General features: G+C 45.1%; 1 protein-coding gene across 1 annotated transcript; it reads right to left on the bottom strand.

Moving 5' to 3' along the window:
- Positions 1-27,722: 27,722 nt before the first annotated feature.
- FOXD3 (forkhead box D3) lies at positions 27,723-29,579 on the bottom strand. Its single transcript, XM_086936230.1, has one exon. The coding sequence runs from the start codon at positions 29,416-29,418 to the stop codon at positions 28,354-28,356; it is 1,065 nt and encodes a 354-aa protein (XP_086792356.1). The 5' UTR covers positions 29,419-29,579; the 3' UTR covers positions 27,723-28,353.
- Positions 29,580-72,089: the final 42,510 nt, after the last annotated feature.

Genomic DNA, 72,089 nt, shown 5'->3' with positions numbered 1-72,089 from the left:
CTCTGCAGGAGATATTGATGCTTGCAAAAGTCGATCACTTTCCTGTTCTGAGTTAGTTCCAATCAAGCGAGCATCACTGAACGGTACAAACTTCGGGATTGTCTCGGTCTCAGAATCTGCGAGACCATCCTGGACCCATTGGTCATAAGGCAAAGGCAAGGGTGCTTTCTTCGTGTGGGAGCCGTGAATCCAATGGCGCTTCCCACGCACCCGTACAGCAGATCTCGTGGATAGTAGGACTTGGAAGGGTCCCGTGCAGCGGGGCTGCTCGTTCTTCGTACGCTGGAAATTTCTGATAAACACCCAGGCACCAGGTTCAATTGCGTGGCCTGGATCTTCTGTAGCTTGTGGAAGAGTGTCATATACCTGTTGGCGTAAAACACTCATTTTAGTTGTCAATTCACGCAAATAGTCAAGCAAAACAGGGTATTCGAGGTCACTAAACCTCGTCGGTCTTGGTACGCCCCAAACATTTGCCGGGTGACCAAACACTACTTCATATGGACTAAAACCCATTCTCGAGTGTACAGTCATTCGGGTGGACAAAAGTGCTAATGGTAAAGCATCTGGCCATTGTAAACCAGTGCTCTCTTGAATTTTGGCCAACTTAAGCTTAAGTGTGCCATTATAGCACTCAACTAAACCAGCTGATTGGGGATGATTTGCAGAGTGGAATTTCTGCCTAATCCCGAGACCATCACACACTCTCTTCATCACTTGACCCACAAACTCACTTCCGTTATCACTCCAAATGATTCTCGGCAAACCAAACCTCGGGAAAAACTCTTTTATCAAAACTTTTGCTGTGGACAAAGCAGTGTTGTCCTTAAGGGGGTAAGCTTCTACCCATCTAGAAAAAAGGCAAACAACCACTAACACATACTTTAAGTTGTTGCATCTTTCCATATGGATAAAATCTAGCTGCAAAGCCTCGAACGGATACGTAGGAGGAGCAAAATGACCAGCTGGTGTTGGAGTTCCCTTACCAGGATTATGCATCAAACACACCATACAGTTCTTGACTAAATTCTCTGCACATCTGGGAATCCCTACATTCTGCCAAACCGGAGCCAACAACTTGCAAATCCCTTTCACACTAATGTGTGCTAATCCATGTGCCATTGTAACAACTGGAAGCACATACGCGTTAGGCAACAACCATCTCTGATGTTCGGACAAATCAGTCCAACAACCATTCGAATCCAACCTACCCTTACTCTCTCTCCATTCATCCAACTCTTTCTCTGTAGCCTCACTCTGAATAGCTTTCACGCTCTCAATAGTGTCTTCGCACATACTCTTCTCTGGAACCCATCTCGCTGGACCCACAACATACATTCGACTCGTCACATTCCTAGCAGTTTCTTTCGCAACTTCATCCGCAAACGCATTACCACGACCAACATCATCCGTAACCTTTCTATGGGCACTGCATTTCACGATCGCTATTTGCAAAGGTAGCGTAAGAGATTCAAGAAGTTCATTCACCAATTGTCCAAGCTTGATTTTTCGTCCCATGCGATGTCAGAAATCCACGTTCACGCCACAATCGTCCAAAACTATGAGCCACACCAAACGCATACTGACTATCTGTATACACATTCACTCGTTTCCCTTTCGCCAACACACATGCTCTCGTAAGTGCAATCAGTTCAGCCGCTTGTGCGGAATTGTGTGGGATACGTGCAGCTTCGACAACTGTATATAAAGTCGTCACAGCATATGCTGCAGTGGTATCGCCATTTGGTAATTTAAAACACGAACCATCAACCCACAAGGCATCATCACAGACAGGAAGAGGAGTATCCCTTAAATCTATTCTCCCTTTCGTCTCTTCTTCAGTTCTCAGAAAACAATCGTGTTGCTCTTCGCTAGCATCGTCTGTCTCAAGCGAAATCGGCAACAATGTAGCCGGGTTTAGAGTATTGCACCTCTTGATGTGCACATAGCTCGCTAACAACGTAAGCTCATACCCTGACAACCGAGCACTAGTCAAGTGTTGTGTCTTCGTACGATTCAACAAGGTATCCACTGCATGTGGAACCATGACCACTAACGTATTATCCATAACTAAACCAGCAGACTGTCGAATCGAAACAGCCCCTGCTGCTGTTGCTCTCAAACAACTCGGCAGCGCTCTAGCTACAGGGTCTAAAGTCGACTAAAAGTACGCACATGGGCGTTGCTTTCCGCCAAATTGTTGAGTCTGGACCGATAATGCACATCCCTCTCTCTCATGGACATACAATGTGAAAGGCTTGCTGTAGTCGGGAGTACCCAACACAGGAGCTGAACACAACGCATTTCGTAATTCAGAGAAACTCTTTTGGCATTCCTCAGTCCAAGGAATAGGATTTGGAGTATCCTTAACTGTAAGAGCTATCAAAGGCTTCGCTAGAAGAGAAAAATTTGGGATCCACTGTCTACAGTACGACGTAATACCCCAAAACGCACGTACTTCTCTCTGTGTCGTAGGGGCACTCATTCTCGCAATAGTCTGGATTCTTTCTGGTGTCAGTTTCCGTCCCTCCTTCGATAAGAGGTGACTTAAATAGGTTACTTCTTGGCGACAGAATTGTAATTTAGAGAGAGAACTTTGTGATGGCAATCAGACAAATGAGACAACAAGGACACAGTGGCATCCTTACATATGTCTTCAGTATCGGCAGCGACCAACAAATCGTCAACATACTGGATAAGGGCTGCACCTTCAGGTAAAGCTAACAAGTCAAGTTGCGTCTTCAGAGCTTGACTGTAAATCGATGGACTCTCGCAATAGCCTTGAGGAGCGCCCTTAAAGCGGAAACTTCGTCCTCCTAAAGAGAATCCAAAAATATCTCTACTCTCTATGGCAATCGGGATGCTGAAGAAAGCAGTCTTCAAATCGATCACCGAAAACCAAGTAGCAGAAGCTGGAATCAATGTCAATAATGCAGTAATGTCGGGTACAACAGGGAATTGTGGAACAACAATTTTGTTCACTTCACAAAGGTCGATAACAAACCTATATACAGGAGGCTGTGAAGAATCAGTTCTCTTCAGAACAGGCAAAACCGGACTATTACACACATTACCTCGAGTCTCTTCAATGACACCTTTGTCAATCAGATCATAAATGATCGCCAAAAGTGCTCGTTCACCATCACTCGAAATACGATATTGTGGAATGCGCGGTAACTGTGCATTCGCCTTCAACGTCACAACATATGAGGGAATGTCTAACAGGCCCACATCATTTGGACCCGTAGCCCATAACGAATCTGGTAACGAAGACAATTCAGGTGGGAGGCAATCTTTTGAAACATATATTGGAGAAATCACATTCTCACCCAAAGTAAGATGTACTCCTGACGGAGAACAGTACAAAGTCGCATATAATCTCTTCAACAAGTCAAGGCCTAGTAAGTTCTCATTACAACCTGTTGTCAAAAGAAGGGGTGCTTCAAACCTACGAGGACCAACAGAAAGAGGCAATGGAACAGAAATCGGATTCGTAACGGGGGCGCCAGAAAAACCTATAGAAACATTATTAAAGCCAGACAAAGGTGCGCCAGGGAGCTTAGAATGCATAATAGAACTCTTCGTAGCACCAGTGTCTAGCAGAAAACGTTCTGACACACCTGATGCAATCACTTCAACGTAAGGTCCACTCTGATCTACCGGAACTGAAACAACTCCCTCTCTTTGTCTATGGCTGTCCTAACAATCATTACCTTGCTCTCCATTGCCTTCAACATAGTAATCATCTACGTAGTACTGTGTAGATCTACCGGACGAATTCTGCTGTTGGTCAAAACTGTTCATTGAATTCTGCGGAGGCAAAGGGCGTGCGTTTTGTCCGCGAACTCTACCTCTAGGCGCTTGTTGAGCACCTCTACCTCTAACACCAGGAGCACTATTTGCACGTTGCAATAGAACCGGACAACTGTTCTTATAATGGCCTTCTTCTCTACAATATGCACACTGATTAGGCCCATACTGAATACGCTGTTGAGGAGTCTCGTCTCTCTGCGAGTTCCTCGAATACTGTTGAGGCTGCTGATAATCACGCTGATTATTAACACGGGGTGGATAAGCTTGTTGTAGAAGAACTTTAGTCTTCAATTCCTTAGTCTTCTTATCCGCTCTCTCTAACTCATCCTTACGCCTATTCTCGTAATACTGAGCCATAGCAAGAATTTGCGCCGAAGTGGAAACAGGCCAAGCACTCTCGGTAGCCATATCCTGACCACTATGGTCAACGAACGTTTCCTCGAAACGCGAGAAAAAGTCCGAAACAGACTCATCTTTCTTCTGCTTACAAGCAGACAATTTGTCCCAATTAACACGGACCTCAGGCATCAAAGTTTTCATGAAAGTGATAATTCTACCAGGAAGTTCAGCAATAACAGGCTTAGCACCTCCAACTTGTCTATTGTTTGCCGCAACCAGATTCACCCACGATTCACCCAATTCATTATCATGATCTGTATGTCGAATGACATTCCAGATGGGCTGTGGAACAACATTCCCAAATAGCATGTCTATGTCCGCCAAATTCATAACACACGAACTCACAGTTTGCGTAAGTTCTTTATAATATCCTGCCGGATTCTTCCGCGGATCTGGCAAAGTCTGCTTAAGCGCTAGAACTTCTGCACGTTTCCATGGTACATGTACCCATACACGCTGAAAGTGCACTTGAACAGGTGGATGAGCATTTGCATCAGCAGGTCTCCATACCGGAGGAACCTCTCGCATCGGATATTGACGCGCATGTCTCCTAACTGACGAATCTGTCTCAAACAGCCGTTCAGTAGGAACATCGCTATGCAGCGACAATAATGGCGATACCGCTTTCTCGACATCATGTAGACTCACAATCGTTCCTTTAGCAAATTCAGAACGTAAGCGGGACAATTCTACAGGAACTCTACCCAATTCGTCCATCCATTGTTCATGGAGGAACGCACACATAAGCTCAAAAACATAACGCTGCTTTGGTGCTTCCCATTGTCGGAAAACATCCATAATACCTTCTAGATCATACTGGGACTTATACGTCACCCATCTACGTGCCATATGGTCCAAAACCACTCGCTCATCTGTATAGGGCAATTGGCTACGCAACTGTCTACGCTCATTCACAGGAGACATACCCATTTGTCCCAACCAAGGAGTTAGAAAATTAGAAAAGGCAGCGGTCATCCGCTGTCTAGGAGAAGGAGTAGTCGGAAGGACAAGAGGAGACGAAGCAGTAGTAGTAGGATCCATAGTCTGAACAGGCATAGCGACAGTAGTAGCAGGAAGAGGCAAAGTTGGCAACCCTTGAGAAGGTTGCCCATAAGGAACAACAGCCAACGAAGGAGCTGGCTGTGGAGGAAGAACAGGAGGCAAAGCAATAGGTGCTTGCGCGGCCACAACCGGTGGTGGTGGTGCCGTAGCATTCTGCACATAAGGTGGAGGTGAATTTAGCAAATGCGACATTAAAGGGTCTTTCACAAGATCCTTCTCGTCTTTCTGCTCTTTAGACGGCAAGACTGGGTAGCATCTGTCTACCGCTAACTTCCTCACTCTAAGCATCTGCTCACTTTCTTTCTCTACTTCATCATCTCTGTATGCAATGGCAGCTTGCACCATTGACATACCCTTCCTATTTTTCTTCGCTAACTTAATCTCTTTCTGTTTGGCTTCTTTGCGCCATATGCGGAAAGAGTCAAACATCGCCGGTCGGGCTTTCCTCTTAAACAATTTCACTTCGAGGTTATCTAAGACTTCTGTCTCGAAACTACCATAACGGGGCCACTGTAGGACACCGTCATTCTTCGTATATTTTACCCAAATCTCATTATAGCTAATAGGACCCACACCATGTTTCACGTATAGGTCGTATGTAGGAGTTCCGATCGGAGGAACCGGACACGAATCCTCTAACCGGGAATCCCTCAAAGTACCACAACTGAACAAATTCCTAAGACTGCTAAAACCAGGCATCTTGCTCACTAGTCTAGCTTCAAACAACAAGGGCAATCTAAAATCGATAAGCTCGTGAATACACGAATCCCTTGGCTTTGGGGCCTGCAGGTACCAAATCAAAGCTATCCACTAAGGATACAAAACAAACTAAGGACTAGGAGACGCTCCATTTATACTTAACTGAGTTGTCGATGGCGTCACCAGAAGACCCGTCAATCGTCTCGCTCTACAAACGTCTAAGGCTCCAAAACAGGGCGACAGTCAGGGCAGCAGTCCTTCGTAGCCGTCGGGACGCGGGAAACCTCGCAGCAAAGACCTTCGGAACCACGTCGACATACAGGGGTCGCTGAAGTGGCTGGCTGTCCTCTGGAATTTTCACACGAAGCTCCTCACGAACCTCTGGCTTGGACCGGTACCGCTGAAGTCGCCCCACTTTGGGCGCCAATTGAGGTACTGTGTTTTTCGGAACCGATACTATTACAATAACCCAGCGCTGTCAGGGCAACACCCAAAGACCCCGGATTCCCCTGTCTTGGCAAACAGAGACACGGGATACTTCTTGATGATGTCAAAGACCAAAGTTTATTGGTTGCAACCAGGGACAGAGGTCTATGAAGTACACACGGGTAGTTCGACAGAGACTGCACCACTTCAATGAACGAAACTCGGTCTTTTATGACGAAAATTACGCCTCTGGCAACATCACAATTTACATTTGGTGCATACAAACTGACCAATGAACAAGTAGCATTTCAAAAGGTAACGAATGATGACAGTCAAAGTTAATCCCACTTTCCGTTGTCCAGCCCACCAAAACGATCGCACACATGCTTAGTTTCCTGTTCGATCAGGCCGGACAAACCCATCATAAAACCTTCAACCCAGATCGATGAACATGTCATAATGGAAAGGCAGAAACAGATGGAAAGGAGATAGAGGAGTGGGAACGGTGTGCCATAAAGTCGGGCACGTCCTGCTCTTTGATCTTTATCAGACCAGCTGCTGAACAAGGAACTGGCTCAGCGGGATTCGCCCCAGGCGAGGAGTCAGTTCGGCCAGGTCAACCAGAAGTCAGCTAAGGCGTACGTGTCAAGGACTCGTTCGGCCACAGTCATCGGGCCTATGTTAGGGCAACCACACAAGATGGCTGCCACATACAAAATGGAACCCAAGGGTTCAGACTAAATCCTCAAATGCAGAGTGTTCTCCTATATCGATTCATACGAAAACACTCAGACACGCTACACTCGCCATTTGCGGTCTGTAGAGACCAAAATCGTCCATTTCCGACGATCTTTATAAATCGGGTTTCGGAACTATCGAACCCAATTCGGGACCACGGAACCACACTCCACACCTCTCTGTTGATCTTCCTCACACGTTCTCCATGGGCATCTTCAATACACAGTTGAAGGTATAAAACCGAAAACCTAAAAACACAGTGTCCTGTCTTGGTTCTAAGCAAGACTTCTTCCTGTTCACCACAAAGCCTAAGTCTTCTATTACTCGAACAGCCAGAGTTGTTTGGTCGTGAGCTGGATCCCTGCTTTATGACATAATAGTAATGTTGTCTAAATAGATTATCAGCCTCACCCCTCTTGTGCGTAACCAAGCTACTACCGGTCTCGTCACCTTTGTAAAGCACCAGGGAGCTGAGGTTAAACCGAAGGGAAGGCTTTTGAATCTCCACATGCTTCCTTTCCATTGGAACTTCAAGAGATCCCTCTGACTCAGACAAACAGGAACCATCAGGTAAGCGTCATAAATCCAAATGGGTGTGGAGAAGCGTGGCTCAGTGGTTAGAGGCGGCAGACCCGGAAGCTGAGATCGACCGTGGACCAGGGTTCGATTCCCCGCCTCGGCGGGTCTCGGGCTCAAAATTCCACGGAAAAGACAATTCTCGCTCTGGTGCCTACTCAACTCACGGGGTCACACTCTGCGACTCTGGGCAATAGCTTGCTTAATCTCCACTACGGCCCCTCGCGGCGGGATGCCTGGCTTTCACCTTGTGGACACCCTGCCGTGGTTTCTCACAGGGGAATACCAGGACGGGTTCCCTAAGCAAGCGCCGGGACGCTTACGGGCAGCTGTGCGCTTTACAAGTCCAGCACATTTACATTTACATTTACATTTAACCAATCTCCTTTTCTTAGTCGGTCCCTCAGCATGTGTATTCTTTCCATCTTGAAATGATTGTATTCTACCCATTCGATTAATTCTTTGAGATTTATCACAGGTCTCATGCCATTGTCTTTCTTTTCTTCTAGAAACAGATTGCTTACAAACCCTGTAGATCAGAGGTCTTCAAACATTTGTAGGTTGAGCCCCCCAGCTGAATTTTTTTAGATGTTGGGCCCCTCCACCAACAGACAGAAATTTCTGGAATCTGGTACACTACATAATCTTTGATGGGGCACGACATGCCCATACTTGCGTACAGTGGCGCAACTAGACCCGAACTTCGGGGGGCTAACACTCCCATCCAGGGCTGGCCCTAGCACTGGACGCACATAGTGCAACGGTCTGTTTTGGCCCCCATTTTCTCCTTCTCCCTGAATTTCCTCACTACCACTCACCAACAATGCACCCCATCTCTCTATAGCACCTTTCTGGCAAACATTTCATTTTTTTTATAGCGCTACTCAGTTTACCCACACTCAGTTCTTTGATCTGCATGGTACACATTCTTTATAGCAGGCGCATTAACCCTCTGCACTTTTTGGGTGGTAGGAGTGCCCATGTGGTTGCACGGTGAGTTATGCGACAGTGTGAGAGAAGGGTAAGAGGAGTGAATGCAGGGTGAGTGAGGTGACCATATGTATTTAGGTGCGGATGTCAGTGCAGAGTGGGACAAATGAATGTATGGTTAGTGATGGTCTTATTTGAGTGAGTATGCATATTGAGCAGAAAGGGAGACATGTGAGTGAAGTGTTTCATGAGTGCAGGGTGAGTAGTGTGCTTGTGTGACTGCAGGGTGTGGTACAGGGTGAACAGCACAAGTGCATTGTGGGTGAGCGGGTGATCAGTGTGAGTGCCTGGTGATCAGTATGAGTGCATTGTGATCGCTGTGAGTGCAGGGTGAGTGGGTGATCAGTGTGAGTGACTGGTGATCAGTGTGAGTGCATTGTGATCGCTGTGAGTGCGGGGTGAGAGGGTGAATGGTGTTAGCGCATGGTGATCAGTGTGAGTGCATTGTGATCGCAATGAGTGCAGGGTGAATGGTGTGAGTGCAGGGTGAATGGTGTGAGTGCAGGGTGAATGGTGGGAGTGCAAGGTGAATAGTGTGAGTGCAGGGTGAATGGTGTGAGTGCATGGTGATCAGTGCAAGTGCATTGTGATCGATGTGAGTGCAGGGTGATCAGTGTGAGTGCATTGTGATCGCTGAGAGTGCAGGGTGATCAGTGTGAGTGCATTGTGATCGCTGTGAGTGCAGGGTGAGAGGGTGAATGGTGTGAGTGCAGGGTGATCAGTGTGAGTGCAGGGTGATCAGTGTGAGTGCAGAGTTATCAGTGTGAGTGCAGGGTGATCGCTGTGAGTGCAGGGTGATCGCTGTGAGTGCAGGGTGATCAGTGTGAGTGCATTGTGATCGCTGAGAGTGCAGGGTGATCAGTGTGAGTGCAGTGTGATCAGTGTGAGTGCAGTGTGATCAGTGTGAGTGCAGGGTGATCAGTGTGAGTGCAGGGTGATCAGTGTGAGTGCAGGGTGATCAGTGTGAGTACAGGATGATCAGTGTGAGTGAAGGGTGATCAGTGTGAGTGCAGGGTGATCAGTGTGAGTGCAGGGTGATCGCTGTGAGTGCAGGGTGATCAGTGTGAGTGCAGGGTGATCAGTGTGAGTGCAGGGTGATCAGTGTGAGTGCAGGGTGATCAGTGTGAGTGCAGGGTGATCAGTGTGAGTGCAGGGTGATCGGTGTGATTGCAGGGTGATCGGTGTGAGTGCAGGGTGAATGGTGTGAGTGCAGGGTGAATGGTGTGAGTGCAGGGTGAATGGTGTTATTGCAGGGTGATTGGTGTGAGTGAATGGTGATCAGTGTGAGTGCATTGTGATCGCTGTGAGTGCAGGGTGATCAGTGTGAGTGCATTGTGATCGCTGAGAGTGCAGGGTGATCAGTGTGATCAGTGTGAGTGCATTGTGATTGCTGTGAGTGCAGGGTGAGAGGGTGAATGGTGTGAGTGCAGGGTGAATGGTGTGAGTGCAGGGTGAATGGTGTGAGTGCATGGTGATCAGTGTGAGTGCATGGAGATCACTGTGCGTGCAGGGTGAGCATGAGAGTGAAGGGCTAGAATGAGAGCGAGTTGTCTGAATGCAGGGTGCATTCCCAGACACTTGAACTAACTCAGCAGGTTATTGACGGCAGCATAGGGTTTCAGATAAGTTTAACTATTGCTATTATGGCATTAACCAGGGATCAGGGTGGATGAAATAAATGTGCTGATCTTCCAACAAACTTCCAGTTTTATGGTTAGGGTTGCCAGCTCATTATTTTGATGGCCCAGTTGGTACAAAATAACAGTCACCTGAAGCTGTATTGTCAGCACTTGTCTGTGCATACTTTGAGCAGCAAATGTAAATAGTAGCACTTTTAATTGTGTTCTATAGCTGCCTGAATGGTGCATGACTGATAATAAAATGGAACAAAGTCAGAAACATCACATTACAAATGTTTATTTATAAGCATACTTGGTATCCAGACAAGCAGGCTGTTTAAAAAACACATGGCTCATTTTTCTGTTGGTAACTTGAAGCCTTTGGGTGTTGCAGCGCCTGCCTGTGTAAATGTAAAAGAAACTTTGTCCCCTTTCTACTAAGAGCTTCCTCCCTGGACGGGGTTAAACTGGTAAAGCTGAAATGCTTCAGCAGTTTTGGGAGGCAGGATGTCTGCTTTGCTAAAACTGAAAGCAAGTAAAGACCGTCCTGCGTCCTTTCAGCTGCAGTGGGAGGCAAGGAGTCTCCTCTGCTTTGAAATCAAACGCAAAGGAACAGGACTGTCTGTTCGTTTTTTTAGCAGAGGAGACCCTGCCACCCACTGCAGCTGAAGCATCCAAGCTCTACCAATTAGCCCCCTCCTGGGAAGGTTAACTGTTAGCTCTTAACGTGACAAAAGCACATGGCCTACCTTATCTATTTCCCCTCCCTCCCCCCTCCAGCCCTCAGTTACGGGAGAATTCCCATTTGAACTTGTGACACCTTCTTCGTGTGGAGTACGCGCCCCCCCTGAGATGGTGTTGCGGCCCCCTTGGGGGGCGCGCCTCATAGTTTGAAGAACTCTGCTGTAGATGAATTGTCTGATTTCTCTATTGCTCCCTTCTCTTCTAAGTCTTGAACCTCCTTTTCTTTTATTTCCTCTTCCTTTTTTGAGAATATCAAAGGGGTTGGCCTTCTCATCTGTACTAGAGTATCCACAAAATCTATCTTGTACCCAATTACTGTTTGTACTACCCAAGGATCGGAGGTTATCTCTCTCCACCTGTCAAAAATATGCCACCCAAGTTTCCCTGAATAGACGGAAGGTTGCTTCCCAAGTATACCTTGTCTTGGTCTTCTATCTCCTCTGAAATTTCCTCTTCCTCTTTGTCTCTGAGGGTAGAAGCTAGGTGAGAAGCTCCCTGAAGATTAGAAACCTCTGGGTCTATAACAATGCGGGAAGGAATTTCGCGTAACTGCAAAGCATCGGCCGGGCAATCAACGCTGCATTCTCCTGGCCATTCCAAAAATCTTCTTTATATCTTTCTGAACCTTTTATAGTAAATTAAGGGCCCCTGCATATCGGGCCATTTCTTACACAAATTCTTCCGCATAAAGGAAGCCCAGGTTTATAAAGAAAATCTTTTGCTAAACTTCTGTAAAATGTCAGGTACCATTTCTGTGCAGCATCATTTAGTAACATGTGTTGATGCATGCTAGTATTTCCCAAAAATATTAATAATAGAAAATCAGTCTAACCGGTTTCGTTAAGAATTTGGGAAACGAAAATAAACAAGTATTGGCAAAGCCATTAGGTCTGAAATTGGTGGTCATCTTTTAAGTTATGTTTATAGTTGAGGCGTAAATCTCTGATGTGCTCCTTATTGCGAGGTTTAGTTCCTATTGCTATCTTCTGGTTATGTAGAGCCCGGGTGCAGCTCTTGTTGAACCATCCTGTGTGTGTCTGTTTCCTGGCTTTATGCTTCTTTGTAAGGAGTCCTTCTATGAATATATTAATCTTAAGGAAGTTGGAGATCAGGGAAAATTGAATCCGCCTCCTCGCTTAAACAGTGATCTATTTCCTGTTTACAATGCGTGATAACTTCCTTTTGTATTTTATTTGGATCAACAGCTGCCGACTTTAACCTCGTACCGTTTGATTTTATGGGGACAATATCAGTAATACAATTTGATGTATTTAATTGTCTATTCCCCCAGCATAACAGGGCTAAAGAAATGCTGTTATGGTCACTGACCACCTGTTCCGTAATCCATAATTTTTTATAATCGCTATTACATAATAACAGAACATGGTCTATAGTTGTAGATACGCCCCTACCAGTGAAAGTTGGACATATAATATTATTCTTATTCTTATTCCTGGTGCAGGTTAAAAGTTCAAGATCATATTTAGATAACATGGAGTTTAATGCTGTACCATATTCACCATGGGGGGAAGTGCAAAAAATGTACATTTTCATCTGGGGTATAGCCCTTTTTGAAGCCACAGGCTTTTGTGTGGGCAAGTGGACACATTTGAACATTGAAATCTCCCAACCAGGGGATAGTCAATTGTCTATTTGGCACTGACAATGCCCTATCTATTTCCTTTTCTACATCATAAATAGCACCCCCTCTATTATTGCTAAAATTATTATTATAAAAGTTAATAAGGGGCAAATCTTTTCCCCTGTTAAATCTAAGTCTCACTAACTGGCAGTTAGGGTTATAGTTATACAACTAATGATTTTACATTCGACTAATTTATTGGAAACAAGTATCAAAAGACCGCCCTTTGCCCTGCCTGAGGTAGAGTCAACCGCTTGGATCCAGTTTGTGGTATAACCCTCAACAAAGACTGGGTCTTTATGCCAGGTCTCCTGTGAACAAATTACATCATATTTTGATGCAATAAGATCTTTCCAAAATGGTGTGTTTAATTTGCTGGTAAGACCTGCTATGTTCCATGTCAGGAATGTGTAACCTTCATGGGCATTAACTGTATGGCCTTCATGATGGTTAACTGTATTAAACATGTCAATTGGGTGTACATTAGCCGAGCCCTCATTGTATGTAGATACTGATATTGAAATCTAATTTTCTACTGACCCCCCTGTATTTAATGATGGTAAGATATTTCCAGAGGTTGCAACAAAGTTAGGTTTGAATACGTTGCGATCTTTTGGGACCCCTAGAAGAAATCTATTTCAGGCTATCCTTTCCTACTCCTTCATAGCCTATTGTGGGCCTACTACCAGTTGGATCTAATGTTAATAGTGTTCCCTCCTTCGACATGAGTCAGTCATTGTCCTCCATGGAACTTAATAGCTGAAATCTGTTAAAAATAGGAATACTTGGGTGTAAAAATGGCGCTGGTGAGAGGAGTGTCTGGTACTTAGTTTTAGGGTTGCAGATGGTACCACCTTGGTCATACTTCATCATGAGGTGTCTATAAAAATATCCTTGTGGCAAGAGGGTTGTATTATATTCCCATTGGGATGGTGGAGGAGCATTTGCTAAGGTGTCCTTGCCCAGATTGGAGATTTAAAATTGATAATAATGCAGTCTCCCTCAAATTTTTTCTTGAGGGGACCAATCCATCGCACCCGTTGTGTTAGTAATATCTGATTTGCACCCGTCAACGGGAAGCCACATTTCTCAGACAAACAATGTATTGTTTTATTTTTGAGTGCTGCGTGATTTTCCCGATGTTCTTTCCCTAATTTAGGCACATTCACCAAGACCGCCACATAAGGCCCACACTCAGGTGGTAGATTAGTGAATGGAGGTACTATATTAATGTTAGCTGGAGTGGTGTTTGTGTTACCCAATTCGTGTAAAACTGGTACAGGGGGATTTCCATTCTCTACCTCTATTACTTCCCTCTGATCCTTTTCACATTGATATACAACAGCGTGCTTATCCTGTACCTGTTGGGGATTTTCTCTGGGTTCTTTCATGTGAGTTTGGTTCCCATTATGTAACCTCCCATTGTGTTGTTTATTTGTACTAATTGTGGGTATGTTATCACCGCTGTCGATGTTCAATATGGGACCCTCTCCGTTTTCACACTCACCCAAATTGCCTTTCTCTATTTTGGCATAAATTTTCTCAAGACACCCACTAAGTTTGTGCACCTCTTTGGCTATATTCAAATTTAAATTCAAATTCAAAACAAGCTTTATTCGATTTTCAAGTTAAAATCATAAAAGCATGGTATAACATTAAATACATTTTATCTTTTTTTTAAAAAAGGACAAGATACAATCCATAATATTCAGAACAAGCTTGATCAAACATTTCTTATAAAAGAACATCATGATTTAACGCATAAAAACTTATGTAAAAAGGAAGTCATTAATAGTTGGTACTTTAGGGTAGGATAAAAAGACTTTACATGATGTTCCTGAATTTAATGACAAGCTTTCTCTAACTGTTGTAATTTCACATATGCTGATCTACAAGTTCGAATCCCCCATGCTTTGAGGACAGGTATCAAAAAGGCCCTTCGTGGTCCCGGGTAAAATTTGCAGAACAGCACGCAATGTATGTTTGATTGCTTTGAGGTGTCGTTGCAAGGGCAAGTTAGACTTTCCGTAGACCAATCATTACAGGTAGGGAAGGTAACTAAACGGAAAAAAGTGCCTAATCTAAGGTGGGTCAGCAACGTGCGGGCATTGGGGCTTAAGGCTAGGGTGAGATAATGTTGTAGGCCCTCGCGGTGAGTAATTTCCTGGTATCTGAGAACGGTGTATTTCTTTTTCTCAAGATTCCATCTGACTCTTACTAGATGGGCAGAAACCATCTTTTTCAAAGAGCCTCTCGATATCCCCTCCAAACTAGATGGCTTTTCAAAGAACTCTGGGTGACCTATCTCCGTGAGGGTGTTTCTCACATAAGATAACCATCTAATGTTGGCTACCCCGTCCAATGCGAGACAATCAGTTATTAAGTCACTATTGAAAGTAGTCTCCTTAGTAACCCAGACCTTGTGCCACAACAATATGGGGGCGATCCTGATGGTGTCACAAATATATGGGATTCCTGCTTCAATGTGTGTCATGTAAGTTGATGTAAATTTAGAAACGCCCAGTAGGTGGCAAATAAACTGGTTCTCACCACATTGTACGGTCTGAGCGTTTTCTACCCCCTATAACCGTGCACCATATGTGGCTGTAGATACACATTTAGCATTGTAAATGTGTATCAATTCCTTGACTGGTTTCCCGACTATTTTAGCGGAGAAATTTCTCAAGGCACCGATGATCTGTATGAAAGCTAATTTTCTGGCAGCTACTGCTGCGTGCCAGCTGCCCCTCCTATCGAAGGTTACGCCCAGATAGCAAAACCTATCTGTTGTTTCAATTTTGTGGCCTTCTAGGAATATTGGGCAAGACACCCTCTTTAACCCTGGACCACAGGACATTGTGTAAGTTTTAGAAATATTCACTTTTAAACCTCTGTCCCTCATAAAGGTAGTAAATTTGACCACAGCCCTCTGTAGTCCTAGCATAGTCTGTGACATTATCGCTGCGTCGTCGGCATATAGTAATAATGGCACAGATGTCCCATTTATGGAGGGGTAATCATATTGTGAATCTTTTAAATATTGTCCGATGGAATTGACATATATGGTAAACAACAGGGGTGCTAATATGCACCCCTGCCTGACCCCCCTCAAAATGGGAAATTTATCTGAGCACTCCCCCTGGCGTCCAAACCTCACTCTAGCTCCTGCAACCTTATATAATTCTTTAATAAAGGTTACGATTTGACCGTCTATGCCCAAGTCAGAAAGGGTTTTCCATAATAGCTCATAATCCACGCAGTCAAAAGCGGAAGATAAATCAACAAAGGTGATGTAAAGTTTTCCGCTCTTGGCCTGGGTGTATTTGGAGATGAGTAGGGCCAAGTTCAGGCACTGTTCCACAGTCCCTTTCCCTGATCTGAAACCATACTGCAAGTTAGAGATAGCCTGATTTTCTTCCTCCCAGATTTGAATCCTATTTAGGATGATTCTGCCGGCCACCTTCATCAGTGCATCTTGGAGCAATATTGGCCTATAGCAGGTGGGGTCATTTCTATTGCCTTTTTTAAAGATTGGCACAACGATGGCGTCAGGCCAAGATTAAATGAACCCGCACTGGTTGGCCTTGTTTAACACGTTCGTGAGCAAAGGGGCCCAGAGATCTATCGCTGCCTTCTAGGCGTAGATCGGAACGCCATCGGGGCCAGGTGCCTTGCCATATGAACTTTCTTTAATGGCTTTAGTGACCTTGTGGCAGCTAAAAGTTATGTCTAGGGGGAATGTGATTGGATGGTTAAGATCACTGGGACTGGGTGTAATAAGATCACTGGAATTCGGTGTAATGTTGTTAGGAGTGTTCATACTATGTCCGCTGATCGGTCTATTGTAAAGGTGTTTGAAATGGGTCACCCAGGTGTCTCCTGTTATTGCTACATCTACAAGGTCCTCAACTCTGCTTTGCAGATATGGGGCGTTTACCACTTTCCAGAAGGCCGTGTTATCTCTCAGTTGAGAGGCCTCACGTAAGGACGCCCAGGCCTCCTTCTTTAAAGTGGCTTTCCTGGTCTTAATAGTCATTTTATATGTCCTTCTGGCTTTGCGGATTAGATCAGGATTTTTAGGTGTACTCTGCAAGACCTTCTTTAAAAGTTTTAGTGCCTTAGTGCACTTACTATCGAACCACCCATGTGCTTTATTTGCGACACGTTTATGTTCTCTAAACAATAGATTTTTTACCGCTAATTGGATTTTTGAGAAAGAAGCCATTACTTTAACTGGTTACTCATCGTGTGCCAGACATACCCAAATATCATCCAGGGATGACGATATTCATTTTTTCAGGAACCCAGCAGGCTTAACCTTCTCCCATTTAATGACATAACCGTTTTTAGCGGCCAGTTTGATCTTTGGGGTATAAAGGAAATTACCCTTTGTTATTCGTGTCTCCCCCCAAATTTTTACTGTGAAAGAAATGGGGTAGTGGTCACTAAGTAGGACCGAACCTGTTTCCCATGTACTCACAAATCCTGCGTGATCTGAGGACATTAAAGTAAAATCAATTACGGAATTTCTCCCTCATCCGTTATAGGTCGGTTGGAAAGGGACGTTCAGGATGCATAGCTCGTTTACGAAGGACAAATTAAGGTGGAAGGAGATATCATTAATGATGTTAACTAATTTTGTGTGAACAAAGTGAGTAGGGCTATCTTCCCTATGGTCGGCGAGGCCACAGTGGCCAGTTGCATGTTGGGGGCAGACAGTGCAATTAAAATCACTGACCCAGATTATCACCTTCTCTCTTGTTGTCTGGTCTCTTAAGGATGTTAAGCTAGTCATGAACTTATGAATAGTGGACTCTGTCATGTTAGGAGGCACATTGTTATAGAAATGTACTAAAATAATGTTATGTGAATGGCCCCATCTAAACATCAATACCTGATAAAACGCAGTGCTCAAAAACGTATGGACTTTTATGTCTCCTGTCGTTGCGACATAAATGCAGAGGCCTCCTTTGTTTCTGCCCTGTACACTAACCAAGGCTGGTGTGTGAAAGGTTTGGAAACCTATAATGTGGAGTTCCTCTATCGTCCATGTTTCCTGCAAACATACGATGCTGTGCTCCGTGACAACATCTAGCCATGACTGCTGGGAAACCTTAGTTGACAGACCCGCTACGTTCCAAGAAAGGAGGCTATAAAAAGGATTACTCCACTTAGCGCATGTATTCTTAAAAGGGGGACTTTCTCTAGTTCTAATTTCCTTTGATGGAACACGGTCAGTAGGAGCCAGGGGGACAGTTAAGAGAGGGCTATCAACCCCAAGGGGTTGATATGTATCTGCTACTTCTTCGGCTTTTCCACCACTATGTCACTGCTTAAAACAGTTGCATTTGGAACATGTTGATCCTCTATGATACCGAGGGTGTCCTCCCTCATATTCTGATATGACACTATAGTTAACGGTGTTGTTGATGTTGCTACATGTTCCCCCGGGGAGTTCCTGGCTATATTATATATTCTATTGTGCAGTGGCCTAAGCAAGAGTACCAACTTATCAAAAATGGCTTCTATGTTCATGGTTTTGAAAACAACATTAGAATCCAGGTCTTTGTTTGTAGCTGCTATGCTGCCACGAGTAGGGTATATTTTATCTCTCTTTGCCTTGGTAGTTCCCTGGCCAATTAGTTTTTTCTTAGTACCTATGGCCTTTGGCGGCGGGGTGGGAGATATAATGGGTAAGGTAGCCGATATAGATAATGTGGGTGTTTTTGAGATACGCAAATGATCTTCTTTAATATCATTTACATCATCAGCTTGACTAATTACATTTTCCACTATAAGGGGTGACCCTATATTGGTAGCATCTTCTATGTTTACCAAATTGAAATCTTCCCTAGATTTGTCTCCAAACACTACATTTGAGCCCATAGATAATCGTCTCTCTGTCCGATCAATTTCCTCTGACAAAACACTTACTGCTTTAACTAAATATGTGTCCAAGGTATTACATGTGTTATCCATCAAGTTCTTGTTTCCCCGTTTTCTTGCCATTTTTAGATATCACCAGTTAATATACCACAGATCAGGCCAAAAGTTACAAGGGGTATCTCATACAAAATAAATGTTCAGGTATTGAGGAAAATGTACCTCCAAGTAGTTCAAGACAATACCTTCCAGCAGTTGTATCAGCCCATTAGAAACATTAGAGGGGTGGCCCAGCCCAGCCCCCTTCAGCCCCTGACGGCCACAGACAGCCCGCCCTTTATCTGGGCTTAGCCTTGCGCCCGCCTGTGCGCGTCCCGCGGGAGGTATTCCGCATTCTTGTAGCGCCTCCAGGCGCGGCTGGAGCGTCAGATGTGCGCCGGTCCCCGGGTCAGCTGGGAGATGTAGTCCCCGGCGGGAAAGATGGAGTTTAGCGCGGCCGTTGCCCTCACAGCAGGGGTGTCGCTGGGGGAGACGCTGTGAGTGCGGCCGTTGCCCTCACGGCCTCCTTGTCACTGCCGCCCGTTCTGCCTCTGCCCACGGAGCACGCTCGGCGCTCCGTGGTCTTGTAGCGCCTCCAGGCGCGGCGGGAGCGTCAGAGGTGCGCCGGTTCCCGGGGCAGCTGGGAGATGTAGTCCCCCGGCGGGAAAGATGGAGTTTAGCGCTGCCGTTGCCCTCACGGCGGGGTGTCGCTGGGGTAGACGCTGTGAGTGCGGCCATTGCCCTCACGGCCTCCTTGTCACTCAGTTGAGTCAAGTACAAAGTACAAAGTAGTTTATTGTGTTGAATATTTAAAATCTTACAATATTACACATCTAAAAGAAAAACCGTAAAAGCTATGTTCATGTATAAAAACACTTAAAATATCAGTGCATTGGCTTTGTAGTCAGTTAAATATTTAAATAATTTCAGCTCCTAGTTTCCTTTTAACTATCATTAGGAACTTTACAAACATAGCATTTAAAATGATATCATTCGAGTGCAGGCACTTAATCAGGGCCTGCCTGCATGTCCTTATGCCTTGTGCCTTGAAAGGAAACTTAAGCAATGTTTTTCTCTCCTGCAAGAGTTCAGGGCAAGTACACAGAAGATGAAGAATATCCTCCTCACCACTATTGCACAGTCTACATTGCGTTTGGGTTACCGATCTCTTCCACGGTGGAAGGTGACACAGGCCGGGCATTATTCCAAATCTGGCTTTAAAGAGCAACTGTTTGTTTTTTTCCGTCCAGGGTGTTACCAGATATTGTTGAATTTTCTTCTTTTTATAACCGTTAATTATCGCCCAAGCTTGTTTTCTCTTAGTAAGGATCGCTTTATCGTTTAGAATCAATAGGTGGTTTGCAGTTTTATTAATTATTTTCTTAAACGATGTCTTGATTATATTATTTTCCCATATCGACGTGACCGTAAAATCCTTTATTGCTTCTCTAAGATAGAGCACTGCAGTGGAGTTAGTGTTGTTATTTAGTTCTCTCCATAATAGGTGCGATATTTCATTTTGGTGGTCAGTTTTTATTTGTTTCCAAACTTTTATAAAATGGCCTTGCCTTGCATAGTGTTGATTAGTTAGTCCAAACTCCAACCTTACTTGGGCTGGGGAGGCGTTCCCGGGAAGATGAAATAGGGCTCGGTATGCTCTGGTTATGATTTGTTTAGAGTTTCAGTATCCTTACCCATTACCGCTTCACTACCATATGTGATAGTTGGTAGGAGTCTTGCACCAATAATACTCAAAAGAGGGCCGTAGGTTAGACCGGAAAGTGACTTCTGGACAATTCTGAAAGCTGCAGTTAATGCGTTCACTTTTCTTTGGATATCCCTTTTTTTAAGTTGGAAGTTGCACTTTGCATCAAATAACACACCCAGGTATTTATATACCTCTACTTGCTCTAGCTCCGTCTTGTCCATGAACCATTGACTCTTGAGTTTTATCATATTATTTTTGGTAACTACCATGATCTTAGTCTTGATCTCGTTTATAACCATCCCATTATCCTTCGAGTACATGTGAGTCCGCCTAATTAGACGCTGTAGTCCCACTTTAGTGTGGCTCAAAAGTATGACATCGTCCATAATTGAGTCAGTTGTAGAGCGTCTGTCATGGACATGACTCTCTTATTGTAACATTCCTGGAGGCAGAATAAATCTCTTCAGACAAAACTCTGTTTTGCTTGAAGACTAGACCCTGTAGCGCTCTCTCTGTCTGGGATTTGATTGTATTTACAATGTATTTATGTGCCTGTTACAACACCAAAGAACCTGGGTACAGGGTGGCAAAACGATACAAAGACCATGGCATAGAAAGAACAATCGACAGCAGTAAATTCTCAATAATAAAAAATAGGAACATCTGGCGCATTGTGCTTCAGTGTCGGGAATATCGGATACTCTAGGTGGGCAAAGATAACTAAATTCCTTTTAGGATGAGTATGCGACAGAAAAGGGTGTGCGGTGCTGTCCCTCTGGGAAGATCCCTCCCTGCGTGTCAATGATCGTCTGCAGTCCCGATGGAATGAACGGTGTTTGCGCCTATATTTCACTCATTGGTGGGAAGTTTCCTCTTCTGGGGTTTTATGCGTCCGTTGTTCAATGAGGAGCTGGGATTACCGCACGTTTTACCTCATTCACCCCACATGTTATCGCGTTTACCGTACATTATCTTGTCCCTTGTACAATTTATATTCACCGCACATTTTATATGTTGTATCGCACATTTTATTTTATCGCGGTTTTGTCGCTAATAGTTCACTTGAAAATGAGACAAAGGGAAGAGGGACGTATCGTGCTGAGCACATTTCGCGAACGCAGACATTTTAAAATATCATTTTCGCGGATGTGCTGTATCGAATTCATAAGAGTCTTCTACGGGGGCGCCTTTTTTCACTTTACAAAGAAACGATTTCTGGAGTGGGCACCCTGTGCAGCAGTCGAGAAGGGCTTCTCGTTTGGAGCTGGCGTTTTCAAGGCGCTATTCTGGTCTCCTCGCGGGCTGTGTGATATCGGAGGCCGCCTGGCAGCAGGCAGAGTGGAGGACACATTAGACGCTGGCACGGGCCTGCCCTACACCAACTGTCCGAGGACAGCCGACGGTCATCGCACCCGTGTTAGGGATCCGGTTACCTTTAATACGTCCCCCGGAGCGCAGCCTCGGACTAATGGGTGTCTGTCACCAGCGGGCTCCCGTTAGCCCATGTGTGGCAGAGAGCGCTTCGAAGCGCTGAACTCCGGGCTCCGGTGAGCTAAGGCACGTGCGACACTCAAATTGGGAGTTCTATGACGCATCCAAAACAATGACGCATCCGGATACTTTAGATTATTTCGGGTTTGCGGAGGTTGGCAATTTCATGTTTTTTTGTTGTTGTTTTTTTAGTCATCAGTGATCTCCCGATCGGATTCTTCAGGATTTTTGATTTCGGGAGTTAGATGGCACCAGTGTCACTTCTCAAAAAAATAAACACAAACATGATGACATCTCAGTAGATGCTGGCGCATTTATGTGGCGAATAACACGGATACAGAAGCAGGCGGGGCAAATGACTTCAAAGGGGAATTACGCTGTTTTGTGGAATTTCTGCTCTTAGATCGTGCGTTTTCCCGGTTTTTCTAAACTCCCTTCCACCTCCACACCTGGTCACCTGCCACACCCGTGTTGTACAGTCATAAGATCAATGGTGTTTCGTACCTGTGAAACCACGTCACCTTCACCCAACGGAAACGAAATTGTGGTGTTAATTGGGGCCCCTGCCGCACACTCATGCACACGTGTTAGCGTGTTTTGCATAACCCGCTCAGTTATGCAGCCACCTTCGCCCGTGCTCTGCTTTGCGGTTAAGGTGTATAGGAACCACTGTCAGTACCACTGATTTAATACGCGCATTCAGTGGGTAGCTTTTAGGTGCAAATATTTCGCTTTAGAGATGCGTTATGGTTTATATATGGAGGAAGGCCCAACATAAACGGGAGAAGATAAAAACGAGAATGAGTTATTACGCAAATCTTTCTGAAAGCTTTGTCCGCTATTTTATTCGATTATTGGCATTTCGAAACCGGTCTCCGATAAGAGTGTCCGGTATCCTGGCCGGCTCAGGAGACTATGAGTGTGTGTGTTTGGGTGTCTGTGTGCTTATCTGTGGCCCCTTCTGGGTATGAGTGTGGGTCTGTGTGGGTTTCTGAGTACACTTCAAAAGACTATAGATATTTATGACTGCACCTCAGTGGGCTCCCCTGTGATTGTGTGTGTGGAGCTAGTTTTTGTTTAGGTTTTTGTATGTTTTGCTGTGTGTCAGAGAGAGTGTGTTCGGGCCTGCGTGGGCCTACTTGTGTGTGGCAATACCTACAATGACTGCCCCCGGGCCTGATAGGTCAACCTCGGCTGCGTCGTCCTATTGAAAACCGATGCTGCTGCAGCAGGTCACATGTCGCGTCGGCTCCCTTGGGGGTCTACGGACATCCTCCCGTCTGTCCCGTGCCTTCACTGACATACTTCAGGCTGAGCCCAGCACTGCCAGACCAGGCCTCCTGAGTGTCATCTGCTTTGGAATGTTCTCCTAGCAGAGTTAAAGAGCGTAAAGAAGTATGGGAAATATGATGGGTTTCAAGGGGGAGAGGTCAGCGAATTCGGGGTCAAGGCAGCAAGAACTAAGGGCATTTAGTGTAAAATTAAATCAGATTGGGCACGCCGTTCCCAATAGATCCCACCGACTTCAACTAGTGACTGCCAGGCGGGATTCGCGGATCTATCCACCTCTGGTTTCGGAAAGAGGGTGAACTAAATTTCTCACTTTTCACTGACAGTGTCTGTTAGAATTTTTTTTGTTCACAAATAGGTTTATTAAAAGGATAACCAGCCTTCGCTCAGGTGGGTCCGGTTCTTTGAAATGTGGCGAAGGTTCTTTTTTAACCGTAGCATCACATTCCTCTAAATCAGGATGTGTCATAAAAGTAAACAAAAGGACTGACTTCTGAAAGAAAGTGTTAAAATGAAACCTGTATGGATTGGCTTCTAATCCCTTTATCCGTCCCCGCGACCCCCTGCAGGCCGCGTGCGGTATTACAAGTTGATCCGCCGGAAGGAAGCAGGGTTCACCTGTTCCCGAGGTCAAGTAAACGTCCCCAAATAACATAGGTTTTTACATTTGGTGGTATTTTATTTAAAATACACCCACTAGAATTGGCATGAAACCTCGCAGCACCAAATATCATATTCATCTATTTTTTAAATGCCGACTTGACTTTTTGAAGAGAGTGGACACACACCTCGATTTGATGCAAAGCAGCAGACAAGTGCACAGACCGGGTACCACGGGGCCCAGGGAAGGCCTTTCCTTCAAAAACTTCGAATCACACGATTCGACCTGAAACCAGGGACCCCGGATTACGGCCGGAAATACAGAATAAAAATACCGGGGACCGCCAGGGCTTGGGAAGTTGCCAACGGACACACAAAAATGTGTTTATATTCTGGACTAAAAAAACACGTGAACCGCGTACTTAGGAATGCAGTGACGGGGGAACCAAAATTGGGAATGTTGCAGCAAAAATGTCAGCAAAACAAATTGTGCATTTCCTATGGTCTAACCCATTTATTCATCACAATAACATTACAACGATGTATGCACGTGCACAGGTAAACCCATAATCATAGACATACAGAAAAATAAATAAATGCCTATCTGTGTCCATACACACCTTCACTCACATATGAATATACATCTAAGCAATGGCAGTGAACACAAACATGGCTCAATAACACGGTGTTTAGCCACTGTACTAACAAACACATGTTTATCAATGATATTACCCCGGTGCAAATTCCTTGGTATTACTATAGCACGGTGAAAATGGAACCACAAAACCACCGCTTACAGCCTCATAGGTCGTGGTACAATTACTTTACCAAGAAAACAACTCCTCAAATATTCACAAGGACTCTTTCAGGCGATTTTACCTTATTGCCCAAATGTATCTCTTGTTTTTGGTTTAATATTTTTCACGCGCCACTTCCTTTACACGTGCCATGGCATAAAGCATATATGAAAGGGTTCAGCCTATAATAATCTATTTATTACCTTTTTTGCGTGAGGAGGGAATTGCACTGACCCATTCGCTTCCAGTTGAATAAAGGCCCTTTCCGCCCTCCATAATGTTAATAAATAGCATATTACATTCTGCACATCTGCATATGTAACTATTATTTATATACTCAGACATACCATACAGTCACTCATCTATTTTCCAATATATATATTTATAGGATTAAAGGCAGATGGGGTTTACAAATGTCAATTTTAGTGTATACATTTGGCAATCCGCGCACACTTTTGGACTGTTTCTATGTTTTATCTGAGATCTAATAATATTCTATTATAAGTGATGTATCCTCTTGATAAAATAGCTGCTTTACGGAAATGTTCAAATATTTTGAATTGGTTGTGTTGAAATTAGAGATGTTATAATGTATATTGTAGTTTAAAAGGCACTGTTAATATTCGCATTTAATAGTATTGATCTGGGCGCGGGAATACAATGAACGCAGGGTTTGACGTCCTAAACGGATTACACAGTAAAGACCACAGGCTCGAACAAAGTCATGGCCTGACGTGATGCCAACTTGCAGTAGTCTGGGTGGGCGCGTGCGGACTTGTGATGCTCGGCCCTGGCAGTGCCCATGTGGACTAGGTGGCATGTGTGCGCCACCACCGTGTGGTGGGTGAATGGACACCCCGTTCGGTCCCAGAGCCCGCACCTCCGGGGCTCTATCTATGTTTGCGTCGGTCCTGAGCAGAGATGCGTAGTTTTACACTACAGACGGGGGTGCGGGGAAACTGTCCAGTGCGCCGGTCCTCTGTCCAGTAAATCGGTATTTTTCACCGGCTTTGGTTCAAATGTATTTTCATCGTCAGTACTAGACAGCAGTAGTATCGGTCGGTATCACTGACAGCGGTAGGGGCGAGTTGCCCGCGCCGCCTTGCGCCCCTGTGTCCCCCGCATCTTAAAAGGGTTATTTTGCGCCAGTCGCGGTGCGCTTGCATTTTTACCGCCAGTACTAGACAGAAATCGTATTGTTTATGCTATTGACAGGAGCCGATGAGTTCCCTGCACGGCCTTGGTGATAACACCCCTTCATTAGACGTAGGGACACGTCTCCTGAAGGCGCATTTTCCGCCGGGGCGCGCGCGTGTATTTTTACCGCCGGCCGCCGGCACCGTCCGCGTGGTGTCCGCGGCCGCAGCTTGAAGAGCCGGCGGTATGTCAGCCGCGCACGCAGCTATGCACGAGTAATTTTATAAGTAACAAAGGCTCAGGCCTGGAATGGGGCCCTGTTATCCAATGTCACCCAGAAGCCCTGCCTCAGCAGCTCCGCCGGCCTGAAAGCCAACCCAAGGAGCGGCCTTTCCCTTTCCCAGGGCTCTCGGCTAAAGATAGCCGCCTCCGCCGCGCACAAGTCACCGCCATTTGCTGTTTGTGTAAAACCGATTACCAGACACAACTGTGAAGGAACTTGTTACTTTTATAGCCGCCGCACACAAACACATTTAGCCGCGTTTAGTTTTCCTTGTAAAAGGAGATTAGAGGTGCCCATTTAGGGGCTTGCCCGGGAGCCGTTGCTACATAATATGCCCCCGGTGGACGGGTCGGCGTTTGCTTTCAGTGTCAGATGATTTGAAGAGCCTTATTTATAAAGTTCACGCGACCCTCCTTCCTCCCCCTAGACAGCTTGTTTTATTTCCGTGTGGGCACGCAGAGGTGCACATGTTTACTTAGAAATGATATCTGCACTTCCAGAAACGTACTGAGCAATTAAAAAAAAAACTGTTCTTAGAAACCATATCTGCTGCTTAGGAAAATTAGTAGGCCTGCAATAAAAAAAAAACACTAACACATTTTTTTAAATTACTTTCTGTTTAAAGGGACATGTTATCCAGCCTTAAGCACTTCTCACACATGACAGACTAATTCCTGTTTTTAAAATGTGCTGGATAAGTGATGTGCCCTTTGACCTGCACGTGTTTGGACACAGGTTGAGGAAAGGAAAGTTTCTATAAGTGGAACAACAATTGCAAATTCATCACAGGGCAGTCATACGTTGGAAACAGCCGCAATTCCTGTAAATGTATTTTGGATAAGATTCGAGGTGCTTTTTATAGTGTGGGGATTGTTAGTGTAGTAAGAGCGTGTAATAAGAAAGTATTATCGGACACCTGCTGTTTCCTGGTGATTATGTACTGGTTTGATTTATCCTTGGTTAAGCAGAAACTAGTAAATGCGTGCAAAATGCAAATACCGTACTGGTGAATGAATATCCAACTGCCATCCCTGTAAAAAACAAATGGATAAGAATCAGATTTGAAAATAATAATTCTAAACGCATTTAACAAGTATTTTGTGAGATTGTATTGCCTTGTTCTTTTTTAATGCGGCCACACCAGTCTTTTCTTATTCTAGGAAGTTGATCAAAGGGCACTAGTACCATATGCCACATTTTGCGCATCTCGAGAAATTTTCCATGAAACTGTGTGCTTTTTAAGTTGATCGTGCCCTGTAATTATGGACACCTACAGCTAAGCTAAGTGTTGTTTTATTTTAATTCATTTGGTTGATTTTTCCGTTTTCAGGCTATTATTATTTTGTGCAATATTGTTTCAAATTTCTTTTGCTATTTTATGTTATCTTTTATTTTTTTATTTGCTATCCGGGTTAGCTTGTTAATAATCTGGTAACGTTCTTTCATGAGTGTTTTGAAGGGAAACTCGTTTGAATTACAGTGTCAGCATACATTTTTATGCAGCGAATGAATGCATTTGTTTCGATAATGTTTATTATATGAAGGCACAGTTGAATTTCCAAGCACGGTCTTCGATGAATTCTATTTGGTCTCAAATTAAGCTAAACCAATTTCATTTTCTTAAGCAGACAAAAATTGCAGAAGACTCCAATTTTTTATATAGGAAAGAATTAACCCCCGTTCATCCGAAGGGAAATTTGACATACGTCTGTTTAACACATGCTTTCCTTTACTGTCGATATTTTCCTATTTTTACTTTGAAATGTAGCCAATAACAGACGAAAAATTCAATTTTATAAAATTTATTTACAATATTTTGGACTGCACAGTAGAATAACATTTAGAATACATATATATATATATTTATAATTTTTCATTCATATACAAACATTACAGAATTATAGCCTTTTAAAATGTTTTTGAAAATGTACTATTTAAATTTTCTGGATAAGCTGCTTTGAGAGTGAACCTTCAGAAAACGAAAGCTCGGAGCTCTCTGCGAATCTACTGTCTTTCCTTTTTTTAAAAAAAATAAAAAGCCCAGAAAGCAAAGTCAATACTTTTCGTACAAATATTTACAAATGTTTTACCTGTACATAAAGCATTCCATTTTTTGTACAAGTTTATGTTACAGTTTAGTTTTTGCAGTTCAGAGTTCAATGGGTAGGTATGAGTTCAGGGGACAGAGGTGATCTTGGCACTGTCTCTGACCCTTAAGATGAACTCGAACATGTAAGTGCCGAGATGTCCCCCACACTCCATTGCCTTGGAGAGGACAGCGAGGTTGGGGTAGAGTCAGTCACCTGTCAAGTGTAGACATACGCGTGGTTCTGCTACAACTCTGTACTTTTAGAGGCACTGGCTTGTACGGAGATCACCCCACATCTGAATAGCCCCATCAGTTTTGGGCGCCAGCACTATTGCGACTGCCACTTGGCGGCGGCGGCCGCCGCAGACACGGCGGGCAGGAACTGTCCGGAGAGCAGGCTGGTGGGCACGCTCAGGATGGGCGCGATGGCCGCTGTGGTCCTGGCCAGTGACAGCTGCTGGTGGCTCATGAGCGCCGACTGCACGGTGACCGGCGGCCGCAGGAAGGTCTGCGCCGCCGAGCTGGCCGACACCCCGATGATGTTCTCGATGCTAAATGAGGGCCGGCTGCTGGGCTCGGCCTTGATGACTGAGCCGGCGGTGCCCAGGTGCAGCTGCAGACCGGGGCTGGCGAAGGCCTTGCGGCTGAGCTCCCCGGAGGGCAGCAGGGGCACGGCAGGCGGCAGCAGCGGTGGCATGTAGGGGTACTGCAGCGCCGCGGCGTGCGCGCTGTAGGCGGACGGGTGCAGCCCGTAGGGGCGGCCGTAGGGCCCGCCCAGGCCGTAGGCTCCGAAGCTCTGCATCATGAGCGCAGTCTGGTCGCGCAGGTGCTCCTGGTGGTGGCGCTTGAAGCGCTTGCGCCGGCGCAGGAAGCTGCCGTTGTCGAACATGTCCTCGGACTGCGGGTCGAGCGTCCAGTAGTTGCCCTTGCCCGGGTTGCCCGGCTCCCGTGGGATCTTGACGAAGCAGTCGTTGAGGGACAGGTTGTGGCGGATGGAGTTCTGCCAGGCCGGGAACTTCTCCCGGTAGTAGGGGAAGCGCTGCGAGATGAACTCGCAGATGCCGCTCAGGGTGAGCTTCTTGTGCGGGCTCTGCAGGATGGCCATGGTGATGAGCGCGATGTACGAGTAGGGCGGCTTCACCAGGGCGCTCTTGGGCTTGCTCTGCAGCAGCAGCGCCGCCGCCTCGCCAGACTTGGCCTCCGCCTCTCCGGGGGGCTCCGGGGCGCCCCCGTCCTCCCCTGCGGGGCTGTCCCGGGGATCCGGGCTGCCGCACTCGCTCAGCTCCTTCTCCGGACACTCGTCCCCTTCGCCCACCACGTCGATGTCCACGTCGTCGCTGGTCAGGGCGGGCTGGCCAGGCATGGCGCTGCTGCTGCTGCCGGACAGGGTCATCGCAGCGCTCGGGGTCTGCTGCTGCCGAGGGTCACACGGTGCGTCCGCCCCAGCGCTCTGTCAAGCTCCTTGCGATCTGCCGGAGGGACCCTCACCTCGCTTCCCTTCTCATCGGGATCTGTCGAGGGACTGGAGCCCGGGCGAGTCACCAACTCTTTGGAAACCCCTCTCCAAAAGACTGCCTGATAGATTACTTGCCACTTGGAGATATACTGGCCATGCGGGTCACGTGGGGCGTGACGTCAGCTCCCCCCCCTGTGAAGCCATGCAAAACTCAAGTTGTTTCACGGGAGTGTCAACAAAGAGACAAGAGTGGCGAATACTTATCGTCACCCTGGCCACTGGCACACACGGGTCCATCAATCTCCAGCCGGGAGGAGGGGGGTGAGGGTCGCACCTTTCTGCTGCCCCAGAGCCGTGCCAGGTCGGCTGTCTTACCGGCCCTCTACCTGGTGCGAGAGCCCCACCTGCGGGCTTCTCTGGCCAATCTAGAGGGGCAATTTAGAGCTCATTCAAGAATAAATAGTTATACTGAAGGAAATGATTTGTTGTATCTTAATAAATATGGGAAATCGAGAGAGGGACGTTTTATTCAAGAAACGAGGAGACGTTTTCACGATTTCATTTTGGAGTGAGGCATTTTAGGAAGAAAAAAGTTAAGGAAAAGTTCAGAGGAATGACCGTGTTTGTTTTCTAAAGAGGAACTCTCCTCTTGACTAAGAGGTGCTAGGGGTGGGGGCGATCGCTGTAACGCTGCCTGCTTTCGACACCCCCTGTCGCCACTAACAGCGCGCATTAGCAGCAGTGCAAACATTGCACGGGGTGGGGTAAAGGAAGGCAGCAGTTTGCGTCTGAACTCACTTTCCTGTGTGTTGTGTGCAGCCCCAGCTGGGAGCCGAAGATCACAAAATGGCTATTGATTAATCTATCGGAGGAGTGCTGGGATAAACGAAAGAGGTACAATAACAGAGGGGAAGCGCCGATAAAGGAGCCTTAAGTGGTCTCGTCCAGGCGCTAACAGCTTCATCAGCGCCGCCTTAGCATATGAACGAGTCGGAAATGGCGCTGGCGGTGACACCGCCTGATGAGAATACCGCGCGGCCATTGTGGGGCCAGGTGAGCCCGGCCCGAGGAGGCCAGGGGCTCAGCCCAGGAGAAAGGGCGTCCAGGGGGGCAATGTGCTCCAGGGGCAGCAGGGTGGGAAGAAAGTAAAGAGGCCCTCATCTGGGCCGAAGAAACCAGGGAGGGGGTGCTGACTAGCAGCGGTGCCTCGGGACTCCGTGTAATTGGAAACAGGGAGAGTGTAGACACAAATGCGTAGGTGCCGTGAGCGGGTTATTTCTTCTCGTAGTCAAAATAAGTAAATGAACACGAAGGCAAAAAATGCCAGCAGTGGTCCGCCCGCGAAATTCCGCGCTGGTCCTGGGACAATATTTAAAATTGAATAAAGACTTCTCTTCTCCCAGCGCGGGCTCAACAACCCCACGAATGGGGTATGCGCAGCCTGTGCCCCCTCTCCCTTTCCAGGAATGTGTACGAGCAAAGCAACCCCCACCCCATTAATGTCACTGCCCCTCCTACCGACATTTGCCCCTTCCGTGAAGCGCCCCTCACAGGTTTTTATAGAGGGGTTCACCAGCCAAGAGGAGGCGAACACGATGGGCAGGCGGTCAGAGAGGTGGTACCTGTGCCCACTAGACACCGTCAATGCCCCCAGCGAGATGGGGCCCGGGGCCCCAGAAGGACACGCGCGGGCCATTGGAGCCATCAGCAGCTGGAGGGAAGGCGTGTGGTGCTCTGTTCACAACACACGTGTAGAAAGAAAGTCCTTGACCACTGTGTGTCTGGGACGTGTCCTAGGGAGTGCAGGGCTCACGTGTGAGCTCGGAGACTCCAGGCTCTCGAAGTCACCAGAGCGAAAATAAGACAGGCCACATTTATATTCACTAGTACAATCTGAGATATATATATATATATATATATATATATACATATATATATATATATATATATATATATATATATATATATATATATATATATATATATATATATATATATATATATAATATGTATCATACGTAAATGGAGAGCGTGAGCCCTAATATTTGTACACTGATAGAGATAGATATATACATAGATAGCTAATGCATCTATTATGTATCTGCGATATCTGTCTCTTCCTAATACATATCTGTATCTAGAAAGATAGATAGATTTCTGTAGACAGAGATGGTTGTATAGACAGACAGACACTCCCACACACACACAGACGGCTAGCTAGCTAGATGGATGGATGGGTGGGTAGCCGGGCGGCTGGACCACGGACCGACGGACAGGCAGGGATGCGCAGTTCAGGTGCCAGGGCTGCCCCGGTGCCGCCCCCGCCCTCGGAGCCGGGTGGGCCGCCGCATGGTGATGCTCCCGGTCCCTCCTCCGCGCTCTGATATTCCCCGATTCCAGGAGGCGCCGCGGCTCCACCTGCCGCACATGATAGACGGACTCGTTAGTTATGGTGACAGTGGACACTGCCAGGGCCGGAGTTACTAAATAAACGCATACTTAAAAGCAGCGCACGTTTCTTTCCTACGACCCGGAAGCTGGGCTGAGACTGTGAGAGGATGACACGGTTTCCACCACACCGGGATGACTTAAAGTGAACCCCACCCGGACTCCAGGCGCCAGATCCGGGCCAGACCTTAAAATAATCGTTTCAGTTGATCAATCGATGTTCGTGTTTTATCCAAATAATCCTAATTTCCGAGCTGCCATCTGTACTGAAGCCCCACCCCCGGCCGTGCTCGCAGTGGGACTGGCCTGAGAGCGGCTCTGCCGGGTCCCTCGAGGGGGCCATGATGAACTGGAGGGGCCGATTCCGGGCCTTGCGCTTTTTTCGCAGTAGCACAATAAACGTCAAATGAATTGATTCGGGTCATTAATTACGGTGTTTAGCGTGAAAAGGCGCGTTTCCCCATTAGAGACCTTTTGTGCTAATCTCGTGTCGGCCTCCGTGCCATCTGATGCGGGCGCGCCCTGGCACAGATCTCCGGGCCTCTCTTTATCCGAGAGACATTAGGAGCTGTCTGTCTCCGGGCCGCCTCTCAGCTGTACCGGCGGGGCAATGAAACGGCCGGCTTCGATGTGGATTGTAGCAGTTGTATAGCGCCTTGTGCCCCCGACGAGCCTTCTAAGCACCCCTGAGTGGTCAGGGGTACCTTATGTTGTGGTCGATTTATACAGTGTATTGAATCGCAGCTCTTTTATAGTGCCTCATGCTCTATGGAGGCTTCAAGGCACTTATGGTAACGTGGTTTGCTTTATTTTTTTCTCGGTTTGTATTTTATTTAAGAATTAGTTTAGCACATCCCAACACTTCTCGGTTACCAAGGGTTACTTTCATTCTCCGGTTGACTTGTAATGTAGCTTTTCGATAGCGCTTAACACGCTAGAGTGGATCGAAACGCTTTTGAGTAATACATGATTACCGGTTGTTATACAGTGTGTGTGTGTATATATATATATATATATATATATATATATATATATATATATATACACACACACATATATGTGTGTGTGTATAAACATACGCACACATAAATGTGTTGTGTGTTCACATAAGCACACATATACATATGTGTGTTATTTATATGCATACACATATACACTCACACACACATATATATATGTGTATATATATATATATATATATATATATATATATATATATATATATATATATATATATATATATATATATATATATATATATATATATATATATATATATATATTACAATTTCTATACCGTATCTGTCACAGGCCAATGGCCTCATAATCCCTTTCTTCTAATCCACAGTTTCCTTATTTCAGAAGTCGATTAGCGAGTGCTTTGTATTGTACATTTATTCTAGCACCACGTGTCCATCACGAGGCATCTAGGCGCTTCTCGGAAACGCGCTTCTCTCGTATTTCTATACAGCTGTCCTTCAGTTATACTCAGATATTGTATTTTAATTTCAGTTTGTGAGAAGAGGGCGCGGCAGTTTGTCCGCCGTTAACTTCCCCATCTATTGGGGTTCAGGGGGCAGCGGGTGTGATGCTGGCGTGTAGTGTAGGGACGGAACGGAGGGCCGGGGGCGGATAGCATTCTCGTTGGCTGTGATCAAGTAAATCCGATGTTAATCCTAATTGCAACTCGCTGTTAAACCGACAAGACTTCAATCACTATTCCCGGCTTACCCTGGAAAAACCCTTTCTCAATATTAAGCAGCGGCCGGGATCAGACGGGACTCCCTCCCCCAAATATACTCACACGCCAAAGGGCGGGGCCCAGGAAATAATGGGGTTCAATAACGAATAATTAGGGAAATTGAAGTGCTACACAACACAGGGGTTAAAAAAACACACTTGTTGAGGTGCTTAAGGAGGTAGCTGCCACCTGAGCGCCAGGCGGCATGGCGTGTACACTCCTGACGAAGGTGACAGCCACCCACGTATCACGTGACATACATGTACACACCTGACGGACACCGTACCTGCAGCTGGAGCCTGTATCAGTGACCCGTCAAACACCACTCCGGGCTCGCGATGTGTGCACGCGAGGGGGAGGGGCCATGCTACAACTCATCGAGGTGGTTCCAATGCGGCCCTCTACACTTTCCCCTTTGTAGGGTTGGGCGCTTCTACCGTCTTCGTTTGTGTGCGTGTGAATGTGGGGTTGTTGCTATAGGGAAGGGAGTTTACCATGCCTCACTGTGGGGTTTTTATACCATGCCAAATCGTATATGTGTGTGTGCACAGGAGTATGTTGTGTCATCTGAGAGGGTGTTGTTCGGAGGCACTCCAAATGGAGGGTCTTATATGTGCCCACACGCAAGCCTTGAGAAGGTGCCCGTCCGAAGGCGGGTCTTAAGTTTGTAACTTCTGAGAGGGCGCCCTGTTTAGACAGAGTGCCCCCCCTGTGAGATGTGTGTCTGGTGTACTTTGTGCACTCTGCGTGGATGCTGTTCTGTGCCGCTCAGAAGGGCGTGAGGGGGTATAGTGTGTTTGTGTGTGCATTCGTATGTGTGTGTGCCTATGCGTGTGAATTTGTATGTGTGTGTGTCCCTGTGTGTTTTTAAATGTGTGTGTTACACTGTGTCTCATTGGGTGCACCTTCTGCCACTCTGATGGGTATGTGCTGAGTTTGAAGAGCCCCATACCGTGGGGTGTTGTGTGCGTGTATGTTGTGCTCCTCTGAGGAGTGTGTCGTTATGTCCCTATGAGGTGTGCGAGGTTGTTCTACTTTCAGTGGGTGTATGTCGCGACTATCTGGGATTGGCGGATATACTCTGCCCTGATTATGTTAAACTGAGCCCACGTGAGTTTGTGTGTGTGGGGGGGGTGGGGGGGTGGGGGAGGGGGAGGTAGTATATGATATTCCCCTGTGTCGTTGTGTGTGCAGGAGAGTTATGATCTGCCACCCCCCCCAAGCCATGCGACATCATATATCGTCCCGTGGGGTGTGAATGGGTGTGGAGGGCCGGGGTATTGTGTGCAGTGTGATTCTTTGATGCAGTGTGCAGTGTGATCCTTCGGTGCTGGGTGAGTTCTGGCATCGCGCCCATCAGTGTAGTGTACACATTGCTGCTCTGAGGGTGGTGTGTGTTTGGGGGGGGGGGGGGGAGTTAGAGAGATAGGTACACGCTGGGACTCCTTAAAGCTGAGTGTGTACCATCGGGTGACTCATAGCACACCGTTCTGAGTTGTGTGTGTTCTACCCCTCAGAGGCCTCGTGATATCGCTTCATGTGTGCTGTGTGCGGGTATGTTGTATGCTCCTCTGGGCAGTGCACAGCATCGCCCTGCCAGAGGTGTGTAATAACATTATATAGTGCCTCTCAGGGCGGGCTTGTATTAAAATCTGCTCGCTGAGTTGCGGAGTGTGCTCTATTGTGCCCCGTGAGCCCGGTAGTAGTGCCCCCTCCCGGATGTGGGACATGTGTCACATTTTACCCCTCCCCCCGCCCACTTCAGATGTCCGGAGTGGGTTATCTTGTGCCCCCAGAGGTGGGGGTGTTGTTGCATTGCGCCCCTTTGGCTTGGATTGTGTTATGTTGTCCCTTCTGAGTTTGGAGGCTGTGTTGTGCCCAGAGTGAAGCTTAGGAACGTGGGGGTAACGTAGGTGGGGTACATCACCCCCTCCCCCCTGCAGGTCGAGAGCGTTCTGTTGTCCCCTCTGAGTTTGGATCTCGTGTTGTGCCCACAATGAAGCTCAGCCGTGTGTAATATTGTGGCCCCAGAGAGGTGTCATTCCGTGTCCAGTGGGAGGGGGCCTCGCCCGCCCCACCCGGCTTTACAGGAATAAGCAATGGAAGGTATCCTCTTTCGCCCCTAAGCCTGCTACTTTCACTAATGACTTACATAAACCGGGGACCGGGCCGGATTATCCGGGCATTTGTCCTGCCTTGTAAATGTTGTCAGATTCGTGTAAGCACAACACTGGACATGTGCTCTGGGACCCCTCCCACCCTCCCCCGCACTCCACAATCCCTCTCGCACAGACATCGGCCCTCTGTTGTGGTGGACCCGCGCCACCTGCTCACAAAGCAGTAATGTCATGATGGACAGAAAGCGCTTCCAAGTAGACCCGAGGAGCTTTAAGTAAATTTTTTGGACATTTTATAAAGCTCTTCCTTTCGCCTTCGGGATACTTCAAAGAGGTACTGCAAGGAAGCAATGCCTATGAATGTCACTTCCATCGACGTTTACTCCTAAACTGCGAGAGGCACTAGGAGTAGGAAAGCGCTACCGGCCCATATAAATGCTATCAAGCTCTACACAAGTGGATATAAAATAATCTGTTCATATTTGCAATCTAAAGATGGTGGGTGTACTATTTGCGCCTAAACGAAATGTTGGCAATTACATCAGTAGACTTTTATTGTGCTCTAATTAAATAATGTATATGTATTATTATTATTGTGGGCAACAACAAAAAGCACTTTTGTATTTTGTAATTGATGGAGGAACTGTACGCCTTCCATAGTTCGGCCAAACAGCGCGTTTAAATATAAACACAAAACGAGGAGGATGCAAAGTGTATTAAATATATCCGTTATTATCTGTTTCTGTGTTGTTGAAAATACGGCGTTTCTTTGGTCCGAAGGTGCTCCCGCGCAGGTCACTAAAGGCCCCCCGGGGTCGTGAGTGCGGCAGCCGCACAGACAGCGCCTGTTCCGGCTTCCAGAAACGGCGCGGGATTTATTTGTGCTGGAAATGCACAAACATCCATTCCGTGAAAGGCAACACGTTTAATTAACGATGAGAGAGCAGTTAGGGGCAGAAAGCTAGTAAAATTGTGTGATAAATTTATGGCATTGTTAGCGTGCTTTTAATTATGGCTATTATGTTAATTATTCCACATTAGCATGGAGTTATCAGCATGTCAGATTTAATCAAAACGAGCCTTTCTCTAGAAAATTGTTCTTCTCATTGGCGGCGAGGAAAGGTCCCGCGTCCGCGCCGGTAGAAAAATGACGAGGCGCTGGGGGGAGAGTGTGTGAGGGGAGCCGGGGACCCTCCGGGCGAGAGCTGCCCGGGGTTTAGGAATTCACCGTCTTCACCCCCTTCCGAGAAGCCGCTTTATCATCCCGGAATGTTCTGTCAAACTCCATGAGGGCGCTCGTTTTTATCTGTCCCGCTCTACAAAACCCCTTTCAGGAGCTGAGAGGGAGCCGGGAGGCAGGGGCGATTGAGGGACAGAGGAGAGAGGACGGCCGGGGAGGGCTGAGAGCGAGCCGAGCGGCAGGGGGTGTTGGGACTATAGACGAAGGCATCGTAGGGTGGGGAGGCGCGAGCCCTAGGGCAGGTGAGAGACTGGAGGGAGAGGGAGCCGGGAGTGAGAGGAGGCCGTGGAGACCGAGGAGAAGAGGATAGAGTGCTGAGGAGGGAGGGAGCTAGGAGGCAAAAAAGACTGGAGACAGAGCAAGGAAGGTAAGATGCTGAGGAGGTGTATCGAAGAGTATTCCTTCATTTATTAGTAAAGATTAATGCAGAGGTGAAACGAAGGGTTTGAATAAAGAACGTTGTTTATTCTTCTTCAAGTAAACAGTATTTCTACTGGAGCACGACTGTATCCTGTGATGTCCAACCACTGAATGCCCCATTCAGCAGTTGGAAGGCACAGGGAAACATGTACCACGAGCGATGCACCTTTGAAGGGAAATATTCTTCACAGATGCGCGCTGTGGAATGTAAGCAACGCTTCCCCAATAGACATTAAAGAAATACAAATAGCAAGCAATGAAAAACGTATACATTAAATCATAACATGTACTTCACAGGAGGGACAGCGCTTGGAGGCAGAGGAGACTGGAGACAGAGCAAGGATGGTAAGATGCTGAGGAGGGAGGGAGCTAGGAGGCAGAGGAGACTGGAGGCAGAGCAACGACGATAAGAGGCTGAGAAGGGAGGGAGCTAGGAGGGAGAAGAGACTGGAGACAGACCAAGGAAGGTAAGATGCTGAGGAGAGAGGGAGCTAGGAGGCTGAAGAGACTGGAGACAGAGCAAGGAAGGTAAGATGCTGAGGAGAGAGGGAGCTAGGAGGCTGAAGAGACTGGAAACAGAGCAACGAAGATAAGAGGCTGAGGAGGGAGGGAGCTAGGAGGGAGAAGAGACTGGAGGCAGAGCAAGGAAGGTAAGATGCTGAGGAGAGAGGGAGCTAGGAGGCTGAAGAGACTGGAGACAGAGCAACGAAGATAAGAGGCTGAGGAGAGAGGGAGCTAGGAGGCAGAAGAGACTGGAGACAGAGCAAGGAAGGTAAGATGCTGAGGAGGGAGGGAGCTAGGAGGCAGAGGAGACTGGAGACAGAGCAAGGAAGGTAAGATGCTGAGGAGCGAGGGAGCTAGGAGGCAGAGGAGACTGTGGAGACAGAGCAAGGAAGGTAAGATGCCGATGAAAGAGGCAGCTAGGAGGCAGAAGAGACTGTGGACCATATGAACCATATGTTGATTTGACACATTTTCTTTGACTATGTTTTTATCATGACAAGCTAGGCATGACTTATCGGTAGTAGTTAAGTCCTTGATCCAAGATGGACATATGTTCCCATTGGGATTTCTTTTTTTTAAAAAATAATCTGAAGGGAGAGATACCTGTTGTGGAATGAGGGGTACCAAATATGACCATATTTTTTTTCAGAGAAAATGTTCAACATCCACATTACAAGAAATAGCGGTTTGTATGCCTTGTTTGAGAAACCTATTCATCCTTTCAACTAAACCATTAGATGAAGGTGAATAAAGTGCCACTCTGAGATGTTTGACATCATGTAACTTCAGAAATTCTTGTACAATCGAAGAACAAAAATGAGATGCATTGTCACTTACAATCTCCTTAGGAGAACCCACAGAAAGAAAAACTTTAAAAAAACTAACAACTGAAGATGCATTAGGACTTTCACAAAATTCAAACTCAAACCATTTTGAGTGATAATCTATAAGTGATATGATACAGCGTTTATCATGAGGTAAGATTTCAAACGGTCCTGCAAAATCAATGGCCAGTTTATCCCAAGCTTCTTCTGGAAAAGTAACACTATGTAAAGGTAGATGAGAAGTTTTCCAGTGTTTATCTGACACTAAACAAGGGTCACAAGAATTTATCCACTGTGTAACATCTTTGTCAAGAGCTGGCCACCAAAAGTTTTCTTTCAATTTCCTTGATGTGCCACCAACCCCCAAGTGACTTTGATGAGCTGCTTGAAACAGCTTTTTCTGAAAATTCAAAGGAGGAATACACTGGTCACCTCTGTCAATTACATCATTTATGATGGAAAGCTCGTCAGAGATTTGTGCATAAGATTTCAGGGTTGCGGGGAGACAACGTTCCTTTGGCCAACCTGAAATAATCATGTTTTTGATGGCCATTAAAATTGAATCATCAGAATAACTTTTAAACCAATCAGATTCTGAAATGGAAAAAGGTGAAAGAACCAACTCCTCTATAGAAGCAGAAACACATTCTATATCATCAACATTTTCATTATTACCATTTTCTAAGGGCAACCTTGAAAGAGCATCAGCCCGTACATTATTACCTCCTGTGATGTGTTGTATTGTAAAGTTGTATTCGTGGAGTCTAGAAAGGATTCTTACAAGTCTAGCATATGTCTTCCCTGTACCATTCCCGTTAAGAAGATGTAGTAAGGGTTTATGATCACTTAAAAGTGTGAAATGAGAGCCCCACATGTAAGTTTAAAATTTTGCAACAGCCCAAGAGCAGGCGAGGGCTTCTCTCTCAATGGTGCTATAATTGGATTCTGCACCACTGAGAGATCTTGATGTAAAGCCAATGGTGTTTTCTTTAGCACCATTCCAGTGGCAAAGCACAGCTTCCAAACCTTTCTGGCTGGCGTCAACAGAAATGGTACATTTTAATCCTGGAGTGTAAGAAGATAAGGATGGTACCTCCACAATAACCTTTTTTACAATATTAAAAGCTAAATAAGATTCTTGAGACCACAAAAACTTTACATCTTTTTTTTAAAAGGACCCGAAGAGGTTGTACAAGTTGAGAATAATTTTGAATGAATCTGGAATAGTATTCCATCAGACGTAAAAAAGATTTCAAGGAATCTTTATCTTTAGGAATGGGAACATTTGAAATGGCTTGGGTAAGTGAATGCTTGGGTTTAATCCCCTCAGCGGAAATTGAATGTCCAAGGTAATCCAATTCCTTTACTAAAAATTTACATTTCTTTTCTCCTAAAGTTATTCCAACATCACTGAAGCGTGATAAGACTTTCCTTAGAATTTGGAAATGTTCATGTTTGGTTTTAGAATGTATTAATACATCGTCCTGGTATGCCTGGACGCATTCAATGTCATGTAAAATGGTATCCATACATTTCTGGAAGACACTTGCCGCAGATGCCAACCCGAAGGGGAGCCTTAAATATTTGAATGCTCCAAAAGGAGTAATGAATGTGGTAAGTTCTGATGAACACTTGGTTAGAGGAATTTGATGATAGGCACTTTTGAGGTCAAGAAGTGTAAAAAATCTTGACTCAGAAATGCCAGTAAGTAAGTCCTGGATTTTTGGTAAAGGGTGGCAGTCAATTAATATATTTTGATTTAAAGAGCGAAGATCCCCACATAGGCAAATACTGGAGCCTTTCTTTTTAACTACTACAATTGGACTGACCCAAAGTGATGAATCAGTTGAGTCAATAATCGCTTCAGACACCATTTTTTCTAAAACCTTTTTTAAATCATCTCTAACATTAAGAGGAATATTCCTTAACTTATGGATGACTGGAATGGCATTGGGCTTGAGCCTAATAAGGTGTTCAAAATTTCTGATTTTCCCAACAGAGTCCTTAAAGATTTCAGGAAAATCAGAAATTATGTCACGAATCACCGTTTTCTCAACATTATGTACAGTAGAGATGGAAACATCATTTATTTGGACAGGAGAATCCGAACCCGGAACAAATTTGAGTCCCATCCTAGCAAGTTCCTGTCAACCAACTATACTTTTCCCATCAATGGCTACATAAACTTTTGTATATGTACATCTACCCAAGCATTACATTTTTGTTAAAAAATAGCCTAACATATCTATATCCTTACCACCATATAATAATAATAATAATAATAATAATACGGCATTTTATAGAGCGCGAACAGCTACCTCGCTAGGAGGTGTCCCGGCGCTAAAGAACAGGTTTGACCACGAGGACTGGCGTAATAACGCCTAGCGCGGTTGGGTGAAAAGCCAGGTCTTTATCATCCGCTTGAAGCAGAGCTCGGAGGGGGCTTGCTGAATCGCTGGGGGCAGGGTGTTCCAGAGTGTCACAACATTAGCCGAGAAAGTACGTCCTCCCAGCCGAGCCCTTTTTACTCGTGGGACGGCAAGCTGAACGCGGCAGTTGGATCGGAGAGAGCGGGCCTGGGTATATCTCGGGAGCCGAGTTTTCAGGTAATTAGGACAGGTGCCAAACAGAGTACTAAAGGCCAACGTGAGTGCCTTGAATTTGATTCTGCTGGCTACTGGTAACCAGTGAAGTGACAGAAGATACGGAGAGACCGAATGCTTAAAAGGGATCCGCATTAGCAGTCTCGCAGCCGCATTTTGGACCAGTTGTAGTCTTTGAATTAGGTATTTTGGTAAGCCCAGAAAAAGGCCGTTAGCGTAATCCAGCCTAGATGTCACTGTGGCGTGGATTACTGTTTTTCGGCAGCCCTCTGGTAGAAGTCGCAGAATCTTACGGAGATTCCTCAGCTTACTCAAACAGCAGCCAACTACTTGCTGGATGTGTGAGGTAAAGGACAAACTGTCATCCCACCGCACTCCCAGATTTTTTGCCGTTTGGTAGGTGAAGGGGCTTGTCCCATCTCCGCTGGCCACCAAAGCTCTGAGGGTGGAGGGAGGCCTTTACCAAAAAAGATCACTTCCGTTTTGTTTGCGTTGAGTTTTAATTTGTTTGTATTCATCCAGCATGCAACATCTTGGAGACAGCCCTTGAAACTCGAAAAGGCCGCCTCCGACACCTCTGAATATGGAAATACCAATTGGGTGTCGTCGGCATATGAAATTGCCTTAATGCCCCAGTTGGCAATCAACGTAAAAAATGGAGCTAGGTAGATATTGAATAAAAGGGGGCTGAATGCCGACCCCTGAGGGACGCCACAGCTGAGGACTTTGGGTGCTGAAGGGACGGTCTCCAGCGCCACCTTCTGTGTTCTCTGAGTCCGATACGATTGTATCCACCCCAGTGCCTGGTCTTGGATTCCTATCTCAGCCAGTCGCATCAAGAGTCTAGCGTGGTCAACCGTATCGAAAGCGGCCGACAGATCCAGGAGCACCAGCATTGCTGAGCTTCCTGAACCCATCAACCACCTCACTGACTCTGCCACCTCAATTAGTGCTGTCTAGCGCCTGATTGCGTCTCATGCAGTATCTTATTATCTTCAATGAATTTGCTCAGCTGGCGCTGGATTATTTTCTCAAACATTTTGCCCGGAACTGCTAGCAAAGAGATTGGACGAAGATTGCTGAGGTCCTTAGGATCCCCATTTGTTTTTTTCTTGAGCGGGAGGAGAGTGGCATGTTTCCATATGTTCGGGAACACCCCGGAGGAGATGGACATATTCCAAATCTGCTTTAATGTGGGGGCCACAAATTCAGCTATGGTGCTCCAGAGTTTAGGTGGACAGGGGTCGTCCAGTGACCCTGACTTGCAGTGACTTAGTTCTTGTATGACCACACTCAGGGATATCGGCTGGAATTGTGCTAAGGTTTCACCAACCACCCCTTTGATAGCCAGATCCGTTTTCACCGTTTTCTTCTCCGGCCCAAATGACTCATAGACTTGTTTAATTTTATGGTAAAAAAACTCTGAGATGTTTTCGCACAGAGTGGTTGACGGGGAAACCTCCCTCTCAACACACCTAGGTTTGAAAAAGGACTGTACCACCTTAAAGATTTCTTTGCTCGAGTGTTCTGCCTGCTGAATTGATTCTGCATAGAACTGTTTTTTTGCCTTTCTAGTAGCCTTCTGTAATTTTTTGGATGCTTCCTCATATCGAGCTTTTTCTAAGGGCCCGTAGTTTACCCTCCAAAGTCTCTCCAGCCTCTTGCAAGCTGCTTTATCTACTCTAAGGTCCTGAGAGAACTAGGGAGCGGAGGGGGAATCCCGTTTAGATATTGCAAGTGTAGCCGGTGCAATGGAAGACACCATATTCACGACCCAATCACTAAGTAGCTGTGCGTCTATGTTGACATTCGAGGTAAGAGAGGGAATATTCTGAGCCAAAACAGGGCCCATGTTAGCAGAGACTAGCTTCTTCCATTGTCTCTACATAAAAGAGCATTTGCTTGTAGCAGGTCTGTCAGCCGATATATTTAGTTTAAATGGGATCAGTGAATGGTCTGACCAGACTAATGGTAGTGGTGCCTCTGCCTTCACATAGTTAATATTGGAAAAAATTAAATCAAGCGTGTGGCCCGCTCTGCGCGTGGAGCCCTCGTTAATAAGTCTCAGCTTGGCTGCATTTAATGTGGACCTCAATAACTCTGCAGGGGCGCAGTCCTCCTTATCCATATGGATGTCAAAATCCCCGACCACGAGGAATTGAGGATAGAGTAGGGAGCTCTGAACAATCGTCTCCAGCAGAGTTGTCAGGTTGGGATCCTCCCCGCCAGGCGGGCGGTATATCACTAATCCCGCTAAGGATAGCTGAGGGCCCACCTGAAAGCAAAAGTGTAGCCCCTCCATTCCGTGAATCAGGGTAGGGGCGGAAGATGTTAGTGTACGCTGCTCTTTGAATATGACAGGCACACCTCCACCTCTTTTAACACCAGTACGGTTAGAATAACATATTTTATACCCCGAGGGTACTGCCAGCGCGATGGCGGTCATATTGTCCTCATTGAGACAAGTTTCTGTTAGGAACAGAGCATCCCACTCATGCTCTTCCAGTAGCAACCAGATATCATCTGTATGCTTAACTAGAGATCTACAATTCACGAGGCCAGCTCTAAGACCTCTACTAATCGGTGGCTTGGGTTTAGAAAACCTCGCTGCGTCCATTGGTACCAATGATATCCCACAGACCCCACATGTCTGGGGGAGGGCGGTAGTCTGAAGATCTGTCCCATGAGCACAGCAATCAGACGTGGTATTGAGATCCCAAAGGTCTTCCCTTGACCACACGATCCTACCCTTATAAGCACACTCACCGGCAGCATGCCTGGCCCCGGCCGCGGTCTGGTCGCGGAGGGGCGCAGACGGGCTTGCCTTAGGCGCGCCTTCGGCGCACAAATGGCGCGCCCGCTGCGCTCGTCCGCTTCGCGTCCGGTAGATGCACATGTTAAATAGTAAGTGGGGATGGGGGCATGGCCTGAATGGTGGTGGGCGTGGCCTGTACGTCCCAGGGAGTGGCGGCAACACGAGGAAGTATCCCGCGGCAGCATTCCAAACCGCTGCACGGGTGTGCCCAGGGGAGAGTAAGGTAAATCTTGTATTAAAATCACAACAATTACACTCAAAAGTTTTAAAATTCTCAATGCGTCTCTCCTGGCTTCCGCCTCAGGAGGTCAAAGGTGTTCAGACTCGCGCTTTTACTCAGCGCGCTTTAAATACCCAGCGAAAGGGGCGTGGCCTGAATGGTGGTGGGCGAGGCCTGTGTGTCCCAGGGAGTGGCGGCAACACGAGGAAGTATCCCGCGGCAGCGTTCCAAACCGCTGCGCGGGTTTGCCCATGGGAGAGTAAGGTAAATCTTGTATTAAAATCACAACAATTACACTCAAAAGTTTTAAAATTCTCAATGCGTCCCTCCCGGCTTCCGCCTCAGGAGGTCAAAGGTGTTCAGACTCGCGCTTTTACTCAGCGCGCTTTAAATACCCAGCGAAAGGGGCGAGGCCTGAATGGTGGTGGGCGTGGCCTGTGTGTCCCAGGGAGTGGCGGCAACACAAGGAAGTATCCCGCGGCAGCGTTCCAAACCGCTGCACGGGTGTGCCCAGGGGAGAGTAAGGTAAATCTTGTATTAAAATCACAACAATTACACTCAAAAGTTTTAAAATTCTCAATGCGTCTCTCCCGGCTTCCGCCTCAGGAGGTCAAAGGTGTTCAGCTTTGGGAATGATGTCTAAGGGTTGTAAATGCACATTTGAGGACCAGTGGGTATTGAACAGAACATCAGATATGCTTTACAAAATAAAGAGATACTTGTTATTGACTTGGTTGAAACATCACCTCACATTAGTCATGTAAAAGATCCTACTTGTGAAGTACTAAGTGATCATCTTCTTTTAGACATGATGGCAGATTCTGGGGCACCTGTCACTATCATATCTGATGTTTAGCGCTGCGGCGGAATAGCCGCCGCAGCGAAAGGGTTAAAGAAATACACATAGCAAACAATGAAAAACTTATAAATTAAATCATAACATGTGCTTCACAGGAGGGAGAGGCGACAGAGCAAGGAAGGTAAGATGCTGAAGAGAGAGGGAGCTAGGAGGCAGAGGAGACTGGAGACAGAGCAACGAAGATAAGAGGCTGAGGAGGGAGGGAGCTAGGTGGGAGAAGAGACTGGAGACAGAGCAAGGAAGGTAAGATGCCGAGGAGGGAGGGAGCTAGGAGGCAGAGGAGACTGGAGACAGAGCAAGGAAGGTAAGATGCTGAGGAGAGAGGGAGGTAGGAGGCAGAGGAGACTGTGGAGACAGAGCAAGGAAGGTAAAATGCTGAGGAGAGAGGGAGCTAGGAGGTTGAGGAGACTGTGGAGACCGAGCAAGGAAGGTAAGATGCTGAGGAGAGAAGGAGCTAGGAGGCAGAGGAAACTGTGGAGACAAAACAAGGAAGGGAAGATGCTGAGGAAGGAGGGAGCTAGGAGGCAGTAGAGACTGCAGAGAGAGGAGAGACGAGTATGATAAGCCAGGGAGAGAGGGAGCCAGGAGGCAGAAGAGACTGGAGACAGATCAAGGAAGGTAAGATGCTGAGGAGAGAGGGAGCTAGGAGGCAGAGGAGGATGCGGAGACAGTGGAGAGGAAGATATGGTAGGCTGAAGAGAGAACTCCGAGGCTGAGGAGGTTGTGGAGACAGAGGAGAGTAAGATAAGCCAGGGAGTGAGAGAGCTAGGAGGCAGAGGAGGTTGTGGAGACAGAGGAGAGTAAGATAAGCCAGGGAGAGAGGGAGTTAGGAGGCAGAAGAGTATGTGGAGACAGAGCAAGGAAGGTAAGATGCTGAGGAGAGAGGGAGCTAGGAGGCAGAAGAGACTGTGGAGACCGAGCAAGGAAGATAAGATGCTGAGGAGAGAGGGAGCTAGGAGGTAGAGGAGACTGTGGGGACAGAGCAAGGAAGGTAAGATGCTGAGGAGAGAGGGAGCTAGGAGGCAGAGGAAACTGTGGAGACAAAGCAAGGAAGGGAAGATGCTGAGGAAGGAGGGAGTCAGGAGGCAGAAGAGATTGGAGACAGATCAAGGAAGGTAAGATGCTGAGGAGAGAGGGAGCTGGGAGGCAGAGGAGGATGCGAAGACAGTGGAGAGGAAGATATGATAGGCTGAGGAGGGGGAGAGCTTGGAGGTTGAGGAGGTTGTGGCGACTGAGGAGAGTAAGATAAGCCAGGGATAGAAGGAGCTAGGAGGGAGAGGTGGTAGTGGAGACAGAGGAGAGTAAGATAAGCCAGGGAGAGAGGGAGCTAGGAGGTAGAGGAGGATTCGGAGACAGAGAAGAGTAAGATAAGCCAGAGAGACATGGAACTAGGAGGCAGAGGAGGATGTAGAGACAGAGGGGAGGAGAGTAAGATAAGCCAGGGAGTGTGGGAGCTAGGAGGCAGAGGAGGATGTGAAGAGAGAGGAGAGGAGAGTAAGGTACGCTTGGGAGAGAGGGAGCTAGTAGGAAGAGGAGTATGTGGAGACAGAGAAGAGTAAGCTAAGCCAGGGAGTGAGGGAGATAGGAGGCAGAGGAGAATTTGGAGACAGAGAAGAGTAAGATAAGCCAGGGAGAGAGGGAGATAGGAGGTAGTGGAGGCTGTGGAGACAGAGGAGAGGAGAGTACAATAAGCCAGGGTGTGAAGGAGCTAGGAGGCAGAGGAGGACTTGGAGACAGAAAAGAGGAAGATAAGCCAGAGAGAGAGGGAGCTAGGAGGCAGAGGAGGATGTAGAGACAGAGGAGAGGAGAGTAAGATAAGCCAGGGGGTGTGGGAGCTAGGAGGCAGAGGAGGATGTGAAGAGAGAGGAGAGGAGAGTAAGGTATGTTTGGGCGAGAGGGACCTAGGAGGCAGAGGAGTATGTGGACACAGAGAAGAGTAAGCTAAGCCAGGGAGTGAGGGAGCTAGGAGGCAGAGGAGGATGTGGAGACAGAGAAGAGTAAGATAAGCCAGGGAGAGAGGGAGTTAGGAGGCAGATGAGGCTGTGGAGCCAGTAGAAAGGAAGATAAGATAGTCTAGGGCAGGGGTCTTCAAACTGTGGGGCCCGACCCCCAGGGGGGTCGTGGAGTGATAGAAAGTGGGTGCCACCTTGGAGGTCACACTTCTGTCTATTATTATTATTTCCAAAAATGTGTCCTGGGGCTAATAACCATCTGCTGGCTAAAATGGCAAATACGAAACACACAGAGGGGAAAGGAGAACCAGCCAAACGGGGTAACCCACAGGGTATAGGGCCAGGTTTTTATAGCTTCCTAAAGGATAATAGATCAATGGTCGAGTGAAGCAAAGGTGGGTGAAAGTTCCACAACTGTGCGGCGGATGTATGACGTTAAAACGCATACTTTTACCACGCATACCATTACAACGCAATATTTACAACGCAGGACCCTTTACAACGCATACCTTTACAACGCATGACATTACATCGCAGATACTATAACAACGCATGCCATTACAACGTAAGTATAGGTAAGTATATTATTTTTAAATATTATTATAATATATTTTTTAAATGTAATTAAAAAATATTTAATTATTTTTAATTATAAAATAAATTTTTTATTAATGTCATTGTAATTTTGAAATTATATATATATATATATATATATATATACTTTTTTAAATAAATATTAAAATTACTAAAAATAAATTTATTCAATTTAAGTATTTTTATACAACTGAACCCTTAAAATACCCCTGTACCCCAAAACCCAAACCCAGCCTGAACCCTAAAAATACCCCTGTACCCCAAACCCAAACCCAGCCCTGAACCCTAAAAATACCCCTGTACCCCATAACCCAAACCCAGCCCTGAACCCTAAAAATACCCCTGTACCCCATTACCCAAACCCAGCCCTGAACCCTAAAAATACCCCTGTACCCCCAAACCAGCCCTGAACCCTAAAAATACCCCTGTACCCCTAAACCCAAACCCAGCCCCTGAACCCTAAAAATACCCCTGTACCCCAAAACCCAAACCCAGCCCTGAACCCTAAAAATACCCCTGTACCCCATAACCCAAACCCAGCCCTGAACCCTAAAAATACCCCTGTACCCCATAACCCAAACCCAGCCCTGAACCCTAAAAATACCCCTGTACCCCAAAACCCAAACCCAGCCCTGAAACCTAAAAATACCCCTGTACCCCAAAACCCAAACCCAGCCCTGAACCCTAAAAATACCCCTGTACCCCAAAACCCAAACTATATATAAAGTTACTTTAATTAATTTAATTTATTTTTAATATTTTGGTTATTAAAAAAAGGTAAAATAAAATGATATACTTACGTTGTAATGGCATGCGTTGCAATAGTATCTGCGATGTAATGTCATGCGTTGTAAAGGTATGAGTTGTAAAGGATCCTGCGTTGTAATGGTATGCGTGGTAACAGTATGCGTGGTAAAAGTTGCGTTGTAACAGTTACCTACCCTGTGCGGCCCGCACCAAAACAGTGAGGCCGACTATTCATGTTTTTTTGCAGTAGGGAACAATAGGAAGATTGTCAAAGGCCGAGAGGAGCATACGTGTATGCCCAGTGAGGACAGATAAAAGGGTGAGAATAGATGGGATGAGAGAGGACAGCATGGGAGCGAGAGAATTAGATTGAAGAGGTCAGGGATGAGGAGAAATGTGAAGTGCTGAAGTAGTGCAGAAACGCAAGAGGAGAAGTGAGTGTGAGCGAAAGGTGAGGGCACAGAGGAGGGATACTGTTAAACTGTGAGAGAAGATAGCTGAGTGATGATCTGTGACATAAAAGGAATTTGGTACAATGTGGGTGAGGGACAACAGCGATGAGGGAAGAGAGGGAGTACTGAGGTGGGTGTTTAGGTAATAGGGGAGAGGGACATTGGTTCAAGAAGGTGTGGAAGAACAAAGGGGAGATGTGAAAGATGAATGGTGGACTGGAGAGGTGTAAAATACAAATAGACAGAAGTTTGAAGGAAGAGACTTGAGGTGAATGAGAGGTGCTGAGGGGAGAGAGAGGTGATGTGTCCAGGGAGGCCATTAGATACATTCGAGAGAGGAGGGCAGTGAAAAGACAGAATGGCAAGAGGTGATTAAACATGAAGTGAGAGGTTGAATGGGGAGAGTTCAGAAGTTGTAAAAATGGCTTGCAAAGTAAGAGAGGGATCCAGGGTTGGAAGAGTAGAGAGGGATGGAAGGGAGGGGGTGAGAGGAAAGTGGCATGGGTAAACTGCTTAACTCTGCATAAGGCTGCCAGGGATTTAAGGGTCCCTTGCTGCTCCCGGCCAGTGCCAGGTGAGCTTCTAATGTGGCAGCACTTATTCCTGCGGAGTGGCAGGCCCTTCACAAAGGTTAACTAGAAATCTTTCTGTTGTTTATTGCTGTATTTTCATAATAAACTGGTGAAATCTTTTTTCCTCAGTGTTACTGTGCGTAAAAATGTCAAAGTAATGAAGCAATACTATCCCAAAATATGCTGCATCACATAGTATTACTTATTTTTTCTTACCATACAATTTAGTCGAGCCTGCCGCATAATTTGGTCCTCACCTGCCTCATAATTCCAGTAGCTCTGTCTATAGGTTTAGAATTGTTTGTCAGGAGGGGGTCCTTACGCCTGAAAATTTTGACTGGGGGGGGGTCTCGGCTACCAAACGTTTGAAGACCTCTGGTCTAGAGAGGGAGAGCTAGTAGGCAGATGAGGTTGTGGAGACATGGGAGAGTAAGTTAGGCTAGGGAGAGAGGAAGAGAGGGAGCTAGGAGGCAGTGGAGGCTTTGGAGACACAGGATAGGAATATAAGCCAGGGATAGAAGGAGCTAGGAGGCTGAGGAGGTTGTGGAGACAGAGGAGAGTTAAATAGGCTAGGGAGAGAGGGAGATAAGAGGCAGAGGAGGTTGTGTAGACAAAGGAGAGTAAAGTAAGATAGGCTTGGGAGAGTGGGAGCTAGGCGTCCGAGGAGGTTGTGGAAGCAGAGGAGAGCAGAGTCGATAGACTAGGAAAATATTGAGCTCGGAAGCAGGGGAATTTATGGATGCAGAGGAGAGGAAAGCAAGACATGCTGATGAAAGGGAATCCAGGAGGTAGGGGAGACTGTGGATACAGAGGAGAGGAGGATAGGATGCTGAAGAGAGAGGAATACAGGAGCCAGAGGAGGCTTTGGATACAAATGAGAGGAAGGTAAGATGCTGAGGAGAGAGAAAGCTTGGAGGCTGTGGAGACTGAGGAGATGAAGGTCAAATAGGCTTGGGAGAGAAGGAGCTCGGAGACAGAGGAGGATGTGGAGAGAGAGGTGAGGAAAGTAAGATATGCTGAGGATAAGGGACCTAGGAAGCTGTGGAGACAGTGGAGAGGAGGGTAAGTTGCTGAGAAGAGACAAATCAAGGAGTCAGATGAGGCTGTGGAGACATAGGAGACTATGGTAAGGGAAACTGTGGAGAGTGGCAGCCGAAAGGTAAAGGGCGTCGAGGTGGTAGAGGCAAGGTTTGGAGGATAGTGTAAAGTTGGAATAGCTGAATAAATTTAACCAGGCAGAAGGTTTACTTTGAAGCCGGTTTATTGTCCAACAAGCAGAACCCCTGGGAGTGCATCCTACTTCAGTGAAGATCCCACTGCAACTGCCTGGCAGAAGCATTCTGATCCCACAGGATGAGCGCACCGACACGGGCCCCACTTTTGATAGTAAACATGTTGATGAAAGTGGGTGAGGTTCCAGAGTACAAACAATTCTTTAATGTAAGCATTTGACATTAGTAGCAATGAAAGAAATACCTAACTATGCATTTGTACACTACATCTTCTCCCTATTTACACAAATAAAGCTAATATACATAAACATCTTTAAACCTTGTTTAAAGATGATTGAGACCATGGCGAGGTGGAGGCAGCCACAGCAGGTAAGTGCCTTTTTTAAACTATTATTAAATTAGGGAGGGTGGAGGGGCCGGCTAACTTCACTCCGCCATGGAGTCGTAGTTTTGCCTGAACTCCTGGTTCTCAATGGAGCACGGAGTAGGCAAAACTCTGTAAACTCTGCTGGCTGAGGGGCGTTACCAGCCCAGGCTTACTTATAAGCTCCAAAGGGAGTAACAAAAGTTGTGAGGCCTATATATTCAGGTGTTATTGGAATTTGATGGTAAGCAGACCTTACATCTAAGACAGTAAAACAAGTAGAACCACAAATACTAGCCAAAAAGTCTTGAATTTTGGGTAGTGGATGGCATTCTACTAATATGTTCTTATTTAGTGTGCACAAGTCCGCACATAGACAAATGTCCCCATTTCTCTTACACACTTCAACGATGGGGTTGACCCATTCTGTAGAGTCAGTGGTATGAATGACACCCTCACACATCAGTTTATTCAATAATTTTTTTATGTAATCTCTCACACTAAGGTATGGCTCTTGCTTTATGAGCATCAGGAATGGCATTGACTTTTAACTTAATCATGTATTGAAACTTAGTTATATTCCCAATTAAGGGAGTCATTAGGATGGCGGACGGACCTGCGTCCGTCCGCCACCCCCGAGGAAGAGGGACCGTCCGCATGGGCAGCGGCGGTCCCTCCATGCAAATTAGGATGTGACCGCCACCCTGGCTGTCATATCCTGTTCCTTTAACCTTGCGACTGGTGCTGCTTGAAGCAGCACCAGCTGCAAGGTTAAAAATGCATGTTTAACATTTACATGCACAAAGCGGCAGGCACCATGCGGTGCGTGCCACTTTGTGCATGTAAATGCTGGGGGGTACCATAGGTACCCCCCATGTGCACCCCCCCACCCCCGACACCCTGGGGGCCCACAATGGGCCCCCAAACACCAAAGACCACATGCTTTTCCACGGCGGAAAACCCGCCATGGAAAAGCATGTTTCCGCATGAATCCTAATATGGCTGGCGGTGTCTGATAGACACGCCACCATATTAGAGCTTTTCCGCCCCAGGACCGCGGCGGAAAAGCGTCGGACGGTCTTCACGTCCGCAGATGACCCCCCTGCCATCCTAATATGGCGGGGGGTCTTTGCAATCACCGCAGCGGTGAATCCGAATACTCCGGGCCGGCGGTGGCTTCCGCCGGCCCGAAGGATGCAGATTCACTGCAAACCTAATCGGCCCCTAAGTTATGAACTACCACAGGAAATGCCTTTAATATTTTTTGCAAATCTTTTTCATCTCCAGAATTGGTCACCAATGTCACACTTACATAATTTAATTGTACTGGATTATCAGCACCAGGAACCCGTTTAAGCCCCATCTTGGCTAATTCCTGCTATCAACAATGTTTTTGCCCTTGATGGCCACATACACTTTTGTATAAACACATCTGCCCAAGCAAGTCACATTTTCAAGAAAATAACCCAACATGTTAATCTCCTTGTCACCATAGGCTCTAGGAATGATATCTGTTTTCTGAAGCATAACAGTTGAAGACCAATGTTTGAAGTAAAGTTGATCAGATATTTTTGGATCTGTAGCTCCAGAATCATCCATCATATCAATATACAGATTATCTAAAGTAACTTGACAAAACAAACCCTTGACTTTCCGACCCTGAATGCCAGTTATCCCAGAGTAACAATTAAGACCAACTTTTGAAATTCACCATGTATGCACAATCTCCTACTCATTACTGTCATGTGTCTGAACATTGCTAACCCGAATAACACTTTAACACATGCACACTGACTAAAAATGACAAATTTGTGACATTTGACAAATGTTTGGTCTAAAGAGGACAAGAGGAACTGTTCCCTAAGTGATCATGTGAACCACATCTAAAACACATCGTAGAAGGTTTCTTTGAATCACCTTGTATCCTTTGTTTTTAACTGACAAAGCATTAATTGACCCATCATCATGAAGTGCATTAATAGGTGAAGTAATAGAACTGTCATAAGAAATACATTTAGAAGACACAATGGCTTGTTCTATACTTTTGGCTGTGTCAATCACTTCTATAAGTGACGGATCTCTCTAACTTAAAATATGCTCCTGTATTGTCTTTGGGTTAAAGCTGTAAACAAATTTGTCTCTGATGTACACATCTAATGCAGCTCCAAAATTTCAGTTAGCTGCTTGATTCCTTAGAGCAGTAATGTATTCCTCCACTGACTTATCATGATCTTGTTTCCTTTTCATGAAATTACATTTCTCAAGCATGACATTGGCTGTTCTAAAAAATTCTTGTTTAACTTTTGAACACCTTCTGTATAGACATTCCATCCATCACCATGTCCCGTAGGTGGAATTAAAACTGGTAGATTGTCATACATCTGTTCCCCTTCGCTGCCTAAATAACTAAAGAGGAGAGCTAACTTGCTTATTGGCAAATAATTTTTAGCGTCAATGGCTACCACAAAATTTTCAAAGGAGCAAAACCAAACCCTCCAGGCTGTTTTGGTTTTCCAGGTGTTGGTAAGAATATAGCCAAATGAACCACTTATTGGGAATGAGCCATAGTAAAAAAAAATGTCCAAATATCCTGTTATGCACTCACGATAGTAAATGAGGGTTCAGGAGCACTTTAACAGAAGCGATCTTAATTGAGGAATTCCAGCTCCTCCGATCGTTAGAAATGCTCCCCGCGTTGAACACTGTGCAAATATATCAAAAACGAATAAAATTGGCACATCTAAGATGCCACTGACATATGAAGAGCGCATTGATGTCATTTCCTCCCATCTTTAGAAATATCTGTTGTGAGTACGAACACAATGTAATCCAATTAATGGACTTAATTTGCCCAATTCAAGATGGCTGCTGAGACGTGTAGAACACAATGACGTCACTCAATCACGCGACAATAGAGCTTGAGGGAGCTTCTCTTCACACGCATTGATGTAGTGGGTTTGTATTGTATTGAATTGTCTTAATGCTATGTTCTATTTTGCCCCGTGCTTGGAGTGTGCGCTGCTGGGGGTTCGATCGGCTAATGTCAGTTGCAGATTGAACTTCTGATGGTGTGCTGCTTATTGTCGTGGCTGAAGCTGTATTCGAATAAACATACCTTCTTTGAAAGAAGAACAACTTCTCTGTGGTATTACTTTACTTACCACATTTGGCTACGATTGGGAACTGCTTCAGCCACCCGAAGAACTCTACGCAGTGGGGTCAACTCGTCGATGGCAGTTTGCTGGCTACCAGGATTTTCTCACTAGCAACTGGAACTTGGTTGTTGCCCCAGGTGTCAGTCGGGGACTGGTAGGATGTTTTTTTTCTTCATTTTTGTTAGTTTACTGAAGATTTTGTGTGCTTGGCCGTTGGTGGCTCGCGCTGGATTCGCGCGCTGATCTGGAGGTTCTGTGAATGACGCGCACATGGAAGGTGTTGCTTAGTGCGTAAGAGATCTTCGGTCACACTGCCTAACGTGCTCACACTATGTCAGGATGTACGGTGGCCATCTTGCCTCTGGTTTCACCCCATGTGAATGCTTGTCTTGCAGCAGATTGCAGTCAGCTAATTGTGCATCACGGTGATGCGCACACCTTGATTTCTTCGTTAATTTCTTTAACAAGTGTGTCAGCGGATAGCGCGCATCTCAGTGGTGCGCGCACCTCTTAATCAACGTCATTTTCAACAAACACCATACCATTGGGCCACACACAATGGTGATGCGCACACCTATCTGATTCTTATTTAATACAACCAAGCAGTGTGTCCAGTGACACACACACCTTTTTCATTTCCTTGGAGACACATATCTTCAAAGAAGCTTCAACTTTGGCCTTCAAACCTTGCTTTATTTCTTTTATTTTTGTGTGTGGGGTGGTGATCTAAAAGTAAATTAAAGTACTCTTTTGAACTTTAGGTTCAGCCATGGCTACCCCTCAGCAAATTACACAGCCTCTTCCATTTCTTGGGAAACTGGGTAAGCCATCCATGTTGTGTTCGGAGTGGTTTTGCTTATTTGAGAATCACCTGGTGGCTTTTGATGCCACAGAGTTCTAACCTGCTCACAAATTGACATTACTTTTTGGCAGTTTTGGTCAAGCAGTGCAACACATTTTTGACAGTTTGCCTCCAATTCCTCCTCCTCAGGGTCAATCTGGTGACAGGCACTGGAACACTTATTTAGAGGCAATTGCTAGACTTAAGGAACAGTTTTCGGAAGCGCCTAATATAATGCTAGAAAGAAACAATTTTTACAAATGCAAGCAGGACGAAACGGAAAAAGCGGAAGAATACAGCTCAGCTTTAAGGATCCTGGCTACGACTTGTGGGTTTGGGCCTTTATTGGACAATTTAATCAGGTACCAATTCACTTTTAATTGTGCTTTTCACAAAATTCAAGAAAAGATTCTAAGCTGTAAAATTCCTCCCCTCTCTGAAGTTATAGATTTAACCTTGAGCATTGAGTGGGCTCCTCATTTAAAGTTAACCTGGCTTCCGACTAAGAGAAGTCCTCTGAGGAAGGTTTACTCCTCTGAGGAAGGTTTACTTAATGTTGGGGTAAAAGATAAGCTTCAAAATTTGTTCCAAAGAAATGCCAAACTTTTTGTTACAGATGTGGTTCGAAATTCCATATTGGTAACTTCCCTGGTTGTCCTGCTGTGGTTAAGAGCTGTTCTATTTGTAAAAAGATGGGACATTTTAAAAAAGTTTGCAAGAGTCAGAGAACACCTGTTCAAGTGGGCAGCGTGAATGTTGAAATGGGCCGGTGTGCAGAGACCTTTAACAATATACATTTGACTTTGGATTATAACGAAGATCAATTGGAGGTTAAAGGCCCCGTACATGATGCTTTAATTGACATGGAAACCAAGGTTTTTTTTGTTTTTGTTAATTTTCAAAAACCTTTATTAAAGGCATGCATTTTTGAACACGGCATGATGCCTGCAACCTCCTTTAGGCCGGCAGCGTAAGAATCATACCAAAGAAAGGATTTTTGTCAGTGTAGAAACACTTAGCAAGCCGCCTACAACCACTCCGGCAGCTGGTAGTCTAAGTTGTGTTGCAGTGGTGGCATACAGTAAACCAGCAAGTGATGCAAACATTGGCCGTCTCAATCACATTAACAATGTAACTAAACCCCCCCGTCCTTCTCAGTACTCCCCCCCCTACTGAGCCCATCCAGTCAAAGGAACTCTTCACACTATCTCAAACAGGGGTGACCTCCCGTTCCTCCTCCCGCCTGGGGGATGTGGTCCTCTCGTGACTAACTGAAGAGGACACTGAGTGGAATCCGGGGCACTCCTCCCAGTCTCGTTGATCATTAACCCCCATGCCTGTAATACCTCCAGGAGTTTGGCATCCCTCCTTGTGCTGCATATGTGTCCCTCCTCTGCACATGGAAACCAAGGTTATGGCAGATTCTGGATCACAAATAACAGTCCTTCGAGATTCTTATTTCTACGAGAACTGGGGCAAAAAGGGTGCTTTATCACATACAGATGTAAATCCAAAGGCCTTTGGAGAGAAAGATATTGACATGTTGGTTTTTTTTATGAGTAACATAAAAATTTGGGGTTGTAATAGTTTTGCAAAAGTGTACATAGCTGTCAAAGGAAAGAACATTGTGGGCTGGAAGGATCTTGCTCGGATGGGTTTGTATTTAGTGCCAGGTGAAGACAATCTAGTTAGGGTCAGGGAAATCTCTGTGTGTTGTGTGAGTGAGTCAGGGATTGACCTTATGGGACTGTTGGCTGAATTTAAACCTGTATTCAATGACCATGTCGGTTGTGTAAAAGGAATGGAACACAAAATGTGATTGTTACCTAATGCCCAGCCAGTGATCCACAAGGTTAGACCTGTACCCTTGAGTGCTAGAGAGTAGTTAAGATCTCTGTTTGAGGCGTTGTGTTCTCAAGGTATTACTCAATCCACTGAGTCCTTGCAATGGGTGGCCCCCATCGTAGTTGCCTGAAAAAAGACTGGTGAGATTCGGCTCTGCGCGGACTTGAGGGGTCTAAATAAGAACATCATGATTGATTGCCATCCGTTCCCCATAATTCATGAGTTTTACCAAATTTGGGTGCACCCATATTGATCTCGTTAATCGATCAAAGGTCAGCTTACCATCAGATTCCATTGGCTAGGGAGTCTCAGGAATTGACCACATTTGTTACACCTTTCGGTGCTTATAACTTCCTGAGGCTTCTCTTTGGTCTGGCATCAGCTGCTAGCATTTTTCAGATGGTGATGGACACTCTTTTTAAGGGCATGAAAGGAGTTCAAGCCTATTTGGATGATATCCTGATCTTTTCAAAAAGTTCTAATGAGCATTATGATTTATTGATGAAGGTGTTACCGGCCCTTGGCGAGCATGGCATGACTGTGAGGGCGGATAAATGCAAGATTGGGGTGGAAGAGCTGGAATATCTGGGTCATACTGTGTCTAGAGAAGGTATCAAACCAACATTGTCTGTTATCAGGGCTCTCAAAGAAGCTAGACCCCCTTGTGAGAAGGACACACTCCATCCTTTCCTGGGGCTCGCTGGGTATTATGCTAGATTCGTTGCCAACAATGCTCAAATTATTGAGTCTCTACGGGTCTGTCTTAAGAATGGTCAGAAATTTGTGTGGTCACAAGAACTGGATGGAGTGTTTGCAAGAGTGAAAGACTTAATTTTTTCTGCTCAAGCACTTCATGCTTTTCGGGATGATTGTGCTTCTTTGATTACGGTAGATGCAAGCATAAATGGTCTGGGAGTGGTTATCAGTCAAAGGGTGACTGGCAAGGAACAAACTGTGGCATTCGCATCGAGATCGCTCAAACATTTTGAGCGAAATTACAGCACCAATGAACGTGAGGCGCTGGCTGGTGTTTGGGCGGCTCAAAAATGTAAAATGTATATTTGTGGTCACAGATTTGAAATCTTTACGGATCACAAGCCTCCGACTTTTATTTTCAGCAAAGTTACGAATAGTAACATGTCTGCCAGGTTGACTAGATTACTTTCAAAATGATCAGTGTACAACTTTGAAATGAAACACATTCAAGGTGGTATACATTTTCAGGCTGATTGTTTGTCAACAATGTTGTTGGAGAATGATGATGAGGAGGATTTGGAGGAGGATGAGATGGAATGTGTTGCTGTGCTGGATGCAGTTGAGAATTGTAGTGCAATTATTTCTGAAGTGGAATGGAAGGTTGCTTGCACGATCAATGCTATTCTGTCCAAGGTGTTGGAATACTCTACAAGTAATTGGCTGGAGGTGGGAAGTTTAACTGGGGAGTGTAGGAATTTTGCTTTAGGTGCAGATGAACTTTCTGTGAAAGATGGATATGTCTTCAGAGGGGATACATTTGTATCTCCGGTTAGTCTAAGAAGTTCCATTATTAGGATTCCGCATGAAGGACATTTGGGAGTGACATAAACTTCCATGAAAATTAAACAACATTACTGGTGGCCTGCTTTAGATGCTCATGTTAGGAGCTTAGTGGATGGTTGTGAAGACTGTTTACTTTCTGACAAGCACTGGAAACTTAGGCGGTTACCTTTGCATCCAAATGAATTTCCTGGGAAACCTTGCGAAAAGGTTGGTTTGGATTTTTTCTGGGCCGTATAATGTTTTAGCGAATGATACAAGGTATCTAATTTTGGCTATGAGCTACTATTCGAAGTGGATGTATTCCAAATTTGTGGATTCACTGGATACAGATAGCACAATTGGTTTTCTAAAAAAATTGTTTTTGTTAGAGGGGGCTCCTAGGTCTTTGGTGACAGATAATGGGACACACTTTGTGTCTGAACAGATGTGTAAATGGTTGGAGACACAAGATATTAAGCATTTTAAGGTGGCTCTGTATTCACCTGCTTCCAATGGACTGGTGGAACAGGGTAATAACGTTCTTAAAGAAGGAATCTAAACAGCTCTGGCTTCTGGCCTTTACGTAGTAAGGTTTTTGGAGGAAACAGTGTGGAATTACAATACTTCGCCACACTGTGCCACTGAAGCTATTCGACTTACTGAGGGGTAGAAGAGCAAATACTACTTTGTTTCCTTCCTGCCCGAATAGTAGAAAATCTGTTGTTGATTGCTCTAGTTTTAGGGGTGTGGCAAGGAGAAACAGTTGGACATGAAGAAAAGGTTTGACAGAAGGGCCATTTATGTGATTTGGGGATTTCTGTTGGGGATTGGGTTTTGTTTAAAAAACCCTACTAGGTGAAAAAAGGGGAGTCTGTGTTCTCTGATACTGTTTAAGCCTGTAACGTAAGTAAGGGTGCAGTGTTTTTGACTGGTAAGGGTTGGTGGAACAAGAGGGAGTTGGTGAAGGTGATGCAGGATCAAGCTGAGTTAATTAGAGGCACGAAGGTTTCATTGATGGAGCATGATCAGGAGTGGATGCATTGGTTGCATGACCGTGAAAGGTCCAGGAGCAAGAATGTGAGTCCGTCAGTTGGTGGGCCTGCTGGTAATTCCTTGGATGGGAGTTTAGATGGTTCTGATCATGGGAGTCTCATTAGGAGACCTCCTTCCAAGTTCAAGGATTTTGTTAGATATTCATTTTTAGGGGTTCTTTCGGATCTATCTTGTTTTGTGTAAAGGGGGAGGTGATGTAGTGGGTTTGTATTGTGTAGAATTGTCTTTATGCTCTGTTCTAATTTTCCCCGTGCTTGGAGTGTGCGCGGTTGGGGGTTCGATCGGCAGCTGTCAGTTGCAGATCGAACTTCTGATGGTGTGCTGCTCCTTGTCGGGGCTGAAGCTGTATTAGAATTAACGTACCTTCCTTGAAAGAAGAACGACTTCTCTGTGGTATTACTTTACTTACCACAATTAATTAAGGCTGAATCTACGCATGAAGCCCAGGATGGCAAATTTCACAAATTAAGCGTCTTTTAGGAGCTCCTGTAGAGGGTGAAACACAGAAAGTTTGATCAGGTGGAATTTTCAGGCTGGAACAACAAACCACGAAATCTGTAAATTTTAGGAAAAGCACAAACTGGTTGAGTTGCTGCCCTGCTCGTCACCAGATGTAAAGTTGGAATAGATGAATAATTGTAACTAGGCAGCATGTTTATTTTTAAGCCAGTTTATTGTCCATCTAGCAGAACCCACAGGAGTGCGTCCTTGAGTGAAGATCCAACTGCAACTGCCTGGCAAAGCATTCCGATCTCACCGAACAAGTGCACCGCCTTGGGCCATACATCTAATAGTAAACATGTTGATGAAAGCGGGTGAGGCCCTCGAGTGTAAACAATTCTGGAATGTAAGCATGCAGTATTATTAGTAATGAAAGAAATACCTAACTATGCATTTGTACACTACAGCTAGGGAGGCCGAGAGCCATGAGACAGATACGTTTGGGAGAGAGGGAACCAGAAGCCAGAGGAGTTTGTGGAGACAGACTTGTGGAGACAGAGTAAATGAAGGTAAGATATGAGGGGGAGAAAGGGAGCCATAGGACAGAGTAGAGGAGGAGCCAAAGGAGGGAGTGGAGACAGTGGGGAGGAAAATAAGAAAGGCAGAGGAGATATGAATCCAGGAGGCAGAGGAGGTTGGGAGCAGATGAGAGGACAGTTGGGCGACTATGGCAACAGGTAGTTAGAGGCAGAGGAGGTCAGGAGGAGGTCTGAGAAGGTTATTGGAGGCTTGGGATACAAGGCGAAATAAGGCAGATATGATTGGGAGAGAGGGAACCAGGAGTCAGAGGAAGTTGTAGAGACAAAGGAGAGCACAGTGGAGAAACTGTGGCAAGAGGCAGCCGAGAGGTAGATGAGGTCAGGGTGTCAGAGGAGGCTTTTGGAGGATAAGCATATGGAGAGTCGTGAGGCACATACAATGGGGAACAGAGGGAGCCAGGAGGTAGAGGAGAGGAAGATAGGACATGCTGGGGGCTAAGAGGTAGAGGAAGCTTGGGGAGAGAAGAGAGGAAAGTAGAGGAGATTGTTCGAGAAGCAAGGAGGCCATGGGGGTGGCTGAGGGGAAGAGGGGAGGGTACTGGAGGCTGGGGAGATAGGAAGCTGTGAGGCAGATAAGATTTTCCAGGGTTGGTGGGAGGGAGCCTGGGGAGGTTTTGGAGTCAGAGGAGAAAAAGTAAGATCAGTTGGGAGAGAGGAATCTAGGGGGGCAGAGCAGGTTGGGAGACAGAGAAGAGGACAGTAGGATACTGGAGGATGGGATGATAAGGAGCTGTGAGGCAGATAAGAATCAGAAGAGAGAGAACCAGCAGTGAGAGGAGGCTATGGTTATGCATGGAGAATTGAGGAAAAATGGGCATGGGTGGGGAGGTCGGGGGACAGAGGATACTGGAGGATGGAACAATAAGGAGCAGTGGGGCAGATAAGAATGGGAAGAGAGAGAACCAGCAGTGAGAGGAAGCTATGGCTGTGCATGGAGAAGAGAGGGTAAATGGGCGTGGGTCGGAGAAATGTCCGGGATAGAGTATGAGTATTTTGATGAGGAAGGATTAGGGAACATAGGGGGTGTGGTGACAGAGGACTGGCTGGCTACATGGCGGGATGTACCGGAGCCTAGGTACAGCTCAGATCCCACTACAGCTCTGGGTTAGAGTCTTCTTTAATGATGGGGCTTGTGGTCTCTGCAGAGGCAGTTTGTGTCTCCTACCTGGCAGGGAGCACCCTGGGGCAGAGGGTCTGCTGGGGGAAGGTGTGACATGATGAGCCACTAATCTGTGATTGAGGAAACAAATGACAAGATGCTGCCACTTCAAGCATTTTTTTGGAAGCCAAAAGAGTAATCAAAAGCAAACCCTGTGTTCCTGTGTCCGAAGAAGGGCCCTTGGTGAAACTGAAATATCATACACACATGTGCATGCAAACGCACCCCTCCTCCATCTTTAATACATGTTGGTCCAGGAGCAGGTATCAGGCCTTAATGAAATCCACTTTCTCCTGTTCTTGTACACACATCATATGATCGTCTCTGGTCCGGCTCCACCAGGGAGAGAGTAGTCGCGTTGCAGATGGGTTCACAGCGGCGTTCCAAGCAATGCACTCGCTAGAACCAAACCAATATGTGGCAGGATCAGACTGGAAGTGCTAACTGCATAGAATTGATCTAACAGGCCCAGGATGTCCTCTTCTCCAGAATTACTTTGCCATGACTTAGAGTGAGGACCAGAGGCAGAAGGACAGTTGCTTCTAAAAATCATCTTCTTTCTCACTGAATTCCACCTACCAGAGAACAATGGAAGAATATCTCCAAGGGTTTTCGGTGACTCCTGGTAAATGTCAGAGGGGTATTTCATAGATGGCGGTGGGGCCAGGTGACATGATAAGACCTACAGTTCTGAGGGCCCCCATTTCTCACATGTCACAAATGATTGGATGACACTTCGAGAGCGGCTTGGCGTGCATAACTTAGAGTCTTATTATGCTAGGTGGTGGTTGGACAGCCGCCTGCTATCACGTTAGTCAGGAAACTGACCGACAAGCAGATTGTGTTCCATCCACCCAATAATGCTGCGACTGCTTAGCTGGCAGATAGAAAAGTGATCTTTAACATGGTGGCTTGTGCTGCTGGCCCTCAATAAGGGCAGCAGCACAAGCCACAGTGTAAAAGAGCAATTTATGCACATCCATGTACTATGTGCCATGCATGGTACACAGTGCATGGAAGTGAGTGGGGGCACTACATGGCCCCCCTGGACCATTTTGCAGTGGCCCACAAGGGACAAAGACCCTGTCTGGGGCCCCCAAAGTCCCTTTCTGACAACCTTTTCATGTAGGTGGGGCTACCATGAAAAGGCTGTTGGAAAGGGACATCGTAATCCAGATGGCGGTGTTTGCCTCGGCACCAAAGCCATTAGGTATTGCGATTCTGACTGCTGCCCCGTCAGGATCAGTAGATCTTGTCAGAGGTGGTGGTCTGTCCCCGCCCAACAGGGGTCTGACCTCCTGCATCATAATGCAGTGGTCAGAGCGAAGGGCTGTTCGTGATGGGACCGCCACGATGTCCTGCCCGTGGCGGTCCCACTGCCTTCAGAATGAGGTCCATAGTTGGGTCTAGGGCTTAATTCAGAAGGGAGAGTGGTTGCTGAGTGACCAGTGCACTGGGTGGGGAGGCTTTACTTGTGGTTGGGGTACAACCACTATGCTGCACTGCCATTGTGGCCATAAAATACAGAAGTAGTGCTTGCTTCTGGTGTAAGCAGATTGGTTTAGAAACTCATTTGTGAGTATTTGAGGTAGATTTTATAATCCTTTTGTGAAGGCCCGGTGGTCAAGTTGGAGGAATGGTCCATTCCAGAAGAGGGAAAAAGTGATAGAGACAGATCTGTGCCTGGCTAAAGGAGAAGAGGGGTGGACAATAGTAGAGGATAAGGGAAATCAGTTTTCAACTGGGAATGCAGTGATGGAGTTTTCTCATGTGACATTTTAATCCCAGAAAATGGAAAATGCTGTGGGTGATGCAGAGCACTTTGTTTTCCCATATCTTGGCTACTGCAGAAGAGATGTGGTGTCAGAATTGAAGATGGAGTAGAAGTCTGCCTGCTATACTTTATATGTACTGAGTGTAAATCACAGCAAAACCGAAGTCCCAGGCCTCGATTGAAAGTTCTAGATAATGAAATATAAATAATTAAGTGCACGTTCAAAGGCACCTTTGGCCAAGTTCCAAAACATTTGTAAAAGTCTAACAATGTGTAATTTCCTCTGATGTAAGCGGTGCACTCATTCGGTGAAAAAATAGAAAAAAGTATGAAAGACTGGTTGTGATCAAATTTAATAATCTGTGTGACTCTGATTGACAAACAAACATGTATAAAATAATGCTGACCATAATAATTACCAACATGTTTCTCAAAATGAAGAAGGTTTGGCCACAGTAAAGCAAATACATTAATACAATAATCTGAAATACAGCCATATCCACCCTTAATTCATGTAATGAAATGCATTTCACAAAGCAAAAGAATTAAAGCCTCCATTCTATGGCACTGGTGGTGATTGCAGAAAGGATAATTAATTAAAATCATTTTTTTCATAGAAATTTTTTATTTTTCATACCATAAAGGGAACAGGCTCATATCGATTGTAAATAGATCTATAACATGGATAACTAATCAGCAAGAAAAACAATTACAAATATGGGCCCGATTAAGATGGCGGGTAGATCGCCACCGACAGTTTGTTGATGGTGGTCTCCCTGCCATCGTAAACAACTTTACCGCGCGCCCGTCATATTATGATGGTTGGCGAACATGTGGCGGTCATAAAGACTGACATCCATGCATCCCCCGGGCTCCTTGAGCCCGCCGGCGCAGCAATGGGCCTCGTAGTCCCTACAATGGTGGTGGTGACTCCCAGGCACCGCTGTAGGGATTACAATGTCCATTTCCACCTGCCTGTCCATGGCGTTTAACCCGCCATGAACAGGCAGGCGGAAAGGGACTATGGGGGTACATAGCGGACTCCCCTTACCTCCTGCCCCCAGACACGGGACCTGGGGAGCACCTATGGTGCCCCATACATATCCCTATACCATATGGCAGGCACCTCTTGGTGCCTACCACATAGTGAAGGGATATGTAAATTGGCCCTTTTTTGCATTGCGATGTGTTCTGCAGCCAGCAGTACCCCGCCACATTGCAAAACATGGGCAATGTGACCCCTTCAGTGGCTGTTACGTTGTAATTTGTTCTGTGGGATGGCCACCTTGTAGGCGGGCGGTCCCAAATATGAAACGATGGCGGATGGACTAAAGTCTGTCCGCCATCGTAATCAGCCCCTATATTCTCAAGCTAAGATGCAAGCTTTTCCATATTTACACCAAAGAACTGCAGTTACCTTCAAAATAGATATATCTTTTTCCTCTCTTACAGTGAAGAACATATCACATGAAGAAATAAAACGCAGTTCATATGGATTACAGGCCAGTTCTGACTGGGATGACCAGCAGTTTTAATTCCAACCGGCTGTTTTGTAATTATCAGGTCGAAATTGAAACCTCCAACCCTAGGTCAGAAGCTTTACGACCAATATCGTAATAGCCCCCTTATTGTTTAAGTGGAAGCTCAATGGATTGAGTTACTAAAAGCAATGAGTCCATAGGAACCTAATGAAGACATAGGGCCTTATTAACAGTTTGGCGGTCCAACCGCCGTAGGACCATGGCTGCCCTTGCTAGCGGCCCACTGTGCTGGTGGTCCAAAGACGGTCATATTATGCGTAGACCATAGGGCCGGTGAAGTGGAGGCTGGGATCTTGCATTGGTGGTGAGTACTATTACCAAATATAACGTTGCCTGTGTGTGCATTTTGACTGCATATGTGTCAGATGTACACATATGCATGATATATGTGGAAAAATACCATAAACCCCATTACTGGGGTTAGGCCCATATGTGGGCAGCACTAACAATGGGTATAGGGTACAAAAAAGATTCACCGGTAGATCGCCACACACAAGGTTGTAATCCTAGGGGTGAAGATCCTGCTGTGAAGGGGGGACCTGGAGAAAGTGATCCACATTGGAATCTGCCTAGGAGAAGAAGAAAGGGGTGAGTACACACCCCAAATCCTTCATCACGCCACCTTGAAGCAGGCGGTCGGACTGCTGTGGTCCACTCGTGGAACAGGCAACTTGTAATATGCATGGTGGTGAAGCTCCACTGTGCAGCCCTATGGTGGCTACCTTTACCTGATGGCAACACGGCGGTTAGCGGTCTGCTGGCAGTCTGGGTGGTCCAGCGGTGGTCTTCGCAAAGCTGATCCGCCCAACTCGTAATACGGCAATTGGACCACCCAACTCACTCTGCTCGGACTGCCACCTCCAATACGCTGTCCACGGCACCACCAAACTCGTAATAAGTCCCATATTCTTGGTAAATTAATTTTACACTTTGAATAGTTTTTGCAACTGTTTTTCTTTTTTATTGCAATTTGTGTGCCTTATGTTGTATTTATTTGTTTTGTATTGTTGCTTTATATGCACCTAGAAGATCTAATTCTTTGGGCAGTATATGCAGAAATATGTGTATACTATAAAGAAAAAGTCTTATATTTTTTTAAATTTTTAAATCTGTATCTTTAATTGCATTAAGTAGTAGTCTATTTTAATTCTTTATTCTTTATTATTTTACAATATTTTCTATGCTTATATTCAAGTTTTAGTCCTCTTTTTACTATTTTGAAATAGAAATTGGACAGTATATTGTAAACAAGGAATGTGCATAGTAAACGTCCCTCTTTTTCCTCATGACTGCCAAAGAAAGGGCACCTCTTCCCAGTAGCATGGATGGTGTCACATGTCTCCTTCAGAGGGTACAAACTGGGAGAAAAACCCACAAAGATGCAGAGAATTTGTCAACCTGGATAGTTCTTGAAGATGAAGCGCTGTACAAGAGTTGGGAAATGGGGCACCAAAAATACCTTGAGACTGAATAGAAAACATTATCACCCAGGCTGAAGAAGCCAATGAGGAGAAAGAGTAGCAGACGAAATGGACAAAAAGCTGGGGCAAAAGTAAATAATGTGGGCAATGAATGTGGCAAAAAAGGAAATCAAAAGCATTGCAATTTATACTTTTGATATCCTAGCTCATTTATCATATGAGTAGAACAGGAAACGACAGCACAAGAAAATGATAGAACACCATCTTAGACAGGGAATCTCTGCAAGCACAGACTCAGATGACCACAAACTTGGTTATGGATGAATATAGAACTAACCACATCAACTGTTACAGGAATAAGGTCCTGTCCTTGTCTGGCAGGTACAAGAAAAAAGATCAAATGCCCAATATTTCGCCCATGAGCCACCTGGTATCTCTGATGTTCTGTAGCACTATGCTCCTCCCTATGATCTCTCAGCTGGACATCCTGGACTACGGGTAGAGCAGCCCCCTGCCAGCGAAAATCTTTCAAGTCCACCTGTCTGTGAGCAATCCAATGCTGCCTGCGTACCAACCATGCCACTTGCCTCCTGTGAGTAATGTCTCCAGATCTAACAATTGCCTTCTATGTGTTTATTGGAATAGTAGTAGCTGGGCTAACTTTTTTGTAGAGAGTGGTTTAGAGAAACACAAGAGAAACATCTCAATTTAAAATGTGATTGCACCTTGTAAATATATTTACATTTTTCCTCTATCTTTAAATTTTGATGCATATTAGACTTGAAAATAATATACAGAGTAGAAGGACTGGTGAGGATCAAAGACTTTGTTTTGCATCGAGATGTAATGAAAGGACAGAATAAGACTTCCCTGAGTTAGATAGCAACTAAAGTAGGACATGTGCATTTTATGTTTGGAAGGCACTCTACCAGGCCAACAGTTTTGTGAGACTTCACAGTGAATGTTGAGTCCCGTACGAAGTACAAGTTGATTTTTTCAGGAATGAGGGTAGAATGAACATGCTCTTTTTATCTTATTCTTTATGGAAGTATACAAGTGAGTACTTAAATGTCATTATGTGTAGCATCAAGCAGAGAGGAATGTAATATAAACTTCTCTCACACTGGTATTGCACCCTGGACAGGAAAGCGTCATGGGATAAAGTAAGAGTAAGGCATTTTCATGGGGTTGTGGACTAGTGGCAATGCACATGTATTTACTCTGGAGCTGTTGACATCTTAGTAGATATTGAAAAGGTGTTTGGACAAAAAATTGAATAAAAAATATCATGATACAAAAATATTGTGTCAAGAATATTGGATGGTAAAAATATCACCAATGAGAATATTGAAGGTCAGAATATCGTATTAAGTTCTGTTTTGAATATTTTTGTAAAAAAAATGGATTTTGAAAATATCGTTGCATATAATATCATTTCCAAGTGTTAATTTGTATGCATTTTATATTATTAATGTGTTTGATTTTAAGTGTTTACTATTTTTTTTATTTGTGTGTTCAGTAAGATAATATATTAATTCTGTTTTTTTTATTTGCATTGTTTGTTGTATCAATGTGACAAAAATATTGTATATTCATTTTTTAGGTAGCGGGATGTTGGTTATTTAGGGGATAAGGGTGGGGAGATTTAAAAAAGTTAATATTTTAATTTAAATGTAATGTTAATCATTTTAATGGTATGCAAATTAAATTCTTAATTTTTTTAAATTAATTTTGTTCAATCGTTAATTTCTTTAAATATTATTTCATAATTATTTCAAAAGTATTGATAGATTATAGTAAATTAAAAAGTAATTTTGTTGTAAATATTAATATGTTAACTATAGAATTGTGGGTACAGCATTTTATTTATGAAATTTATATTTAACAATATAATTTTCTTGTAGATTTAGTTTTACCAAAAAAAATAGATTTAATATCTGTTTTAATGTAATTGTTTTTGAAATTTTAAAATATTCTATGAATCTATTTAAATGTTGAAATTATAATGTAATTGGTAAAAAAAAGTTTGAAATATGTTTTTCCTATATTTTTACTCTATTTAAAAAACCGAAATGTGTAATTAAATCATGAAAAAAGAATAAATATGCATTATATAGGATGTATACATTTAGACCAGAGGTCTTCAAACTTTAAGATGCCGAGACCCCCCTGTCAACATTTTCAAGCGTAAGGACCCCCCCCTGACAAAAATGTCTAAACCTCTAGGTTATGAGGAAGGTGAGGACCAAATTATGCGACAGGCTTGACTAAATTGTGCGAGTAGAAAATGTAAATAATGTTCTGTGATGCTGCGCATTTTGGGGTAGCATTGCTTTATTATTTAGAATTTTTTTAAACACAGTAATACTGAGGAAAGATTTCACCCCATCAGTACCAGTTTATAACCAAAATACAGCAATTAACATCAGAAAGATGTCTAGTCAATCTCTGTGAAGGGCCTCCCAATCCGCAGGAATACGCGCTGCCACATTAGAAGCTCACCTGGCCATGGTCGGGAGCAGCAAGGGTGAGTGCATGGTGATTGGTGTGAGTGCATGGTGATTGGTGTGAGTGCATGGTGATTGGTGTGAGTGCATGGTGATCGGTGTGAGTGCATGGTGATCAGTGTGAGTGCATGGTGATCACTGGGAGTGCATGGTGATCACTGGGAGTGCATGGTGATCGCTGGGAGTGCATGGTGATCGCTGGGAGTGCATGGTGATCGCTGGGAGTGCATGGTGATCGCTGGGAGAGTGCATGGTGATCGCTGGGAGAGTGCATGGTGATCGCTGGGAGTGCATGGTGATCGCTGGGAGTGCATGGTGATCGCTGGGAGTGCATGGTGATCGCTGGGAGTGCAGGGTGAACGTGAAAGTGAAGGTGAGAATGAGAAGTGAGTAGTCTGAAAGCAGGGTGCATTCCCAAAAACGTGAAGCGTAGGGTTTCAGATATAAGTTAAATTATTGCTATAATGGCATTAATCAGGGTTCGAGGGTGGAGGAAATAAATAATGTGCTGATCCTGCAACAAACTCCCAGTCTAATGATTAGGGTTAACAGCTCATTATTTTGATGGCGCAGAAATAAGCAGTCACCTACAGCTGTATTTTGTGCACTTATCTGTGAATACTTAGAACAGCAAATATAAATAGAAAGCACTTTTAATTGTGTTCTAGGGGTGCCTTAATGATCCAGGACTAATAATTAAAGAGAATAAAGACAAAAAAGTCACATACCTAATTAATACATACTTTTTTATTTATAACTCAATTTAGTGTCAAGAGTAGGCCTCTGCAGGATCTTGAAAACAACACATAGCAGGCATGTTTCTTTTGGCAACCCAACTTAATATTTATTTTCATTAAATGCATTCTCACACTAAAGCAGTAAGTGTAAAAATGCAAATGTAAGAAATAGGCAGAGTGGGTGCCCAGGGGGTACTGGAACCATAAATAATCGAATCTTAGGTAATCGGTTAACAAAGGCATGTAAATATGCTAATGGTAATTAAAGACCTGTGAAAACTCGGGCCGGAGATAAGACTCCAGACACTGCCCAGCCGAGGCCCCAGGAGCGCGAGCTGCACTGCAGCAGCCCGGCTGAGACACAGGATGGGGGAGGAGGGGGGCTGAAGCCCTGGAGGCAGAAGTGACACTGTGAAGGCGCGACCCCCTTTGCATCGTTCCACGGCCCACCTGGGGGTCGCGCCCCACAGTTTGAAGACCCCTGATTTAGACTGTTGTATATTTATATGTTTATTTACAGTTTATTAAACAAAATGTAAATAATTACATTTATTATTCTTATCACTGGAATAAATTCTGTTGAATATATATTTTAAAACGTATTATTTAAATGTAATAAAAAGGTTGAATTGATAGTTTTATATATATATTCTTAATTTTGTTACTTTAAATTTTTGATTATGATTTTTTGTTGTAATGTTTCACAGTTTAGGAATAAAAATAAATATTGATAAAATAAATACAATTTCAAAAGTGATTAACATATTATTTTATTATGTTATTGTTTAATTGTAAATATGAAGGTTTTTGTTGGGGTTATTTTATTCTTCTAGGTAATTTCTAATTTATTATATACATCAAAAATTGCATGTGAGAATTTATTGTGTATATCATGGTTTTAGTGTCCAATACCTTACATAATACGCTTTAGATTGTAGTGAACATTGTAAATGTCACCCCTTTAGTTTCCAATGCCTTCTCCCAATTGGTTTATATTTGAGTGGGAATAGTAAATGTAACTCCTTTAGTGCCCATCATCTTCCCCAAATTGGTTTAGATTGGAGTGGGAATAGAAAATGTCACCCTTTAGTGTCCAACACCTCCCCAAATTGGTTTAGATTGGAGTGGGGACAGTAAGTGTCACCCCTTTATTGTACAACACCCTCTCCAAATTGGTTAGGTTCTAGTGGGAACAGTACAGTCATCCCATTTAATGTAGTGTAAAAATTAAATTTAACTATTTGTGTGTGAAATTCTTTTGTTAAATTCAATTTCATTTGATAAATTGAATTTCTAGGTTGTAGGAGTAGTGTGTGTATTTAATTAGTACTGGTGTAGAAAGCTAATATAATGTATTTAGGTGTATATTTGTAATAATAACAATATTACTGACTTATTTCCCTAGAATAAAGGTATTAACCATTTTCTTTTTTTTTGTTATTTTTGCACAGGTTATTTAATGTATATGTTAACCTTTTTAAACATATATTTGTAGCTAAAACATATATATGTATATATATATATATATTCACTGAAAAAACCATAGGTTTCACACCAGTTATAGTTAGGAATTGGCATTTAAAAAACCTATTAAATTCACTGAAAAAAACATAGGTTTTACACCAGTTATAGTTACCTGGAAATTTTACTGACATAAAGCCATTGAAATTCCCACGTTATAGTTAGTTGGACTCACTATAACTTGCGCGCCTGCAATGCACTGCTGATGACGTCACATATTACATCACTCATGACATGGTCAGTGATATCACTCATGACATCCCTGATGACACCATCCTGTTAATGTGTGTCTTTCTGAAAAATAAATATGTTTTATGTATGTATATGTAAAGGTCGATGGAAGAATAAATGTTTTAATAAGTGTGTACATGGATGTTTTGAAAAAAAAGTTGATTGGTTAACTGGCTTATTAAATGTATCTTAGTGAATACATATATTAGCGAATACTTTTTAAATATTGAAATATATTTATCAGTGTTTCACTTTGTGTATAAGTGGCTGCATGGGTTGGTGAGTAGCTACATGTGTGTGTATAGGGGTTATTAGATGTTTTTTTTAGTATCAGTATGAGTGTCTGTATGGTTTGGTGGGGGTATTACTTAGCACATAGATGCATCAATGACTGACTCACTGTTTGTATGTGTTTTGAAGACAGCATATGTGCAGGACTCTATGGGTGGATGAGTGTGTATATGTGTGTGTTAGTGATTGAATGACTGTGTCACTAGTGTCTTTATCAGTAACGACATATGTTTTAATCTAGTATATGTGAGTATTGATGTATATAAGTGA

The sequence above is a fragment of the Lissotriton vulgaris genome, chromosome 1_1 (genome assembly GCF_964263255.1).
Source record: "Lissotriton vulgaris chromosome 1_1, aLisVul1.2, whole genome shotgun sequence".
Taxonomy (NCBI): domain Eukaryota; kingdom Metazoa; phylum Chordata; class Amphibia; order Caudata; family Salamandridae; genus Lissotriton; species Lissotriton vulgaris.
Note: the sequence above shows the minus strand (reverse complement) of the source record. Positions and strands in the feature narration are given on the sequence as shown.

Excerpts from the sequence above, each read along its gene's own strand:
- FOXD3 (XM_086936230.1), bottom strand. The coding sequence starts at position 29,418 with ATGACCCTGTCCGGCAGCAGCAGCAGCGCCATGCCTGGCCAGCCCGCC.